This window comes from Telmatherina bonti, assembly GCF_933228915.1.
Source record: "Telmatherina bonti genome assembly, chromosome: 3".
NCBI classification, from domain to species: Eukaryota; Metazoa; Chordata; class Actinopteri; order Atheriniformes; family Telmatherinidae; genus Telmatherina; species Telmatherina bonti.
Genome location: NC_136621.1, coordinates 23130382 through 23186899, shown reverse-complemented (window position 1 = coordinate 23186899; position 56518 = coordinate 23130382). Strand labels below are relative to the sequence as shown.

The 56518-nt window shown below is 38.1% G+C and overlaps 3 protein-coding genes across 5 annotated transcripts; 2 read left to right on the top strand and 1 right to left on the bottom strand.

Annotated features, from left to right (window-relative positions):
* Window positions 1–14739: 14739 nt before the first annotated feature.
* On the bottom strand, window positions 14740–26312 carry pla2g6 (phospholipase A2, group VI (cytosolic, calcium-independent)). 3 transcript variants are annotated; one of them, XM_079265024.1, is made up of 18 exons: window positions 26297–26312; window positions 25377–25597; window positions 24641–24850; window positions 23700–23880; window positions 23310–23497; window positions 22965–23061; window positions 22615–22797; window positions 22072–22180; window positions 20664–20780; window positions 20278–20368; window positions 19648–19811; window positions 19411–19561; window positions 19017–19153; window positions 17383–17564; window positions 17214–17265; window positions 16728–16843; window positions 16424–16497; window positions 14740–15714 (listed from the first exon to the last, which is right to left on the bottom strand). In XM_079265024.1, the coding sequence occupies exons 2-18, from the start codon at window positions 25589–25591 to the stop codon at window positions 15570–15572; spliced, it is 2412 nt and encodes an 803-aa protein (XP_079121150.1). In that variant the 5' UTR covers window positions 25592–25597; window positions 26297–26312; the 3' UTR covers window positions 14740–15569. The 3 variants fall into 3 exon arrangements, with proteins under 3 accessions (XP_079121150.1, XP_079121151.1, XP_079121152.1); XM_079265025.1 differs by having other exon boundaries at window positions 17410–17564; XM_079265026.1 differs by lacking the exon at window positions 20664–20780.
* Window positions 26313–30202: 3890 nt separating this feature from the next.
* On the top strand, window positions 30203–37175 carry cbx6a (chromobox homolog 6a). The gene is made up of 5 exons (XM_079264862.1): window positions 30203–30306; window positions 31446–31489; window positions 31625–31690; window positions 33024–33090; window positions 33801–37175. The coding sequence occupies exons 1-5, from the start codon at window positions 30238–30240 to the stop codon at window positions 35076–35078; spliced, it is 1524 nt and encodes a 507-aa protein (XP_079120988.1). The 5' UTR covers window positions 30203–30237; the 3' UTR covers window positions 35079–37175.
* Window positions 37176–42595: 5420 nt separating this feature from the next.
* nptxrb (neuronal pentraxin receptor b) lies at window positions 42596–50412 on the top strand (the record flags this gene model as incomplete). The annotated part of the gene is made up of 5 exons (XM_079261933.1): window positions 42596–43318; window positions 45871–46267; window positions 47051–47292; window positions 48087–48266; window positions 50167–50412. The coding sequence occupies 5 exons, from the start codon at window positions 42596–42598 to the stop codon at window positions 50410–50412; spliced, it is 1788 nt and encodes a 595-aa protein (XP_079118059.1).
* Between the last annotated feature and the right edge of the window lie 6106 nt (window positions 50413–56518).

Below are 56518 nucleotides of genomic sequence, written 5' to 3'. Positions count from 1 at the left end.
AGCCTTGTTTTCCTGATCTAAAGCTTCATAAAGAGGCACCTGAATGTGGAATCAAGCCTAAAGCATTCAAAATTTGCAATGTAAATTAATGCTTCTTTTGTCCCCTTATCATGAACATACATACATACATACGTACGTGCGTACAACACACAAGAAATATTTAGTCAGTTATGATGCCTCAGTCTTTAAGATTCCTATGAGGACAAAAGAAAGAGCAAAATAAAGCAGAGAAAAGAGGTAAAAGTAAACGAAAAATCAATGAAAAGCTCAGGGGGTAAGAATAGTAAAAAGATAAGCTGTGTGTGTGTGGGTGTGTGATGTGCATGTGGAGAAAATCCAGCTTGTGTTGGACCAAACTTTCTCCCAATTACAACCCATTTAGCCTGACAGAGGTTAATGCCATCACAACAAGAATTCCCCTGTCACTAACCCTCCACATCCCCCTGAAAGGCTTCAGTGTATCCAACAGACACACACACACCGTCTCTAACACATATACACAGCAAGACAAAGAACCGGAATGATGGAGAGGAAATGGGTCAGAACCGACTTGGATGTTGAATGGCAACACTGGTGCTGCGACGCTGTTACTTCCTCCTGGCAACAGCTTCTTCTTTGAACAGTGGTGCATCCCGTGTATTCTGTCTTTTATTTCTTCTTTTTGTCTTCTGTTCCAATGTCGTTGTCTGTCTTTGGGCCCGCAGGGCTCCTTGCCATGTGGGTGTTGTCAATGGAGTGGAGGAACATCAGCTCTAAAACCCCCTCTTAACATTTTTCCTACAAAATCTGTTAAATAAGCACGGCCAAAGTGCTGTATTTGTAAAGAATTAGACGCAATACCACTAAGAGGTTCCTTTCATTTTCTCAGTACCGGTACTCTTCCATTTGGTATTTTGTGCTCATTGTTTGTTATTTAATCCAATCAAGAAAATTGGAAGGAGAGAAAAGTTCTCAGATTGAAGTACTAAACCGAAAAACTCGATCAGGACGATCCACTATGGATCCCTGCCATATAACTGTCTTTTTAAGATCCCTCTTTGTCGAGAGGTCTGCGCTCTAACATAGAAGGGTTTTTACAAATTGGATGGTGCACATCATTAAGAAGTTACTGACTTATTTCACTTTGAACTGCCCGAATCTCTGCTTCAGCAAAAATTCCAGGTAGGACAGCAGACAGCCTTCAGTGTGTTCAGTTTTTATTGGCTATAATGGTCTGAGAAAATCTGAACGCAACAATTTCGTGACAGTTTAATTCTATTGTTAGATAAAACCATGAAATGTAGCTCTTCCACAAGTGTTTATTGCGTTTTCTTTCCCTTTAATATTTACTCCTGCTGTAAACTGCTGAATGACTGGAACAAAAGACAAATCAAGCATGGCTTCCTCTCTCTGACATAAGCGTGGTAGTTTGGTTTGGTTAGTGTAACTTCTAGCTAAATCATTTCATCCAAAACAAGAAATGGTTGCACACTTAACAATCTACTTCTCACTAATCTTCATATCTTTCCATGTGGGGGAGTTCATCTATAACAAGCTACAGAAAAGTTTGTTGTGTTGCAGTTTTTGTTTGATTATTGCATTAGGTTTTTTTTCCCTTTAAGTTCCCAGATGCAGACTGCCAACCTATTAGAGATAAGTCATTTAATTTGTTTCACAGTCATCTCTTTTACCCAAACTGCTGTCCTGTGAACAAATGTAAGCTAGATGCAATAACATGAAAACATAAGTCATGGCAATGCTGAAAGAATTTAAATTAATTTGCCAATGAATGGAAGATTTTTATGAGCAGGTGGTTGAAGCCAATCGGATTCGCGGCAGTGGAAAAAGGTCTATTATAAACATCTTCTCTTCACATTCTCTTTTGTCCAGCCAACATTAGTTGTTTAAGCCAAATAAGTCCACTGTTGGACTCCAGCCAAAACCAATTGTGCTGAGCATGAATATTTGGTCATCAGCCAACTGAGGATTTATCCTGGATTACCATCTAAAACATGCTGGCATTTACCAATTTACCCAACCTCCACCACACCCACAAGAGAGAAAGCTTTATCCAAGTCGTTTTTGGGAGAGTGAAAACACAGGACCCTTGTGTTGCATGAACTCTGACAGAGTCAGCTTATCAGGAGGGTGCGTTCAGTAAGTGCTGGACCTCCCACCCTTCAGTCAGATTTTCTGACTAAATTTCAAAGATCTTAGAGAGCACATGATACCACAATGACTGCAGACATTTCAGATTTTGTTCTCCGAATTAAAAAAGAATAAATCTGCTTTCTCAGAATTGCAGGTGAATCTGGATATTTATTAAATATTAAAATATGCATGGTGACAAATCATGGGTTTAAACTGAGAGCCACATTATATTTCATCAGAAAATAGTGAAAACATTCTTATTTCAAAGTTTCCTTACCATTTAATCTATTACAAATATCGTTCACATATGCAAGACTGAGTCATACAACATCCTCAGTGAGGATTATAAAGACAAAATAGAAACAGCCAGATACCTGCTGCAAAATTCAACAAACATAAACTTATTTGGTAATGTTCAATGGGACAGACGCGTTCTTATCAAAACCCTGAGACCAAACATCACTTGTACAAGTACAATTTGTACCATTGGGAATGACTGAAATCCTCATCCATCACTTCAAATGGTAAAGTGAAGGCACTGCTTTTAGCAGCTTCAGCAGATCTGATCATTACAACACACAGCTCCCTCACAACAGGTTTATTAAGCATGTTGTTAAAGATGGATTATCCACAACCAAAGAGAATCTTCTATATGTTTTACTGTCTGTATGTTTTTCAGCTTTGCTAAATTTTGCCAGAAAAGCCTCAGTCTTTATTAAATCGTATTATGACCTCGTAATGATGGGAAATGCTTTCAGGACACAAAGTATAAGTGATGGAAAACCATGAAATTGAAAGGAAAAATTACCTCATCGCGACAGAGAAGGTGAGGCTCATTTTAAGGTTTGAAGCTCAATAAGATAAATAGCATTTGGTAACAACACACTTATAGAAAATAATTTAAAACAAAACTCTGGCTTTTGTTTATTTATGGGTCACTGAAAATTGTTGGCAAATTTATAGTGTTGGTTTTTTTTCTTTTCTTTTCCTTTTGCTTCCAGGTAAACAAGATAGCACCACTCACCTGAAAAATGGAACTAAACATTTAATCAACAAGAAAAAGTGTCAAAGAGATTAGATGCATTCATTGTTCCTGAAAGCAACAGTTTAAAATGCTTGTCTGTGCAGATGATGCACATGATGGTGGTCTCGTCTTTCTTCATCACATATCAATTCCCTTCCTCTGTAATCTGGTAGTCCTGGTTTTTTTTTACACCCTGGATGAATATTTCTCTTTGTGCAGCCTACTTTATCAGGGTTTTACAATTAAATTGATATAAAAGTTGTAGCAAAGCTAGTGTTGCTACTTTTAACTACTATTAGCAAGAGTAGCTAATTTACACTAGCTATTACGATGGCTATCTGTCTCACTGCATGCTTAATACTGAGGGAAATGACATGACAGCATCATGCACACCTTTAACCATTGCCTTTTTTCTTCTTTCTTTCACTTCCTGAATTGGGCATCTGATGGCTTTTTTGACCGCATACTTTCCATCCTTTGTTCAGCCCTTCACTGGAGAATTAACAAAATGCTACAGCTTTGTGGTAACAGACCTGATCCCTCTGATGCAACCCACATCTGTTTTCTCCATCTGGATCGATGCACCGTCCACTTTTATTCAGTGTAGGAATGAAAAATCTCTAACAGTTGAATTGGTTTATTTATCAGCTCTGAAAAATAACTGAATAAGGAACTAATGAATTTGTCTATAAGGAAATAGGGACAGTTTACATGGCCAACCTGTCAAAAAATACCTGTAATACCTACAGTAACCTGATATCATTTAAAGAAAACATTTTTTCAGTTAACACCCTTAATCACAAACATAGCAAACATTATGAGAGCTTTTTCTTTACTAATTGATATTTTGCACTGTTCCAACAAAACAGGGGAAGACAGGTTAAGCTGACAAAACCTTTTGAAAATATCATTTATTTAGAAGTAGTTTGTTACTAGACCTTAATTTCGCTGTGGTCTATAGCCTGAGATCCCCCTCGCCCTTGCCCTTCATCCATTACAGCGACTTTCTCAGCAGCAACAGCCGCATCAAGGTGATGTGTGTGCTTCCACATAATAGAGGGTGGCCATCCCTATCACACCATGTGGAACTTAAAGCTTTGACTTTTTTTTTTCCTGTAGTGCACCAGTGCACTCTTCTGGGGATCAGCCATTGGAAAAACTGACCCTTGCCAGTATTTTCAGCAATAAATGTAATTATGCTGTATAACAAGAAAAAGATAACTATTAATAATAATAGTCATAATAATAAACAGTGTTCCTCTAATGATTACAGCAGTTCCCTCGTAAAACTTAATATTTTCAGCAGGGAACAAGTGACAATTACTTTTCAAACACTTCTTCAAACTAGTTCTGCACTTCAAATAGCATCAACAATGGCACCGTTTCAAATGCAACTTAACTGTTAAAAATACTTTTTTTCTGTATCTCTTTCTCTCCAATTAACATATCATAGAAGAGGACGTTACTGTACAGGTCTTGGCTTTCAAGTGCTCTTCCAGTTTTTCTAATCTTTTTCATTGTGCCTGATGAAAACCAGTTAAATAAACCTAAAAGCAAATGCTTTCATACAGTGATCCCCATGTAAGCATCTGTGACCTGGAAAAAGCCTCTGTGACACTGAGAGGATCAAAGCAGATATTATGGCTCCACCGCCTGCAACGATGTGATCCTCCTGATGCTGAGATTAGACACAGGAAAAGAATTATGTTGACAAGATTTTAAAAGATCCATCATTTTGTGTAACTGTATCTGTCTCTAGCTGGTGTTTACAGCAGCACTCAGCCTGTTGAAATTCAACATTAAGCTTGGGAGACATAACATATATATATATATATATATATATATATATATATATATATATATATATATATATATATATATATATATATATATACATATATATATATATATATATATACATATATATATATATATATATATACATATATATATATATATATATATATATATATATATATATATATATATATATATATATATATATATATATATATATATATATATATATATATATATATATATATATATGAAAGAAGAAATTTGATCTTTGAAACTAAATTTTTGTAATTCGGAAATTATTTTTTGTCTTAGCGCTGCAGTCAGGGATATTATTGGACATCTTATGATGCTCTGTAATGTTGGCTTGAAATAATGCTGCAAGCATCCAAAATTCCCAAGTGTTTGAGTTATTACGATGTAACAAGAAGGACTGTTTAGTTTCGTCTGAGGGTCAGAAATTTGAGATGTTATCCCAGACAAAAGACAAGATTGATTTATGTGGGAAACTATAACAACAATGCATTCAAGCCATTCAAAAGTTAGTTGTGTTTGAATCTGTCTGCTTTTAGATTCTGAGTCAAACAGTTTTCCACTTCCAATCTCTTCCCTCTGCCTTCCTCTTTCCTGTAATTCTGTCACCTCCACCTCTGATCCGGGCCAACAGATTCATGCGATAAAGTGACGATCAACATGACTGTAATCAGCACAGCTGGGCCCGAGTTACAAATAAAACTAACATAACAACAAGAGCAAAAAGAACCTTTGTTTTGATTGATGGGTCATCCCAGCTGGCAGCTGTTAGGAAGATATGACTGCAGAGTGTAAAACCAGGCGTCACTGGTCCGGTTGAGCAGTGGAACATTTGAGTCCAAACTTTGTTTTCAATTGTTCATCGTTTCAGTTGGAAGACTTTAATCTCTTCAGCGGAAATAATTGGGAGGCAGTGGGGGAGTTAATTGTGTTTCCCTATGATGAATCATCAGGAAGCGTTGGTGAACCCTCTGTGACCACACACACTATTCATTCTAACATGAGCATACAGGCAGATTAAAATCACATGCATGATCCATATGAAAAAGTGCAAAAAATATGCGTGCTTTAAGAACACTCTTCATACTTCTGTATCCACAATGACACTTGGAGATCAGCATTAACATACATCTGTGCTTTGTCACGCACAAGCACAGTATCTCACACTGTCTAACCCCTCCCTCTCTCCATATCATTCTCATTTTGAACCTTTCATACCCTCTCTGGTGCACTATTTTGTCTGATTCAAAAGATTAAGAGGCCAATTAGTAAAGCTCTCACGGCAGGTATTACCACGCTGGGAACTGGAAGGAGAAGAAATCCCCTGTCTCCTGTTCCAAAAGAAGGATTTCTCCCTCATTGTCGCTGGTTTGAGAATGAAGGCTGTGGGGTGTTTTTGGAGGGCTGCTGATGTGGTAATTTTGGCTCAGAAACAATGCTGCGCTGTCTAAATAGTGGTAATGGTGGAAGTAGTGGAGGTAATGTTTTGCCCTTAGTGAGAGTGTATTTGTTTTCACATGTGACACATACACTCACACTGAGGTGACATCATGGCATCACTTTGAAGGCCACACTAGTTTCCAGAGGAAGGAGGAAGCATTGAATTAACTCTAAATCAGGATGCTTCATGTGATTGTAATGAGCACCAGGACAGATGGTGTGTGTTTTAGTTTCAAATTAAAGCACAAATAGACTGACACAGTCACCATTATGTGTGATAAATCTGTCTTTTTATTTAAATTTTTGCATTGGCTGTTTCATCAGAAGCAGATGTGCTTCTGTAGGAATTAAAACTGTACTTTTTTGCAAGAATTTCTTCTATTCTATTCTATTCTATTCTATTCTATTCTATTCTATTCTATTCTATTCTATTGTCATTTAGCAGACACTTTTCTCTAAAGCTACTGACAGTACATATGCTAGCTGCTGTTGTTTGGCTTTTGATATGAACAGCAGGTCAGCACTAAGAGAAGCTTATCATTTACTCTGTCATCCTCTTTCAGGTCAATATTCTGCTAAACTTTTATTTTGTATTCTTTTTGCATTAGTTTTCAACAGAAAGTTTCACCACCCGAGGTCAGGGAGGGACACTTAAATCTCACTATGATGCCGAAAGTCGATGTAGCACAGAAAAAAAACCAAAACAATGTCTTCTACTGGGTTGTATATTTGTTAAACAGGTAAATAATGATCATTTGTTTGTATCAATCACAAAGTATTAGAGTCAGATCTAAAAGCACTTTTTATTGTAGGTGTTCAGCATATTAAACGCTCCAGTGTGCAGCCTTCAAGTATGTAGCAGAGAACTTGTTTTGATTGGCAAAATAATATAAATTAATCAGACATCTGCATTTTCTGATGCAGGATTAATATGTGAGATGTAGAAGTTTGTTCAAGTCTGATAAATGTGCATGGGAACAATTTATATTTGTTGACAGTAGTTGTTCTTGACATGTTAGAAGGCTAAAAACTGTGTTTTACTAAACTGTAAAGTTTTTTGTTCAAGATTTTTCAGCATAAGTCTAAAAGTGCATGATGCAGGGGAAAACACAAGAAACCCCACTCCATGCATTTTATTATGCATGGAATTCCATATGCATTCTCTTAGTATACCTTCCTTGGACACGAAAGACACCTCAAACTGAACGGTCTTAGTAAGTTGTACAAGAGCATCAGGAAAAATAGGTACATTTTGTGAAGTTTACAGACTTCATGAGACTTTATCAGCGCATTTTGGATGGAGGTCGGGGAGGAGTCGTACTGTGCTTGTAGCCTAGTACCCAGTGACTAGTACCCAGTGACCTACACAATATTCAGTGAAGTCACTGTTATTTATGTTTATGGAGAACTGCAGTGATGAAGTGATTAAACTGATCTCAGATGTCCACTTTTTTACAGTACTTTATCAGATTTAAATTAACCAAATTAGGCTAGCGGCCCCTCACTTACTGGAAACTGAACATACTACTGCTGACTTAACATTGCATCATTGATACAAAGCTACCACTAATGACTTTTTATTAAATGATACTGTTATTTCAAGATAGGAGGGGGATCCAAAACGTATAACCAGCTTCATTATTTTTGGCACAGGAAACAACACTTAAGCATACTTGTGAGTGTTTATCAGTTAATTATACAGTGTTGTTATCTGCTTGCCAACTTGCCAGAAGCTAATGGCGGGAAGACAGAGACTTGTGTTGAGACATGAAATGGCCTGACTCTGCCCCACTTTTCATCAGATTTCATTATTATCCACCATGTAACTGTGAAGAAGTCATTATAAGTCCTTCACTAGGACTAAACAAGCCTCAGCTTGAGGGATTGAACATGAACAAGTTGGAACCACGGTGCAGAGTCGATGGAAGCTGTGTTATGAGACACTTACTTATGGTTTATTTAATTACTCCATCTGGTTGTATAACTTATGGTTAATTAAATTATTCCATCTGGTTGTATTGGCACCAAGAGAAAATTAATACCTAATATAGGTTAAAAATTAAAATTTGTTGAAGAACTACAATAGTTATATTAATTCATTTTCTTAACCACTTATTCCAATTAAGGGTTGTGGGGAAGCTAGAGCTTATCATAGCAATCATTGGGTGAGGGGCAGGATACACCCTGAACAGGTCACCAGTCCATTATATTATATTATATTATATTATATTATATTATATTATATTATATTATATTATATTATATTATATTATATTATATTATATTATATTATATTATATTGCCATTTATTTCTGATGATGGTACCAAAAAGAGGGTTAGACTTTCAATTCAATTCAACTTTATTTGTATAGTGCCACTTCACAACAATGTTGTCACAGGGCACTTTACATACACGAATCAACATACACATCAATTTGAGCCAATTCATATATATCCTATAATAAAAAGCAACTGATTGCATCGAGTCATGACTTCGATCCAATCCCCCATCCTGAGCATGCACGCTGCGACAGTGGGAAGGAAAAAACTCCCCTTTAACAGGAAGAAAACCTCCGTCAGAACCCGGCTCAGGGAGGGCAGCCATCTGCCTCGACTGGTTGGGGTGGAGACGACAGGAAAGACAGATCAACATGTACAACTGTACTTATTCAGGAAGACCTGCGTAAAAAAAAGGATAAATAAGTTACAGACGGCAATATTTGCATGTATTTATACATTAATAGAAATAGAGCGAGGTACATCTCAGTGCAACAGGTAACATCTCCATTGCTACATAAGTAATGGTTGGCTAGACTACCCATAACTATAAGAGCAATGAGCATAACCTGAACAGTTGGGTCCTGTACATGCGGACTCTAACTCAGGAAATGCTCATATCCTAACTATAAGAATCACGGAAAAGGAAGGTTTTCCCCTCGATCTTAAAGGTGTGGAGGGAGTCTGCCTCCCGAACCCATGGTGGGAGCTGGTTCCATGAGAGATAGCTAAAGGCTCTTCCTCCCATAGTACTCTTTGAGACTCTGGGAACCACCAGTAAACCTGCAGTCTGAGAGCGAAGTGCTCTATTTGGAATATATGGAACTAAAAGATTTTTTATGTACAATGGAGCTTTGTCATGGAGAGCTTTATATGTGAGGAGAAGAATTTTAAACTTTATCCTGGATTTAACAGGGAGCCAGTGTAGAGAGGCTAAAACTGGTAAAATAAGATCTCTCCTGCTAGTCCTCATCAGAACCCTTGCTGCAGCATTTTGGATCAGCTGGAGAGTTTTCAGGGCATTTTTGGGACAACCCATAAATAAGGAGATGCAGTAATCCAGTCTGGAAGTAACAAAGGCATGGACTAATTTTTCTGCATTTTTCTCAGACAAGATGCCCATAATTTTTGCAATATTATGTAGGTGGAAGAAGGTGGTTCTAGAAATCTGTTTTAAATGTGAGCTAAAAGACAAGTCCTGGTCAATAATGACTTCAAGATTTCTCACAGTGGTACTGGATGCCCGAATTAATGCCATCCAGATTAATTACATAACTGGATAATTTTGTTCTAAGTTTTTCAGGCCCGAAGATAACAACCTCTGTCCTGTCTTGATGTCTGTAAGACATCTTTGTAATCTAAGAAACTGATTGGTTTCATCTGGCTTCATGGAAAGGTAGATCTGAGTGTCATCAGCATAGCAATGAAAATTTATACCATGCTGCCTGATGATATTTCCTAAGGGAAGCATGTATAATGTGAAAAGTATTGGTCCAAGTACAGAACCCTGAGGAACTCCATGACTTACCCTGGTGTGTGAGGAAGACTCATCATTCACATTTACAAACATTAAATATGACAGGAACCAGTCTAATGCATCAACAGCAAGTCATTACCAAGCTCTGGTGTTCCATTCTGTGGAACATAAAGCATCTTTTTGGTTATTATTATTATTTTCGTAGCCTGAAAATACGGTGATGTGATTCAGGTTTAACAAGTATATTGGCGTTATACAGGCTCATTTAGTTTGTGAAAAGAGAGAAAAATAAGTGAAAGTACCAATAAAGTATAGGCTAAAGGTAACAACACACCAGCTGTAAACCAGAAATGACATAAAAGTCAGTTTTGTCAGTTATCAAAATGGTACATAAGAGTACATAAGAGACTGAACTTGCTGATAAACAATTTAAAACGTCTTGTCTTATCATGCATTTTAGAGTGTGTTTATTTACGCATTATACATAAAATTATTTATTAGTTTGAGTTTAGAATTTCATTGAAGCCTTATTGTGCTTCTGGAGCTGACCAATAAGAATAGACTGAGCCCCCAAAAACTCATGTTTTTGCAGGAAATCTGTAAACATGCAGTTAATAATGCCATGTATTTCTCACTCCAAACAGTACACTAAAATTGTTCAGGAATGGCCATTTCTCTCATAAAATTCTAGTCATTAACTTCTCCCACAAGTCATTTCAGTCTTGTTAGGTAGATCCAATCCCTTTAATCCGTGTCATGGTGGTCCTTCTTAAAATAACTTGTAAATAACTTGTAAATGTCATCAGTGAAAATTAAAATGATGCCCCATGTCACAGCTTTTTTGTATAGAAAATTATGCATTTAGATTGCTTTGGCTTTGGATGAAAGTATTTAGTTCTGCTGCTACATGACAGAACCTAAAGCATGAACACATGCTGAAGCTTTGATCAAACTATTCTTATTCATTTATAAATGTGTAGTTTGCCAAGTTATCAGTAATTGGACATTATGAATTATTCTACATGACAACCAGTCAGGTATGGTAATCTGTTAATGTGAAAAGCTGATTGTCATTTCGAACATTAATGTGATGTTTCAAAACAAAGAATACAGGCATAAAGCCACTATATATAGTGGCTTTATGCCACTATATATAGTATAGACTATATATATATATATATATATAGACTATATATATATATATATATATATATATATATATATATATATATATATATATATATATATATATATATATATAGTCTTTTTTTTTTTTTTTTTTTTTTTGTCTTTTTTTTTTTTTTTTTAGTTTTTAAAAAACATTAGTATGGCAACTGAATCAATAGTTGTTCTGCTACCAAAAATCTTCCAAAGAAAATGTAGCACACTTTCCATTCAGACACATTTTTAGATTTTTTGAGTCCACCCTGAGGACAATTAGACACATCTTCTTTTGTCTATTTAGAGGTTAATATCTATTTCAATGACTTTTACTGGACTTTTTTTGAACAGAGCTATATTGAAAGAGTGTCAAACTTGTAATGGCATGATAGTTTCTTTATAGGGGTCCTTTCTGCTGCAAAGCTGCATTGAGGGCTGTAATTATTTTTTTAACAGCTTCGCCAAAGACATGCACACACAGGGTGACCTTGTCCCACTGGTAGATGTGTCCTGTTTCCTCACAAATGTTATGGCTGCACAGTGGGCAGGACAAGACTGCAACCTTGATAAGATTTCACGCACGCACACAATGCACACAAATGCTACACCTGCTGAGGGTACCAAGCAAATGTGTACATTTTTGTAGATTCTTTAAAATCACATTAACTATGTGTGACTTGAGGAAAATGTGTGTTGTCTTAAACCAAAATAAGACAAGGAAATCATATTAAATGTCAAGCTAAAGTAGGAAATATTGCTAAATCCATAACCTGCTTGATTTATTATCAGCGACTGAGACAATGTTGTCATCTAGAGGCCATACTGTTTACTGCAAGAAATTGTGTCGGCTGTCCCAACCCCATTTACTGTATCAGGAAGCTAAAACACTGGGGGAAAAGATGTTAAGACTAAGTAATAATAAATAACAGACTAAAAACATCAAATATAAAAATAAAGATATAGTAAGAAGCAAAAAAAGACAAATAAAAACATTGAGATCAGATTAGAGATTTAAGAAAAATAAAACGTCATACATTAAGGTTAACATGTGAAATAATAAAAATTAAAACAGGATTAAAACAATTATAACCTCAAAAATGATTAATCAACAGCTTTACTAGAAAGGTACGTTTTAAACACTCAGCTGACCTCAGGTCATCAGAAAGGCGGGGACCATAAACACTAAAAGACTAAAATAAGCCCGGGTCCTCGCCCAAGGGATAAACAAGAGACCAGCCCCCGACGACCTGAGAGCCTTGGAGGTAAAGCTAAAAGGAAGTCTGATAAACACTTCTGGTTAAGACCTTTCAGAGCTTTAAAAACCAATCAGTGTTTTAAAATCAACTCGGCACACAGGAAGCCAATGCAGAGATTTTAAAACGGGGGAGATGTGAGCTGGTCTTTGTCAGCAGACAAGCAGCTGAGTTCTGTAAAAACTGCAGTGAGGGTATAATCTTTTTGGAGGGACCAGAAAGAAGAGCATTATAATAATCTATTCTACAGGTGATAAAAGCATGGATCATTATCTCTGCACTGGCCTGAGGGACTGTCACACTCTGAAAATGTTTGTGGTGAAAAATATCCCATTCTAGTTACCTTTATAATGTGAAATATGAAATTAGGATTATAAACAAAGGTAACTCTGAGGTTCTCCACTTTTTCAGAAGGATTAAAAGAAAATGATTTAAAGGAGGCATCATTCCAGTATGATAGAGTATCTGCCGGAGGACCAGAGGGCCACAGAGAATGTTCATAGGCTTTCCTATTTAATTTGGCTTTTAAGTAGCATTTTATTTGTTTAATTTGAAGTTTTTATTTCATATTTTTCATGTACATATTTAATAATTTCTTTATTTTTATTTTTATGTTCTTAGACTATATGTAATTTATCGTTAAACTATGTGTCCAGTGTTCCTCAATCATTTATTATTATTCATTGCTGCTGTGTGACCCTGCTGACCTGTCACCAGGTGGTCGCTTGTGTGGAGATGCTCTGGCCTGGGGCATGTTGGCGGGACCTGGTGCAGGCAACTCCTTGAGATAGCATTTACTGACTTAGGGTCCTCTGTATTCAGCCACAAATTTGTATACGTGTATATTCTGTGTATATGTAGCTGTATGCGTGTGTATGAGTGTATGTTTGTGTGTATATGGTGGGGGCAGGAGTGTGGGGTGCTTATAAATCTGTAGTGCACTTTAAGCTATGTTTTTAACATGTGAAAAGTGCTTTATAAAAAAAAAAATTGGTTTGATTTGTGCTTCAGGACTGATAACTAAAACTTCTGTTTTGTCCTGGTTGAGCTGAAGGAAGTTCTCTGCCATCCATGTCCTAATATCTGAAATACAATTAAAAAGGTTGGTGAGTGTCATCAGGAGACTTGGCCATGTAAAGTTTGACCAAACCTGGACTGTGTAACAGAAAAAAAAAAAAAAACTATATCATTGATCAGCCACCAGGCATACATTATACTGGGACTATTATATAACACAGAATGGAAGTGAGTTTCACACTGGAGCTGTATTCAGCAAGCAGAGAAAACGACTGGCCAAAGTCTTAAGTTCACACCAGCCCAATAACCTGGGAAGTTGTTCAACACAGCTTTTTAAAATCACTCAATTGATGAAGGTATTGTCTTGAAATAATTCAGGGATTAATAAGCATTTTACACAAAATATGGAGACATCTGCAGGCCAACTTTCAACATATCATCTGCATGGAACAAGTACTTGTCATGAAAGAAAACACCATTGTTACGCATCACAAAGGTTGTATGCACACCTTAAAATCTCAGTAATTTTCCTTTCAAAGACCTTCATAATATACGTGTCATTGTCTTACAGTGCCAGCATAAAAACTATATAACAGAGATTGCTTTAGCAAGACCGATAGAAATATAAAATTTCTTAAAACAAAAAGAGAGGAAAAAAAAAAAACATTTGAGAAGCCACAGAAATAACTATCTTAAAATGTAATGGTGTGTAATAGGGGAGTAAAGCAGTGAGAGTGTGTTGTCTGAGTAAAGCCGTTTTTTTTTGCGGGGGGGGGGGGGGGGGGGGGGGGGGGGGGGTAAATCGAGCAGATGGCTCATGTTAAAAAGGCAAACCATGAGTCCATGAGTCCAAAGTTCATAAATGGAGTTCGGGTCTTAAAAAAAACATTTATCTCCAACACATAACCAAAAAGAACACGCAGATAACCACTTCTAAACACAGATTTTCCATTCTGTGATCAGCTTCGGTGTGTTTAAATACCAGCTATTTGGACATACCTCAGATATAATCATGTTCTGCAACAATGTTGGGTTGATAAGATATTTTATTATTAACACAGTAAGAATTTACCAACAAAGTAAACATTTTTTTTATCAAGTTTAATACAATCTTTGTGTAAATAGTGACATTATTTATTGCTCTACTAGTATAAACATCAGGTATTGAGTCAAATACAAAACTTCAAATGAAATAAAAAAACAAAAGTAGGTGATTTTCTGCTTGTGCAGTGAAAGTAGCAGCAGTTCAAAGGTTCCTTTGTTCTTCAAGTTCACTTGACAATTGAACGCTAAACCTTCACTTAATTAATAACAATAAATGATAAATACAGGCTTAAGACAAAAAAAACAGAAACAGTGGAAAATGTGTGAGGCTAAGTTTTTTTTAAAGTCAGGTATAACTGCAGGACTGTGCTGCAGACTGAAGAAAGGAGATGGTACAGAAACATAAGGCAGCACAGGTTCTTCATTATTATCATCTTCACCCAAGCTGCACTACATTGTAACAGACTTTCCAGTAGTACTAGAAATGGCCAAATGGCCTTCAAGACAACTTCATATGTATTCCAACACAGCAAAGAGGAGGATGACAGCTAGTCATCACTGTTACAGTAAGCATGGGTGCTACCTTTGTTCATTTCAGTCTCACTTTCTTTGACAAGTCCCCCTGTGGGCAGAGGCCAAAGGAGAGAGGGCTCTACAAGTTGTGCTTCAGAGGTTTATATACAAACAGTTCACCTGATAAAGATAGCAGAGAAAATGTCAGTGATTATGGTCACATGATGCTACATAACCTGACTTTCAATAAATCATATTAAGTCTTTCCAAATTTTTTAAAGAGAAAAAAAAAAAAGACCCCATCAAATCAAGGCAGACATTTCAGATCTTGAAGCAGCCACTTGGCTCATTGGTCTCAGTGTCTTCTCCATTTTTTTAGTGCCTCTGTGATTTTATTGCACTTTCAGTTGGTCAGTAGTGTTTTTGCCAAAGACTGGAGGACCTCCCTTTTCTCATACAGGTACATCTGGGTTTCCCACAGCATGTCCACCAGAACCGCATCGCTCACTTCGTCCAGCATCACCTCCTGAGACAGCTGAGGACTCAGTCTGCACAAAACACAAATAACGGGGATTTGTGAAGTTTCAGACATTTATAATTCATACTTAGGAAAATGGAAAAATACTAAGTACAGCCCTAAAGGAAAGGGTCTGAATGAAAGTTTGCATAATCTTTATTTGTGTTATTACTCCAATTTAAACAGAAATATTTAGTCAAATCTTTAAACAGTTTATTCCCATTTTGTGTTTACGTGTTGCACTGCTTGTACTGTCTGCAGCTGTACTGCTAACCAGACAGCTGCAGACAGATGGTGGATAGGTGGAAGAATAATTGAGACTTTGCAAACCTAATATAGGGAAGGTAGATAGCTCCAGATGGTCAGTATTGTATCATTTAACCAAATACTAAATCCATTGTACACGCTTTGTTAAGTCTGGTCATTCTGAAGATGCCACATCTGGTTCCATGACAAGCTTTCTAGATCAGTCTGCAACCGCGCTACTCAGCTTTTATTGTGGCATCCAGCACACTGCAGAAGATCTCAACCATGCACACAGTAAAAACAGATAAATATTTTTTCTGTCACTTAACATGACAACTAATTTGAGCTGCAGCACCTAAATGGAAGGAAAAACAAGTCAAGTAGCAATCAAGGCCAAAACAGAAGGCGAGAAGACGTTAAATCAAAGCAAAGACAGAAGGCATAGATTGCAGAAAGAAGAACCAGACGTAACTGTGTGCTTAACATAAGTTTACCTGTGATAGATGGTGTCGATCATTTCACACCAGGCTCTGGCTCTGTCCACTGCACAGCCATCAGAGTCTGTACACTGCCCAGTCAGAGATACCAGTGTCAGAAAGATGAAGCAAATATACAACATACCCAAGTTTTGGGTTTTTTTTTTTTTTGTTTTTTTTTTTTTTTTTAATGTTATGATGAACAGCTTTATATGACGAAGCTTAAAAAAAAAAAAAAAAAAAAAAAAAAGTGGGAGACAATTGACCAAATAAGACAAGTATCCAGCAACGCCCCATTTTAATACAAAAGAAGTGCACTCACACAATCCACCAGCATTTTGCCCAGCTCCTTTGCTCCTACAAAAGTCTTGGCCAACTCCAGAGGGTTGGAGGGACGGAAAACATCCACAGAGCTCACCACCTCCTGTGGGGGTTTACCTGGAAACACACAGGTGGACATGTTCAAAGCATGACAACCTGTGGGACTTTACTCAGGGGCAGAAAATTCAGTCTTATATCTTACAAAGAAAAGAGAAGGGCATCTTCATTGATTCTAACTTTAGTTGTATTCCAGTTACACAGTCTCAGACAAACAAGTCATTTCACTCAGATGGGCATCATGTTATCTCAGACTGTTGATCATGTAATTATTAAAGTTCTTTCTGTAACATTCATACATTGTAAATGTGGACAATGTGGACAATGACTGCATTCAAATAGTGAAAACTAATATATGATTCAGGGATAGAAGTATAAAACTTTCAGTATTACAAATGTATCCTTATGCTTTGTTTGGTGAGTGACTCACCTGTACCAAGGGAGACGACTATACCCAGCTTCTTGATGTTTTTCTCGCGGCCCTTATGGACAAAAAAAAAAAAAAAAAAAAAAAGTCCCAGTAAAGATAAAAGAAATTCTTACAAATCCAACTGCATCAGCGGAGAATTAACTTATTAAAAGAAATTAAATAAATAAACCTGGGATGCAACAGTGGAAATGCCAACCTCAACTTTTAAGGCCTTGTTATACTGGTGGATCTCTGTCATGGCGTCTAGTGTTGGGTTATTCGCCAGCAGCCCTCCGTCCAGAAAGCGACCCATTGGTCGGAAGTAGGTGGGAGCGGCACCGCTGGAGCGAGCGGCTCTCCACACAAGTTGCTCTGACGAAAACACATCATACTGAGCAGAGGCTTTTGAAGTCTCATTGTGAAAAAAAACTTAAGTTTAGATTAAAGTGGAACGTTTAGGTTGCTATATGTTCACAAGGGAAATACAGTATTCATGACCATACCCCTCCCACCTGCACCAAGTTTTTCTTTTTTGTCAACTTAAAATTAGCCATTCAGACAATCAGCCATGTTGCAGAAAGAACAAGTCAGCAGGTGTTTTATGGTTTTCATGCAAACTAGAAAAGACAGGAGACGTTGGGAGATTGCAGCATGATTATTAAGCCACAAGACTTCACTACATCCTACTGTACATAATGAACCTACGATTACCAAATCCTTGTCGCTTTCTTTTCTCCTTTTCAATTAAAACTCCTAAAACTCCATCCCAATGCTTCATCCAGATTATCCGAGTTATATTTAAGACCTTTTTAACCCGTTCGAGCATTTGTTTCACTATCAGAATTTAGAACGATTAAAATTATGATGAAAACCTGTGGAAACAGTTTAGCAAAGAATCATTTATCATTACACATCTATCAGTAGTTTTTTGCAGTTTATAACAATAAATCCAAACAGTTTTACTTATTTGATCAATGCAGACAAGACTCACATTAGCAGTGAGAAGCAGATGGAAGGAATAAGCAGCTTAAAATGTTTCTTTCATTAACTATACCAGACGAAAGTTTTTTCTATTAACATGAGAATTACCAGTTTAAGCTTTTGTCGGGCTGTAGTATCGGGGGCGGGGGACTGATCGTGTAAGTTAATAGCAGAGGACTGTGTTTGTCTGACAACTGTGAACCAATGAGCCTGCATGTTACTGCAGCCCATAGAGATGACATTCCTTGTTAAATCTGAGAGTACTGACTGACATTTAATTGAAAATAAACTGTAAATCTCACAAGAAATCCTTCATTAATTCACTTTTTGTCAAGAATTATAAAGCCTACAATCAACCACTAAATCATACTTTAATTCACCCGAAGAGTTGATGTCAAAGATTTATACAAATTTAATATTAAAAATAATTTTATTTTTAACGTCATCAAGACTTTGGTCTGTATAGAAATACACACTTATGTACACACACCTTCATCTGTCACCTTCCTACGCTTTCTGGGAGGCTCTTCTGTGTATCCTACTATCAACACATCCTCATCTTCCCATCCTGTAACAATAACATGACTCATACTCAAACAATACAATATAACTAGACCAACTAGACACCTGCATGATAATTCTGCCAACAAAATTGGGAGCCTTGAAACCTTATTTACTTGTCTGAACCTCGGGAGCATGTGCATTGTAAAGGTGGTGGGTATGTCTGATGTCTGGATTAGTTTAGTGTCTACTGTTGTTTTCTTATCAGTGGATCAGATGGGTATCTGCCTGTGATATACATGAAAACAAAAATAAAACACTTTAATTGTAATTCTGAATTACCTTGTGGTATGGTCAGAGGCTTAAAGGTGGCGGCAGTGGCATACGGGGGCTCTCTGTGGATGGAGGGGGGGTTGTAGTTCCTAAAGATGTGGAGTTCCCCTGGATGTCTGTCAGCTAAAACACTGGTTACCATTACCCTGTGCAGAGACAACTGGTCAAAAAAGTAAAACTGGAGGGAGAATAGACAGAGATTTTAGAGCGTCTGTATGCACAAATACAATGTCTTAAACTTGGAAACAACTGCACACATTTTTAATCAAGTCAGTCTTTTGTTTTCTTTCTTTTAGGGCACCAAAATGAGATGTTCGCTAAATTAGCATAGCACCCAACGCAAACTATGAAAAACAGAAAGTGAAAAACTAAAAAAGAAAACATATTTATTTGAATTTTTTACCTTGGGTATTGGACATCTGTCATTTTAGTGTTTTCTCCAAATTCTGTCTTCAGGAAATCCTCAAGTGGCGTTGTTTCATAAGGTCTTGACCCTTTGAATACTTGCTCCTTCATCCTGAAGTATAAACAGCGCAAGTACTCCATGGACTTGCCTGCACGTAAAAATAAAAAAATAGCATAATTAATATGAGGACATGTTACAAAACATTGAGAAGTTTAAAACCAAAGGAAAACACACCATGGATTATGGCGAGGGCGAGGATGCCCCCTGTGCTGGTGCCAGCGATCCAGTCAAACAGCTCCCTGGTGGGTCGACCTGCCTCTCTCTCCAGAGCAATCAACATCTGGATCAACACCAGGCCTTTAATACCCCCACCATCCAGACACAGAAGCCTGTCCATCCTATAAGAGAGACGAAACAGAAGAATTTTCAGAGCAAATAAGCTTTTGTTTCCAAAATGGCAAAAATGATCATATCAAAACTAGAAATAAAATCATTAAGGCTTCTCAGTGGCTATGTTGGTATATATATATATATATTATATAATATAATAATAATATATATATAATAATATATATATATATATATATATATATAGATATATATATATATATATATATATATATATATATATATATATATATATATATATATATATATAATATATATATATATATATAATATATAATATATAAATATATATATATATATATATATATATATATATATATATATATATATATAATATATAATATATATATAATATATATATATATATATATATATATATATATATATATATATATATATATATATATATATATATATATGAGCATATTCCCCTCCGTCTAGTGTCCCCATACTCACTTTGTTTTCTCCATTTTAGGGCTATCAGTTTCTGTTAGGCCTCGGTTAAGTGCACCAATTGCAGCCCCCACATACATGATATCCTCAAACCCTGGGGGCCAACCACAAAAGTTATTAATAGAAAACAAACACATAGCATCAAATTAATTTATAAAGGACAGAGCGGGAGAGAAGATGCTTGCTCTTCTGCAAGCCACAAGATCTTCAAAAAAAAAAAAGGTGTCTAATCATGGTATTGAGAAAATAAATATATTTTATTGTGAAAATGCATTTTACCATAATAGCAATATGGTTATAAACACCTCAGCAAAGATGAAGCCTAAGTGGATAAAAAGTGCAATACTGGGCAGCAGAGGGGAGGCAGAGCTGAGGGATGATTTTGTTACCTATGCCTTGAGGTCGGGTCTTGTTGGCGATGGGAGGAGGACTGCCAGGGGAGGGAGGGAGGCAACGTTGGACTCCTACACTACACAGCATGTCCAGCAGTATCTTTCTATTAGGACCTTTCATGTTAATAAAAAAAACACACACACAAACCAACATGTTATGCATGCACATGTGCCACAAACAGCAAAGAAAACCGCGCGATTGAGATGATGGGATATGTAGCAGACAGAAAGCGAGAAGACAAGCGAGCTGTTAGCAATCATCATGCAATACACAATAATCTCAAACTCATTTCCCCCATTCCTGCACCAAACAAGATTTACTCAGTTTCTTTATGAGTAAACAATTGATTGATAAAAACTCTAATCAAAACCTGGAAAATCAAAGGGAAACCTCCTTGATGTAGAACAGGGACCTCAAACTCCGGTCTTCAAGGTTCACTATCCCTCAGGTTTTAGATGAATTTGACACCTAAGTAAAATTAATCAAAGTTTATTGTCAAGTTCTACACCATGATAAATTTGAATCAGGTGTGTTGAAGTAAAGATATATCTATAACTTGCAGGACAGACCTCCTTGAGGAGCGGAGATTTAGATCCCTGATGTCAATGCGGCAATCTGCATTTTGCTTACACAAATGTAGCACGATTTGAATTCCTATTCAAGTTGTTTTTAAGAGTGGTTACATACTGTGGTTGCATTTTTTTTTTTTACTTTAGAACCAGCAGAAGACCCTTCCTGTTGGCTTCCACCAACAGCACTGTTGTTTTTTAAGGGAAGAAGCGAAGCTCTTGTTCTGCAGTCTGCATTTAATGTTTTTCATATTTTTATTTCACAGTTGAAAGTGAAGGGAAGGCCGGAGGAAATCAGCTGGTTATAATCTGGAGTTTATGAGACTGAACTTCACACACTGGACTTTTCAGGCTATAGTTTGTGATTTCCTTTCGTTCCCATTTTTTTTTTTTTTTGTTTTTTTTTTTTTTTTTTTACTCACAGACTGAGGATGAGTTTAGTTTCGGATAAGTTAAAAATTACCCAACACTGCATTGTAAGTGTAGCGTTACACCTTGAAAGTTTTTATCGTGCAGTCTCTAAAGAGTCTCAGCTCAGCCTCTTAGTTGCTTTAAAACAAAATGTAACATATTCATATTGTACATCAAAGTTAACCATTTGTGCATTTACTAAATAAGTTGTTAGACATCAGTTTGCATGCAGAACCCTGCCATATACAATAAAAAGCTATTTTCAGGAACATTCCATGAAATTGCACATTTGTTGTTAAATCACTGTCCAAACCACAATTTGTAGTAGTTGCAGCTCTTTTTACATCCATTTCAACTCATGCTTCAGGTACCTACACCCTCTAATGGTTTAAGCCTTTGGCTCCGACCCCTGTCTCTCCCTTACCTTTGCTAGTGCGTGCAGCGATGAGTCCTGGCGTTTCTCCCAGATCATTGTGGATCTCCACGTCAGCCCCAAACACAATCAGTGCTTTAATCAAATCTATGTGATCCATCTAAAAAGCAAGAGTCACAATCGTGAAATGTAGCCATGTAGCAACTAAAAACAGCACAATTGTGGTGCACTTGCTAGTTCAGCTCTGATTAAAGAAAATAATAATAATAATAATAATTCACAAATAAGTTTTTGTTCCATGTTCTGAGGAAATCAAATTTTAAAAATCAGATCCATACAAACAAGTAGACCTGTACAGGTGGTCCCTGTGTGTATTATGTAACCATTCTGAAATGGTCCCAATTTTAAAGAAGCCCTTTCCTCCTCCTTGTCAACAGTTTGCTTTATCCACTTGAAGATACAGATAATAGTGGCCTACCGTACTATGTGTAGAAGAAGTGGCATTCACAAATATTTTATTTCATTTCATGAACAAATGGATTACAAGAAGAAAAATATTTGAACATGAAAGATCATCCAAACAAGACGTCTTACCTTCATAGCTAGGTGAAGGGCTGTGTTTCCTTCCTGACCCTTCAAGTTGGCAACTGCGCCATGGGTGAGTAACACCATGGCTGCCTCAAAACGGTGTTTCTTGGTTAAAATGTGCAAGGGGCTCTCTCCAGTTTTACTGAGGTAGTTCACTTCACAGCTATGCTCCAGCAGCATACGGCACATCTGGTACAAAGAGACCACAGCAAATAGCAGTTTCAGAGTCTCCTTATAAATCTCATACACTTATCCTCACAAAGAAAAAGCATCGATATGTGTTTTGACACAAAATGTGAGCTGTCACTATGTCAATGTATTATTTAAACAGCTGTTTATTATGTGGGGTTTGAAACCTCAGCAGTTTTAGTCCAATGGAGGGGTGTCCCTCCGTACACAGAGTCCTCAGCTTGAAGTTGACTTGGGTCTGCTTTGAGGATCTCTTCCACACATCTGACAGACAAACACAAATATAAGCACCTGCATATAGTATGTGTTACAGCACAGGCATATTGCAAAACGTATAAATTATATAGCTGGAGTCAGGTGTGTTGGAACAGGGATATGTGGAAGGATTGTGGCCCTCAAAGACTGGAGCCGGGCACCTCTGTTCTAAACAATCTTAGCTGTACGGACGTTTTATGTGGCAGCAAAACAATCCATTCAGTAAAGTCTTGGACTTAAGCCATCTTCCCACTCACCCTTTTTCACTATACTTCATGGCAGTGTGGATAGGGTATCCTTTATTACCAATGACATCACACTTGGCTCCACCCACTAGCAGGGCTTTAACGTTTTCAACACGTCCCAAACGGCAGGCCACATGAAGCGGCGTCTCTCCATTACTGTTCAGATCATTCACCCCTGAGCATAAACGTGAGCACATTGCCTGGATGGGGAGACGACAGTGCAATGATGGAGGAGGGAGAAGAGAAGTGAGATTATGTTAATATCGGATCTAAAAGACACTACTTTCTATCAAATCCCAAGACCTCCATGTAGAAACTTTAAAAAACAAGGAAAAACTACAGCAATTCAGCCTGAGTTTGTACATATGTGATGGAGATGTCACAGCAGATTCTGAATCTCACCTGGATGATAACGGGAGAATCCTGCTTTGAGGCGTAGTGAATGGGTGTTTCTCCGTTGTGGTCTTTGATATCCGTGCGGGCTTGGCTTTCCTCCAGGAGCTCCTTCACACATGCCAAGTCACCACGATCACACGCCAGGTGCAGCGGCGTCTGACCTGATGCATCCCGAGCATTTATCTGACTGAAGGCACAAAAATATTAGCTTATTTCTTGTTCTATATAAGCACCAAACATTTTTAAGCACAGAGCTAGATTTAAAATAATTTCCCATTATACCAGCTGACTTGTTGGGTTTGTCCTGGTTTTGTAAGCTTGTGTTGACGTGGTTTAGTAAAGTAAGTCAAACCAGGAGAGAATTGAAATGCATTTCTGGTGCTAAAAAAAAATGGCTGGCAAAATTATGGGTTAAATATTCCTGCAACAGAATGAAAGCAAAACATTTTCATAAGATGACACTAGGGCGCTGTCCCAAAAGCTGACGTCATTATGGGTGTATAAAATGTTTCATGTGGAAACTAAGCAATGCATGAAAAAGGCATATGCCTAAGAGCTAAAGGAAAAACTCATTTCTAGTTTGTAGTTAATAGCCTGCAAATTGACAGTCAAAGTGACAGTTTAGTGCTTTTCAGAAATCAATTTATAATTCATTCATTATTTATAGCTTTGTATGTATTTAGCAGGCACTCTGACACTGAGTGCTTCCAAGTCATGTCTCTGTTGAAGGTTAGCATGTATTGAATTCTTTATCAATGGGTTAGCATGGCAGAATAGATGATGCATCACTAAAATAAATATGTCTAAGTTTGGCACTACTAAGCAACAAAACTGTTGTTTGACACATTGCTGGCTGATTAAAGTAATCAAAACTAACAGACACACTTTTAAGAGACAAGTCCTTGTGAGAACCAACACTGCACTAAAATCAACCCCTGCTCTTTTACCTCTGAACATAGTTATGTTTAAGACACTCTCTCAGGCCTGTTTCCACAGCGATGTGGGCCGAGCTCCAGTCCGGGTGGCTGCGGATGCAGTCCACAATTGTCTGCACAGTCTCAGCCTTCAAAGAAAGTATCTCATAAAAGGGTCGAAGTTTGAGTGCATACTGGGGAAACCAGTTCATAGCATCTTCCTCAGATCCCACCTGGAACAACCTGCAAACAGTTCAGAAGACTCTGTGGTCAAATAGCAGATTTTTATTTAGGCATTTGCTATTTGATAATACTAGAAAAAGCAAATTTGATACATAAGAATTGTAAAAGTTAAACCATTTTTCTTCTTTAAGAAAGTCTATTCTCCAATTTTTCAATTCTACAAGTTTTTTACACAGCAAAACATGGTAAGTTTCTTCAAAAACTCAACACAAGCTGCATCATACCAAGTTTGATTTAGGCTAATTCCAACTAATTAACACTTATTCTGCAGTCTGTCAATCTGTATATTAGTTTATAAATTAAGCTGTAAACGAATGAGTCAACAGTCATCTGTTTAAGATGATGGGTTTAATTTCTGTTCAGCTTGTTTAGTGGTACCAATGGAAGTCAATTTCAGCAAAATCAATAAAATAGTTTAGGATGAAAGTACTGACCAAATCCTACCCTTTAACCCTTGATCAATGTATGAATTACACGAACAATGACATATCTCTCCCAGTCATCACAGGATGTGATCAATACTGACCTCAGAACAATGGCTGGTGTCTCAGGGCACATGAGCAGACAGTCCCAGGACTGACACTGTGTGTTTTTATACAGGACTATGCGTCCTTCCTCTTTCAACACCACTTTGCCGCCTCCTCCATAGTCTGACAGCGGTACATCTCTGACCCGGTAAGGGTTTGTGAAGAGAGTTGACACTGATGAGACTGTGTCCAGCAGCCGGCCCAGGAACTGCATTTTTATCTAAAAGCACAGAGATAACTCAGGGATAACTTAAACAACATAAACTACAGTGTGTGTATTTGGTATGAGCCCAGTACTTTAGTTTATGGAGTAACATTCAGCCTTTTTTAAAGCAGCTCACTTTGGTCAGCCACAGCCTGTTGGATTGTTGTCAACATTGATGAATGATTTATTATATCCCCAAGACAGTATGTCAGCGCTCAAGAGGCGCAACAAGTCAAATATCTTAGATGTTACATTTTACTGCTGCTTTCAGTTTTGATCATGTACTTAGCTGAGTAACAAACTCCATTTATATCATTATCAACGTTGAAAGGATGTTGTAACTAGCAACGCTAACATTAGCTGTCAACCTTTACCCTTACACTCCATAACACACCCTTCCCCTTGCTAGGATGACCTAAACATTGATGAGGATGCCTATCGTTTAAATGATAAACAAATGGCTCCATTCATGTTATTCAAGAGTTTCAAGTCATCCAGAATAAGATGACATGACAGCAGCGCTTAAAGCTGGGGATGGTTTATACGCTCCAACACCTCTGCATTCCTAAATCTCTCTAATATACCTTTTTTTTTTATTATTTTTTTATATATATATATAAAATCTTAAACTATTTCAGGACGAAATAATATACTAACGATGGGTACCTGCCTGCCACTGCTAATCGCATCAACGAATCAAACTAGGCAGCTTACCTGCTCTCTGTGCTGCTTTCCTGACTTCTGATAGTTACGTCAACAGCTGCCCCTACAACCAACCGTGCTAGAAATCTCGATTGACGCCTGATAGACCAATCAGAGTTCAAGTGCTGTTTTCTGTTTGGTAAAAAGGGTGGACCCTGATGAACTATCAGTTTGTATGTGCTAAACCCCTTACAATACTAATCAAGTATCCAAACCGGCAGAGCATGTCAAACCAATCTTTATCTTATAAAATTAAAGTTTAAAATGGATGTTTTTCTGAGAATAAATAAATATATTTATTTTGAGAAATTCATTTATTTTCCTTTTATTATTATTATTATTATTATTATTATTATTATTATTATTATTATTATTATTATTATTGTTGTTGTTGTTGTTGTTGTTGTTGTTGTTGTTGTTATTATTATTATTATTATTATTATTATTATTATTATTATTATTATATTGTGGTCACTATAAACACCAAACAGCCCTACTATATTAAAATTATCCTGAGTGTTCCTGACATGATTAGATACAAAATACTTTCTAGAGATCTTCTTTTGTAAACTCAACTCTTTAACTTTATTTATATAAGTGTCACACAAATAGCAGTAAATTGCATGAAATACTTTTTTTAACAACAGTTGAAAATTAATATATGAGGCAATTGCTCCTCTTCTGATTGAAGTGGGATGTTCTCCATGTACTGTTTAGTACCAGCGAAATTGGAAACAGGTCTGTATTTGTTGTAGAATACATACATTGAATAACCTATAATTGGAGTCAGCATGACTATTCTTAGGATTAATGGATTTGACCAAGTATAAATGGCACAAATGTATGTTATTTGCATGTCTTACATTTAATGATGTATGTATTTTCTCAAAATCCATTGTACACAATTTGATAGCATACTTCTGCCTTCTGTTGGAAACAATGGTAATACAATAAAATTGTATAGTAATTTCAACTCCTGAAGAAAGACTGGCTTCAGCAGGTTTTGGAGAATGGTTAGTCTGGTATTTACAATGGATGTTTTTATCTGTCACTATATTGCAAAAAGTACGCATCAATCCAAATAAGTGAATTCAGGTATTCTGAGTACTTCCAAGACCACGGGTATTTATGATCAAGAACCTAGGCATGCAGACTGCTTTCTACAAACGTGTGAAAGAATGGGTCGTTCTCAGGAACTCGGTTCTACCATTATGACTGGATGCTACCTGTGCAACAAGCCATGTTGTGAAATTTCCTCTTCACTAAATACACCAGTCAAATGTCAGCAATATGATAACAATGCTAAAACAATTAAAAACAACAGTACTTAGGTCCTTAAGTGTGCAGAGCTTTCAGATTCATATCTCTACAGACCTCCTAACTTCATATGGTCTTAAGATTAGCTCCACACTGTGCCTCAATAACTTCATGGTGGGGTCTGCATTACTGAGCTGCTGCATCCAAGCCATACATCACCAACTGCAATGCAAAGCACCAGATGCCATGGTGTAAAACCTGCCACCACTGGACTGTAGAGCACTGGAAACATGTTCTGTAGAGTCAAACAAGCAAACTTCTCCATCTGGCAATCCAATGGAACTGGGCTTAGCCCCTCATTTCCAGTGAAAAGAACTCCGAATGCTACATTATACTAAGAGATCGTGGACAATTCCATGTTCCTAAATTTATAAGAGCAGTTTGGGAATGGTTCCTTCCTGGTCCAACTTGACTGCACAACTGGGACACAAAGCAAGGTTCATAAAGATATAGATGAGCGAGTCTGTTGTGTAAGAACTGCACTAGCCTGCACAGTTCCCTGACCTTAACAGAACAGAACACCTTTAGGATGAATTAAAGTGTAGACTGCAAACCAGCTTTTCTTGTTCAACATCAGAGTCTGACTGCACAAACGCTTCTGAAAGAATGGTCTGAATTCCTACAAACACACCTAGACTTTATGGAAAGATTTCCCAGATAACTTGAAACTGTTATTACTTCAATTACTTCAAAGGGTGCAAAGGCTCTGTGTGATCTTTTCTAACGTTTTGGAGATTCCTAAGTGCATAAAAATATTTTCATATTGGAAAAAATACATTATACATAAATTACTTACATTGGGTTTACTACTTTATACTGTGACTGCAGTATTTGTCAGTTTCTGATTTGCCATATCAGAATGTGAAAAAAATATTGTTTGACGCTCAATTAAAGTAAGAACCCATTGATCTCATCTCCCCACACAATGAATACATCCTTTAAGCTATACTCATATTCCATTATAATAACTATGGCCACTAGAAGTCACTGCCAAACTTAAACATGACTCATTTTTAATTACATATTTATCCAGGCTCTGTGCTGAGCTGCTGACCCATCCATGATGGATGGATGGATGGATGGTGGAGAATTGAATTGATTATTATCAAGTTAGCCCTTAGTTAATTAGCCTTAGGCCAATCAAATTCTGAGATTTATTAGGTTGATTGATTAGAAAGTGATTTGGGAGTGATCAGGAAGTGAGTGAGTGCTTTTACAGGCCATCTGTGAGTCTCCCAAAGAATATTTTCTCCACAAGTCACAAAGGAATGTATGCCTTGTTTTTCCCAACAGATGCATTTGGGTCTGGGTCTTGCAACAGCCTGCTTTGCTGTTATATTATCATAGCTGAAACCATGGCCATCAATGTATTTTTTCAAGGCTTTCTTTTTTTTTTCTTTTGTGCACATTTGTGTGTACAGTGTGCCCAAATTCTCCTGAGTGGACAATATTTTCCCCCATTTTGCACCCCCAGTCTACACTTCAGCTAAAATCCAGCATTCATGCAGACTTTGCTGAAGGATATTACCCACAATTCATAGCTGCATATGACATTTTGAACCGAAATGGTGAAAAAACAGTAATGTTTGATGATCAAGCATCAAACTTACCATTTCAGTTTAATCATTTTGAGCAGCAAAATACTGTACACAAATTATGCAGAACGGCGGTAACAACAAAGGTTGATGGTGGAACAGTCTCTCTCCTGTTTCCCCCGCTTGTAACATTTGAATCCCTACATGCACCATAAGGTGTAGTATGGGTATTGGGACAGGGCCCAACTTTGCTCTGGTCCAGAACACATCTCTGTTTAGCACAGCCTGATGTCTATTATCTAATAACCGACATTAATAATCTTGAACTCAGTCAAAGGAATTTAATGTTGTTAACTCAATGAAGAAATTATAACAGCAGACCTTACAAATAAAAAGCTGGTTTTGTATGGATAAAAAAATTACTCAATCATTGTGCAAAATATGCAAAGCCATGGAAACTTGCAAATTTGTGTTCAAATGTACACGTACATGTGAAGGATTATGAAAACAAAATAAACTTACACATACACTAACGTGAAAATAAGCAAGCATCCTACACATGTGTTATTATCTTTAAACTCCTAAATATAATAATTTCTTGTTCAAACAGGCTTTTGTGCATCTAAACTGCAGCACTGAAACATGGAGAAAAATACATATAGATGAATACAGGAGTGGTTTTGTTTTTCTTTTTCTGCTTTATTTTCTCAGATAGAAAACAGACTTCATGGGATGGGAATGGGATTTTTTTTTCTGAGAAAATAAAGATTGATGGTTTAATTATATTTATTGATTGATAATTAATTTTCTCAACCTTATTCAAAAAACACCTTGAATAAGAATGGGAAAATCAAGGAAGCAAATCTTTACATTTGTTATTCTTCATGCTAAATTGATGTGGTTTACAAATCAAGTACTGCACATGTACAATTGTATTGAGTCATTTTGAACTCCATACCCTGGCATTTCTACTCTGCTGAGCAGCGTCGGTCTACATGTGCGTCTGCTGTCTGTTTGGCTGCGATCGAACCGATCAGACGGCGGAGCTCACCGACTGGAGAAACACAAACAGACAAGGGTAGCTAAGATCGGGCATGAAACATGGAGCTGTCGGCGGCGGGAGATCGCATTTTTGCCGCGGAAGCTATACTGAAACGCCGCGTTCGTAAGGTGAGCCGCCACCATCCCGCATGTCGCAACATGCCTGCAGATGTTGGCCGCGGTCCGCACGGCGCGGCACGGCTCCCGTCCATAGTCTCTGCGCCGTCTTATTGCGCCTTTGCAGTTCTATGGAGGCCTTGTGGTTGCCGGATGAATATACTTTACTAGCCCGTGTTAGCTAGAAGCTAACTAGCAATGGTAAAAATTCTTGGCTCGTGTTTTCAGACAGTGGCAGGGCGATAAAAGCAGCGACACAAAGAAGAGGCTGGCTTGCTTCAGAAGAGCAAGGCAAACCGACCCACGGGATACGGCTTGTGCTGTGAAATGGAGGGGCTTTTTTTTTTTCCCCTTTACCAGTTAATGGTAGCTAAGGGTGTATAGTCCGAATCTTTCAGTTTATAGCTTATAGAAGTGTGTTCAGCCCCCCCCCGTTAAACCTAATATCATCAGCAGGATGTTGCAATGGTTGCCGAAACATTGTGCGACACACACTGAACCCTCGTTTTAGATGTGTATCAGCCACAAATAATGAAGGACTTCTAAAAGTTCAGTGCAGTAAAGCTTGTGTTCTGCAAAAGACCCTATAGATAAGTATAGGTTCCCATTTGAAGTGACTGCTGCTCTTGATGTAGGGCCTCCAGATACTTGAGATCTGGCAGCTGGAACTTAGTAGTTGGATTCTTTTTTCCAAGTTGGAAGAGGTTTCATGAAAACATCTGATTATTAACGTGGATTTAAAGAATAATAATAATTTAAAAAAAAAAAAAAAGTGTAATGGACAGTAGAATATAAGTGAGGGTTTAACTTGGAACGTATGAGATTTCTGAAGAACCCCAGCTTTATGTTGTAGCATCTCTTCAGTGAAATGCAATTCATTTGCAAAGTAGCATTTCCTAGAATAATACAGGACCTGACAAATAAGCGCCATTACCAACCTGTGGTTAAATGAATAAAATAGTACTAGTTTGACAAGTTTGCTTTTCCTTCTTGTGTGTTTGTTTAGAGGCAAAGAAATAAAATTCAACCTATTTGCAAATGTAAAATGTGATATTATGAGCTGAAAAAAATAACTTGAAATGTCGTCATTTAAGTGACTTCTGTTCTTGTACATAATGTTTTTAATAACATATATCTTTTTGTTTTTGCAGGGAAGACTTGAATACCTAGTGAAATGGAAAGGATGGGCAATGAAGTATGTTATAGTCCAAATTATTACTAATATACTTCTCCATTCTCCATTCTCTTTATTAATGTGCTTGCTTTTAGCTAAAAGTGTGGATCATATCTGATTGGCTGTGAAGTAGTAGTTAATTGTGTGTTTGTTCAGGCACAGCACTTGGGAGCCAGAGGAGAATATTCTGGATGACAGGCTGATATTAGGCTTTGAGCAAAAGTGAGTAATTCTGCTTCATAGGGTTATAGATGTGCATGGTCTTTCTTTTCCCCTGACTTGTTAAAATACATATTGTTAATGATCAAACCAACATCACCATAGATATATTAGACTGCGCCAATGTGGTCACAAGCTATAGCTTTTTTGTAATGTTATGGTGTTGTCTGTTGTACTGTTAAAGAGAAATGCTTTACTGGACAAAAGTATTGGGATAAAAAGCCTGATCAAAATAAAAATGCTTCATGTAAACATTCTAGTTGGTGGAGTATGCTGATTGCTGCTCTGATCTGCATGCGTGAAAACACAAATTCCAAAATTTGGATAGAAACTGCCTTTACTGTGGGCTTGTTACATTGGTTATGCATCAACCTAATGTTAACCTACACTTTATATTATGGCTTGTGTTTCTATGCTGATTTTACTCAATAAAGTTTGTTTAAAAAACACAAAAAAAAACCAGTTACGGCCAGCGCAAGAAACAACAGAACTAAAACAGAACTTATACTAAAATTGTTAAGATAACAAAAGAAACCCACACTAGTGTTTGTTTACATTGGAAGTCCCTGTGTTGTCTTCTACTATTGTTTCTGGAAAAATCTGACATTTTCTGTGCATGTCAGAATTACTTAATCCATTTAAACTAGATATATATAAACGTAGGTCATGATCAGAATAAATTAGTCAGGCTCCTGTCAACAGTATTGTTCTGTTCAAAACAATTAGCCGACGGAAGATAGTTTGCGTGTAAACATGGCTAATGACCTTCAATAGCATTCATTATTGCAGCAGAAGTGAAGAAACCTCTGACTGATGGTACTGTTGTTTTGTCAGCATGTTCTGTAGAGGGTGTGCAGAGTTGTCAAATAAGTGAAGCAGACCATCAAACATTATTATCTGCACATTTAGCTCTGTGGGTTCAAGAGCAGTCTACCACATGGAGCCAACTATCTCAAACGGTTTCTTCAATTTCTTTGAGTCACAGTTTCAGATGTTGCTACCTCATTGCAAAGAAAAGTAGCTACCACAGACATTTAGAAGATATGCAACATCTTGCATCCTCGCAGTGTCTTGTCAACCCACTTGAAAGTCTTTATGCAGCTCACATGCATTTTTGCAGGAAACTAAAGCAGACAAAACTAAACTGAAAAAGAAACAAAAATGGACCTAGGAGCATAGCTTGCACTACTTTCACACCGTCACAACTTTCATTCCTGTCATCTCTTTGCATTTGTTCTCATTATCCTGGTTTTTCTTTAGTCCATCTTTAGGAGTTTTTTTTTTTCTGTAATCTGATTGTCTTTAAAATCTTTTTTCTTTTTTAAATTTTCTGAAGGGAACGAGACAGAGAATTGCATGGGCCAAAGAAACGGGGACCAAAACCCAAAAAGCTTGGAACAAAGGTAAAGTTTTTCATTTTTACTACTATTAATTTACTTGTTGTTTTTTAGTGTGGAGCTTACCCTCTGAATCTGAAATAGTATTTAAGTGAATACAAAACAATTGCAAAGGTTAACATGTCAGTTTTGAAATTTCTTCAAAGCTGTTGAAGAAATTTCTCCTCATTCAACTCATTTTATTTGTCTGTTCAGATGGATACTTTTGGTCTCTTACAAGGAAGTGACACTTTCCGTTTGTGGGTTGGCCATCTTGCCTTTTGAAGTCTTTTTTTAATTCTAGTTCTTAGAACAGCCATCACTGTGTCTTTTGTGTGAATGGTAAAAAAAATCATTTGTACTGCCCTAGTTTCTTCTTCATGCAGCTATTTTGGCTTTTACAAAGCGGCCTGGAGAACACAGTTAACACAGTTAGGTTTGTTAGCTGTAAATCTTCCTTTAGCTACAGGAAAGAGCTTTCTAAAGCTTTTAAAAAGTTTTTCCACCTAAATTTTTACAAACACTTTCACAAACAACACTAACTCTCACAAACAACATTAACTCTGTGAGATCAAGAGGAATTTAAAATTAGTATTTGTTTAACCAGTAGTCAGCAGCGTTGGCCTTTTGAGGGTTAACATGGACTTATAGTCCATGGAATCAGCCAAACCTTTATTTTTAGATCTGCTGAAACTTTTTGCAGTAATTTAGTTGCTTAAATTTGTTATCCCCCTCAGGCTCGTGGTCAGAAAGGAGAGAGCAGCAGTCGAGCTTCTAGCAGCCGCCAGAATACATCGCAGTCTTCTTTGTCTACTTCCAGTCGTGCAGCTCCCTCCTCTGCTGCTTCAGCTCATCACTTACCATCATCCTCATCCTCTACGGCAACCGCAGCACCTTCTCCCAAACTCAACTCTCTTGCAGCTACCCACAAGCTAAAGAAAGACATTCACCGGTGCCACCGAATGTCTAGGCGTCCTCTGCCCCGCTCAGACCCCTTAGCTCCAGCCTTTCCCAGCCCAAGCGGCTTCCCTTCCCGCATGCATGTCTCCCCTTTCTCTGAGACCGTCCGTATCCTTAACCGTAGGGTCAAACCTCGGGAAGTCAAGAGAGGTCGGATCATCCTCAACCTTAAGGTAATCGACAAGCCAGGTAGGGGTGGCGCAGCCGCAGGAAGTAGGAATACCACAGCAGGACGCCAAAACATCCCTTCACGGAATCGTATCATTGGTAGGAAGGGAGAGGCCCCTTATAGACCATTCCAACCACCACTAAAAATGTTGGGATTTCCGATGTATGGGAAGCCATTTGGTCTGCAGTGTGGAGGCCCTGTGCCTTTTCCTTCCCATCCAGGGTCATGCTCCAGCACAGCGGCTCGGAACAGCCGCAGCACTTCCTCGCAGTACCAGTCACCTCCTTCTCCTTCCAGCTCCAGTGGTTCTGAAGGAAAATCTCCCACTAATTGCAGAGCTGCACAGTCTAAACCTGCCGCCGAAGCATCACCTCCCAGCGAAAACCCCAAGTCCAGTAAAATTCTCAGAGAAACCCTTAAGGGCCAGAACCCAAATCCATCTGCTCCTGCCTCATCCTCAGATACAAACCCTACAGTGTCAGCATCCCCCTTCCTCCCTTCCTCTCCATCCTCTTCATTAGAAGATGAAGAAGAGGGTGTTCTGGACTCACTGCCTTCGGAAGTAGGCAAGAAAAATCCTCGCCAGCACAAAGCTAAACATCAATCGCCAACCATGCTAGCTTCGGCTCCTCCAGCGGATCAAACCTCTGCCCCAGCTGAACCCAAAAGGGTGCCTGCTGAAGGAGACCCGGACTGGCACCCTGAAATGGCACCGAGCTGCAAGGATGTGGTGGTCACAGATGTGACTACCAACCTTGTCACTGTCACCATAAAGGAGTTCCCATCCCCAGCATCTGGCCCCGCCTCACCCTCTGCAAGCCAAGAAAGCGCCTCCTCCCCACCTCCTTCCACCGCCACTGAAGACTCCCCCATTACGAAGCCATAACATATCAGATATTATCAAGATGACTGCCAATGAGAATGAAAAACAATCTCATGCCAGTCTCTCCAATTCAGTCCTGCTGGACCTTGTCCACAGGACGATGTCCATATGTGTAACACCTAATGAAATTCCATCCATCCATCTTCTACCGCTTATCCGGGGTTGGGTCACAGGGGCAGTGGCCTAAGCAGGGAAGCCCAGACTTCCCTCTCCCCAGCCACATTCGCCAACTCTGCGGGGGGATCCCAAGGCGTTCCCAGGCCAGCCAAGAGATATATTCCCTCCAGCGTGTCCTGGGTCTCACTCGGGGTCTCCTCCCAGAGGGATATGCCCGGAACACCTCACCAGGGAGGCGTCCTGGAGGCATCCTGATCAGATGCCCGAACCACCTCAACTGGTTCCTCTCGATGCAAAGTAGCAGTGGCTCTGCTCTGAGCCCCTCCGGGATGACCGAGCTCCTCACCCTATCTCTAAGGGAGAGCCCAGCCACCCTGCAGAGGAAACTCATTTTAGCCACCTGCATACGAGATCTTAATGAAATGTAATGTACTCAATACCGCCCAGCCATTTAATAGAAAAAAGAGCTTTTTTTTTTTTTTTAAAAAGAGATATATAAATCCAAAAAGGGGCAGCTAATACACCCCTCTAGTCATTTAAATTGCCATATCTTGTCCACTTGCACGGCATTGTCTCTTTCAAGCAGATGTGAAAGGAAATTCATTTGGTTTCTTTTCACTTTGTTGACACTTGCTGACATTTACCTGTTTGGTGCAATAACAGTTGTCCTGACAGTATATTCCTCACCCGTCTGGTGTGTGCCTCAAGCACATTTACTGATGAAACAAACTTGCCATTTGGATGCATACTCTGCTGTGCAAACTTCTGTCATCAACCTTCAGATGTTTTGTCAGTTCCTTGACCCCACCCACCACCCCACCCCACCCAGTGTCATTGAAAGCTTGTCGAGGTTAAATGAGGGGATGTGGTTTTGCACTTAAGACAGTTGAACACTCAGAGATGGCATCAGTACAGCGAGGTAAATGCAGCGCACTTGACTGCATCAAAAACCATCTTATTCAGTGTAGTTTAGCAGACTTTCCAGACCTTGCCACTCTATAATGCACATGCATATACATACGATAGGAGTAGGTATTTATATGCACGCACAAACTTAAAAGCTGCAACATATACAAAGAAAGATTTAAGTTATTGCTATCCTTGCAGTCTTTCCTTACTTGCTTTGATTTCTCACAAACCTACCACCTTCTTCAAATTCATCATGTCCACTAATACCTGAAATTGGCTTTCAGTTATTGGATGAGATATGTCCAAATTGGGATATACATCTCAACCTGTCAAGATCTAGAAAGTCCAGGAACCACAGATGAAAGAAAGTCCAGAAGCAACAAATGAAATGAAGCTAACAGTGGAGAAAAAAACTGTTTGTTGGACTTTGCTTTAGATCAGTGGAATATAAACAGATAGTTTTGGCTTGTAGAAATCAACAGCAAAATTTGGTTACTATCTACCATGGTTGCTAAAACAAACAGTTTTTTGATCTTTTGTTTCTTTTACAGCCGTAGTAAGTCTTTTAGCTCCAGTAACTGTTCTTTAGTAGCCTTTTTTCAAGTACTCATGTCAATAGAAGTGGTGTATGTAGGCATGGTTAACAGTGTCTTCTTGCTACTGATGGAGCTAGTTCAGAAACTTGAGGACGCATTTTATTGCTGTGGAAGTCAGTCATTTATTTATTTATAAGTGGCATGCTGTGTAGAGGCGAGAAAAGAGCCAGAAGTTACGTCGTACTCTGAATCAATCTTTTTTTTTTTCTTGGCACAAGAGCAGAAAGTTGAAGTGTTGACATCTGATTAAGGAAAGAGTAGAAAAACAGTTCCTGTAACAGTTCTGTTACTTACTAATGTCTTTTTGATTTAAATTAGGACTGAGTTATATGACCTCAAATCAGGATTACAATTAACTGAATGGGTTACGTCGATTACCATTGATAAGCAATTATTTCTGTATAATTTTATTTTTAGAGTTAGCCATGAGGTCAAAATAAATTTATAACTGAACAGTAGATATTGATGAGAACTGAAAGGAAACAAAGTTTAAATGTATATGGTCATTAAATATATATACATATATATATATATATATATATATATATATATATATATATATATATATATATATATATATATATATATATATATATATATATATATAAATAATGGACTGACTCTATTGGACCCACTATATTGACTAATTTAAGTTTCCAAACAATTATAGTCATTGACATATGCAAGATTATTACTTCTGAATGTTGGTTTATGTTAAGTTTGGATTCATTTCCCAGCCCTAATTTAAGTTCATTATTTGGCACATGTGTAAGATTGATGGGGAATTAAAGCCAATGACACCTTCACATGCCAGTGTGAAAACACTTAACGCATTCCTGGGTTCAGCTCGGAAATCGTCCTGAAAAAGTGTATTCCTTATTCTCTGGTTTTTCTGCAAGTTCAGTCAACCATCAAATTCTTAAATTCCGTTCGTTTTCCTGCCTTGCTGCTTATACCCTTTAAGCAATGGGAAAATACTATCTATGACCTGTTTTCTGACTGGAGAGGATGTCAACACAATAGTTGCCTTTACACAAAAGAGTCATTAATCCGATTGTGTTGGTCAGCTTAGAATGAAGGTTCATTTCCAAGGATTTGATCCAGCGGCTTTGTGTTCTTGATAATGATCTTTTCTGAGTACATTGTGCACAGGTTGTTTCCAGCTCAGTCCAAGTTGTTGTCTTTTTTCTTTTTGTTTCTAATTTGCTTTTTTCTTTCAATCTTCAAGCATATTAAATACACTTGACATCATTACGGCACTCTATACATTTTTTCTGGCACCGCCAGCCCTTTCCAGCCCTTCCCAGATCCTGACTCTTTCTCTGTACCATGATGTAATTCTTCCACATGTGTTGCCTTATAGCTGCTCTGTGCTACCCGCTTCTAGCTTGGCTTTTATCAAACAAAACAACAAAGAAAGATACTTCATTAATTGTGACTTGAAGAAATGCATCATTGAAAGTCTACAGTTTCTCTTGTCTGAGGATGACATTGCCTCCTCTTCTGTCCTGTACCGGATGCTTCTAGTTATTCTGTATACTTTTTCAATACTCTTTGATAGATTAACCAGGGAAGGATTTATTCCAACGTGATTCATCCATTATATGAAGACAAAACGTGAGTTTCCAAAGCTCATTAAAAATGAAGATATTTTGTTTAAGAAGAATGGCAGTACTTGATGCTAACTTGATTTAGTTAAACCTGAGCTGATAGAAGATTTTCTTCTCCAAATGGATATACTGTCATTTGGGATAGATTTTTTTCATGTACAGTGTCTGTAATGTCCTTAGGTGGTGGTAAGTGACACTAGCAGTTGGTAGATGTGTAAGATATTAAGCTGCTAAACAATGCTTTCTTCTTTTCTCTCTCTTACATGGGGTAGCACAACTCAACTTAGTGGCCTGTCTTTCATGCAAATAGGGCTCTTAATTATTTTTACGCATTTTCTTTCCTTTTTTAAAATGTTCTACGTGTATGTGTTGTAATTTGCAAGTGCTGCATTTTATTGGCACTGTTTGGATTAAATGAAGGAACCTTGTTTAAATGTATGGATAAGAGTCAATTTTAAATGCTTCTTTTTCAGCATTTATTTCCCTGTTTGTACTGTATTGAAATACTTTTTGAAATATGCATAATTTTGTCAATGTGAGGCTGTTTTATTTGAATGCATTTTTTTTTTTTTGAATAATTCAATATGGGTTTGGTCAGAAAAAAAAACCTTTTTGTTTTACATGTGTGTCAAGACTGCAGTTTGGTCTGGTTTTATGCTAATATGAATTGTGTGCGTTGTAATGATGGTAGTGACAAGGAGGTGGAGGATATTGCTGACATTGTAATGTATCTGAACTTCTGAAGCATGTTTTTGCAAACCCTTGCTGTACATACTGTGTATTCGGTGTCATGTTATCTGTTGTTTTCCGTGTTTCTTGTATATGGCTTTTAATTAAACATGTTTTAAAAGCTTCATCTGTCTCATTTGCTTTCTCAATCGTTTGAATGGTGAGTTGGTGTGCAGAAGTGAGTCTTGGAGAGTATAATTGTAAGGTGTAGGATGTGTAAAGTCTTACAGTCCTACAGTTGCAAAATACACGTGTCATATTTTACAAGATATAAAATGTATGTAGATCAGTCCCTTCGCAAAATATATTTTTAACTTTAATCTTATGCCCTGAATCCTCTCATCAGTCCACACGAAATTACCACGATGAAAAATAACTACCATTATTTTAGTCAATAGTGCCTAAATGACCTGGATTATGTTTGTGGATTATTGAACTCAAGCGTAATACCTAAATTTGCCACACGAAAGCGCTGTTGGCCTGTAAACGTTCAGGAGAGCAGTCTCATCCACTGTGTTTTCAGAAGGATTGAGAGGTTTGAAGGGACATTGAGGTCATTACACTTTGGGATTCATCTCTGTCCTTTGATGTTGAGATGAATCGCTCAAACAGTCTTATTTTCCACAGGCAGAGCTTTATTTATGTATTTTACTGTGAGGACAGCTGGTTTGGAAATGGTAAATATGTAGAGTCATGTCACTGTTTCTTCCTGATGTATGTATTATCTGTTAGGATGTCACACAGCTTGTGACCCAGATGGAACGAAAATAGTCATCATATTTTGGTAGGAATGCCCCACATCAATGTGTGGGCTAGTTCAGAAACATTTGTGGGATCTGACTGATTTTTTTCTACTAACTTGGTGGCTTTTACAGCTTTGTGGGGAAAATGTTGTGCCTCACTAGTTTAAATCATTCTCTTAAAGTTTACACTTCGTCGGTCTGACTTATAATTAAGATATTCTTGCCACCCTTGTGATTGTTAAAAGCAATACGCTTGCACAGGCATTATGGTTCATCCCCACAAAGATAGTAAGGTGTGTGCTGGGACGTGTATTTGTGCATGCAAGCTCTGTCACGTATGGAGATTAATTTACAATCTGGGTTACTGAACACTGCACTGAAGCATTATTAAACTGGAATTTGAGTTTCTCACTGGTGGATATTATATCATGTAATCTTCATTTTGGACCAATCAAAATATTTCCGCCCGGTGTTTTCATGAATGATCTGGTTTTGTTTGGGGAATAAATTATATCTGCTCCATGTACTGTAAACAGCTACAATGACACGAATGTTCTTTGTAACATTTTCAAATTTCATGTCTTCATTGACTGAACAGAAGAATAGCAATACTTGCAAGACACACGAGGTCAAAGTTAACACAACAAAAAGAAAGAATTTTTTTCCCAGTTTTTTAATAAACAGCTTCACTGCAAAATGTTCTTCAAATATATTACAGAGATAAATGATTATTTCTTTAGTCCTCACAGCATGTAAAACAGTCGCATAGCTCCAACACCAAGATTGATTTAAACTTGATTTTTAACAGACAGAACTTTCAGTTAACATTAAGTTAAACATTTAAGTTAAGTTTAATGTGAACATGATGACATTTCATCCTGAAAAGTATAGTGAAAAATCCTTTAGTCGACACGTGGGACATCTTTTAGTTTCATTCATTTTCAGCTGAGTTTAGCAACGATAATCTCAGGATGAATACAGAACACACAGTCAAGATAAAAAAAACAAAAAAAAAAACTATTGTAAGAGATATGCACTGACAGTTAAAAGTTTGGAAAAATTAAAAACATGGGTCCCCTATTAGATTCAATGGGAAATTGTGTCCAAACTTTTGACTGGTAGACCTACTGTGTATGAATAATCTTGAAATGTTGTACAATCTTGGAGAACTGGGAATGAATCAACACTTTATTGAACCCCTGACTGTTCACTTGCCACCACCACATTATAATTAAACATATCAAGGGTTTGTGTATAAAATCTTTCCAGAATACAAAGAGTGGTGCATTTTTTTCCAATGCTTATTGCAATTTTTATGCTTTCTCTTAAATAAGCTTTGATTGAATGTAGAATTGCATTGCAAAGAGCAATATATGTCAAATGTTATTCTGTTAATGTTAAATTGTGAAAAATAACATGACATGATGTTAGATTAGTATGGCAGGCAAAGCATAACCTGTTAAATTTTAGCACATTCTCACAATGCATTTCAAATTATTTTGGAATTTATTGCTACATGACTGTTCTCTAGACTTTTTCAGATTCATCATGGGTAAATGTGGAAGTTAAAGAAACAAACAAATCTCTTATGTCTGATGGGCAACTCCTGGAATACCTAGATTATAATCTTAGTGTCTGGTTGATGCACAGAATCCTACCCAGGTCATTTCACACTGAACCACCAATCAATAGCATATCCTGTTTTCATTTAACTTGCATGAAAAATGATGATAAGTTCCTTTTTTCCCCTGGACTGTTTGTCATCTAAGGAAAGACATATTCATGCTGGATCTCTCATCAGTCCTGACTTGTATGTGTGGCTTTATCTCCCTTCTTCTTGATCAGCTCATCAGCTCTTTTGTGCTTTTCTTTTCCTCTCTTCTATCCTGCAATATCTCTTCTTTTCCCATGTGCTCATTATAAATAGTTGGTATGACCTATTTTTCAGCCAGATTCTACATTTGATTGCACAGTCCATGCATGTGTGTGCATGCCAAACAGGAGACATGTGATCCTGGAATGACATGTGAATGTCATCTGAATTACAAACTGGCAAGTGTTTCAGTGTGCTCATGTGGAGGCAGTAGACATTCTTTAAGTAAGAATGTGGTCACAGGCTTTATCTTCAATTTATTAAGTTTTTTTGTGCCAATGGAAAAAATAATGCTTCAGCTCAAAACATTTTAGCATGGCTAAAATAGAAGCTTCCAACTCTGGTTTTAATTTGCTAACATTTAGTGCATGCAGCCATACATTACAGCCATATTTAATTTGTACTTTTTATTAAATATGTTTTTATTTCTTTTGCTTGTCCTGTCTTATACACACACTTATAGACTACACACACACACACACACACACACACACACACACACACACACACACAGAATTCACATCGATCCATCACAGCCTTGTTTGCTCGCGCAGCTTCTATCACCTCTGCTCTAAGGAACGCATGCCCACACTCGCGCTCCTCCTCTAGCAGGTCCCCATGGTAACGTACGGAGGAGAGCAGCTTAGCAACAAGGAGACGGAGAGGGAGCATCTCTTGTACAGACAGCGCGGTGCCATCAATATTACTCTGAAACGGTGGCAAGAAGACGTCAGCAGCGCTATAGGCAAGCAGTCGTGAACCTGCTGTACGTAAGTGCCATTTTCATTTTATCAGTTAAGTTAGCTAACAAGACCATATCGCATTTTTTGTGTACTTAGTAGCTTAGTCTTTTACTAGTTAACGTCTGGGTTTTTTGTTTGTTTGTTTTGTTTTTTTAAATCTCAGTTGTATTGTTTCGGCTTTCATCCAGCCCTAAGTCGTTATGAAGTTCGTGGTGGTTCTAGTTGGAGCAGGCACTCTGGCCTTCCTCGGAGCGGTCATCTGCATCATCGCGAGTGTTTATCCCCGCAAACGCGGCGAACCTCCCAGCGACAACAGTACCCTGACATCGGAGGCGCTGCTCCAACCTCTGGAGCCCGGATCGGTGGCCCACGCCGGGCCACTAGGTGCTCTCCACGGCGCGGGCTCCTACGATCACGGGAACGAACTCGGCGGCCTCGGCCTGGAGGTTCCCACCCTGAACGAGCTCAACCTCGGGGAGGAGACAGGTGGCGGTTCAGCAAAACAGTTCAGCTTCAGCCGACTGATCTGCACTCCTGTTCCGGTCGGAGAATGTAAAACCAAAGATGTGAGACAGAAGCGGGACGAGCAGCAGGCGGACGAGCCGATGTACGGAACCGGAGATGAAGATCTCCGGACGACCGCGGAGGAACTCCAGCAGATGGTGTTGCAACAGAACGACCAGATCCTTATGGACCAGAGGACCATCCGAGAGTTGACGGGGAAGCTTAGTGAATGTGAAAGTGGCTTAGAGGACGAGAGAGGAGCACCAGCGAGGAGCATCGGGGTGTGGAGCGGCAACCGCCGCGTCATGGCCGGAGACGAGGTGAGCTCCTCCACCGCGGCGCAGCTGCAGACGGCGCGGGCTGTAGAGGAGCTGGCCAGGGCAATCATGGATCTGAAGGACCGCATTGAAAAACTTGAGGTGGGTCTTACTTATTAAGGAGAGAGAGAGTTTTGTTTGACAGGAAAATTTTGTACCATCCAGTGAACCCAACTCCCCATACAATCCAGATAACACCCATGCCTGCCCATGACAGATGTCCCAATATTAGGTTGTGGATTGCAGCAGCCTATATAAAGCCTCTGGTTAAAGTGAACAAGTAATCCTCTCAGAACGTCCTAGTGAAATTAAAAGATTCAGATCAGATGTGCAACGATTCTGCTGCTTGCAGACGTAATGACAGTGTGATAGTTTAAAGGCTTGTGGACTATTTGTCATATTCTGTTGTGCACTCTCCCTCCCACCCCATCTATAGTCCTCACTGCTTCTTTTATCTTCAACTCACCTCTCTGAGAAGCGACTCATGGAACGTTAGTCTTTCATGTCTTAAGCACATGCCCATGGACTCAGGGGAAATCTTCCCACCTCCTGGTCCTCACACCCACTGCACCCCACCCCTTATTATGTCAGCCGCCTCTACCTCAGCACCCAGCAGCAGGATAAAGACATGCATAAAACATGAAGCTGGCTGGACAGGAAAAAGGGATAGTGGAGGGAGAAAGGGTGCAGGAAGGCATTTGCTTAGATTGAGACACATGCAGAGTTTTATACGCACACACACACACACACACAGAATGCTGCTGCATCACTGCCCACTACCTTTCATGCTCAGTCCGTTACAGCGTTGTCTCCATCAGAGTGAATTTATGTCCGTGATGTCCATATCCAATCCTGTCTCTGCAGCTCTCTTGTTATTATATATCGCCCTCGCAGCTGTGTCATCCATACTAACAGCTCCACCTCTGTTTGCTGCTGCTTCACCAGCACCTTTACTTTCACCTTATGATTCGCATACTAATACCTCCTCTGTTTGGCTACTTTCTCATCAACTCAACAGATCACAGTAAAACCAATTACAAATAAGAAGAAATGCCAGAAATGCATTCTGCTCATTGCTTTAATTATTACATTTTGTTTCACTCCTAAATAGTCCTGACTTTTCTCAAATAGTTACCAGCTACATTTTCCATCCCATCACCTTCCTAAATGGCAAAAGAAACTCTCTTTTATAAAATAAGTCATTCATAATTGCTAATCTTGGAAACTTTAGCAATGCGTTCTGAAGAAGACGGTGCAGAACACTGTTGTAACAGAGATGTACATTTTGACATAAAAAATTAAGGAGTTTATTTCATGTTATATATTGCGCCTCGTAATTTTTTTTGAGAGTACAGTGATCTCCTGAAACTAAATACTTCAATGTGACTTCTTACATTATTAGTCCTTCTATAACATTTGAATTCTGTTACTAATACACACTGCTTGAAGAAAAAAAAACAAAAAAAACACATAGTAATAATGAGTATGAGTATATGACATGATAATGGCCCTGTGATGGACTGGCGAGCTGTCCAGGGTGTACCCTGTCTTTCGCCCCAAGACTGCTGGGATAGGCTCCAGCTTCCTGAATTGGATTAAGAGGCTAGGAAAATGAATGAATGAATGAGTCAGTACAGAGACTGTTTCTGATTCCACTAAACAGAATTGCTATTCTTTTCACATACATTTGTCTGAAAATACTTTTTACAAGTGGACTAATAATGGTGTTTAAAATGGCTATACAAACAAATTCTATCTTAATTCTGTCGCACTGTTCCTTTAGACCAGAAAATCTTCTCCGTGTCCTTTTCTGTGTGACTGTATGGCTATTAACACAGCATAGAAGCCTACAGCCTGCTCAGATTAAAATGTGTTTGAGATAATTGAGGGCTAAAGTGCTCTTCCAGGTGGGATGATGGTGGGCAAAAATGTTTTATAAACTCTGCTCTTGAATTTGCAATCCACGCCCAATGTTGTGCAATCTATATGTGCACTGCTCTGCGCAAGAGTTCAGCTCTGCTGCAGCAAAGACGTTGGTACATGAATCAGTTATGATTTCCTCTGAGTGACCAGTGGCATATAGTGCTTTTACATCTCATTTTAACCAAATAACCTAGAGGAAAAGATTGGGGGGAAAAATTAATTCACTGGTTGGTTTCTGGAAAAGGAAATGAATATGTTGAACATGCAAAAGAAGATGAAAAGTTTGCAGTTGAGTAGGTTTACTTAGGAGGATGAGATCAGTAATTACTGGCTAATGATGACATTTGGATGTGTTATAAGAAAAAGATATAACTTCAGCAGCTCTTCTCATCAGTTTATGTTCTCATGTATTAGCAGTAAAAACTATGAAATATGGAGAATCTCATTTCATGGCAGCTTTCTGTACTGTTCTGTAAAAAAAAAAAAAAGAAGAATAAAAACTGTTGAACCCTTTCATTTCAAACTGGATTAAAAAAAATCTTCCTGCTCCTGAAGTTTTTTCTACAAAAGAAAAATCTCTTCTAAGGAACCAGAAGCTCCGTCTTTGTTGTTATATAAGCCTTTCTGTTTAACTCTGACATGTTTTTTTTTCTTTATTCCTCTGAGTGAGAGTTTAACCGCTTTTGTGTCAACACTGCTACACACTTATTTTTCTTGCTTCTGCTCTCCAGGCGGAGATCGGGCCGGCTGCCTTGAATCTAACTGACACATCTGTGGGCACTGGGAGCAGCAGCAGCAACAGCGGCAGCAGCAGCAGCCCGACTGGTAACTCTGGCAAGGCTCCAGCTGCCCCCTCCAGCAGTGCTTCCTCTTCTCCAGGGGGGGCTGCCACAGGGGGCCGTCGTCCTGTATCTCCGGCCTCCCCTGGTACTAAACCTTCCTCTAAAGGTTCTGCTGGGCGAGGAAAGAGCACCTGGAGGGTGGAGGACCTGGAGGGGGAGCTAGAGAGGAAGATAAAGATGCTGGAGAAGGAGCGGCAAGCCATGAGGAAGGAGACACAGGGCCAGCATGAGAAGATCAACCAGGGCATTGACACCGTTACCCACCGTATCACTGAGCTGGAACAAAGTGAGTGTGGGAGGACAAAGCAGGGAAGAGTAAAAGGATGCTTTATGCTTTATGAATGCATCATCAAGCAAGAAAAGTCTGAAATGAAAGTTTTACAAGCACTGAAGGTGAACTGGGTCATTGTAGCGCAGGCACAGTAGAATGAAGTAATATTAATGAGTGTTGGATGTCAATAAATGCCAGATAGGAACAGATGGGGGGGGGGTGAAGAAAAAAAAACCCGATACGGCTAAAAATAATTAGAAATTCAATTTTCTGGAATCATCTGGAACTTTCTCTTCAAGGCATAAATTCATCACATCGCTATGAAACAAACTGAATGCTGTTATCACAGGCATGGGTGTGTTTTGGAGAAGCTTTTGAAGGGTCTGAACTGACAGGTGCTTGTGATATATTTTGTCCAAGGTGAATCAAAGTAATCTGATGAAATTCACTGGAAACTGAAGCATGTTGAAGGAGACATATTGAGGACTAGACAGGAGCTAAAAGGGAAGTTCATATAAAAGGAAAACCCCCTTTTTTTTGACAGCTTGTCATTCTCCCGACACTCTGCTGTTAGAGCAACTCTGGCCTCGAGTTAGATGGCTGATCATTAACTGTAGCATTTTGCGCTCCTGCCAGACACTTGCGTTTCAACAGTCTGGCAGAGACAAATGAGAAGAGAAGCACTAGTCCTTGTATGAATTGTCAGTTAACGTTAATGTCCTTCTTTCCATCTTACAGTATATCTCCCCACCACCGTCTGACTGCTTCTCTGTGTTTCCTTGATCTCTGTCTCCAAAGCGTTAACAGAGCCGCCGTTCCCTGATGGTTTTGTCCTCTCCTTCCCCATGCGAACCAACTACATGTACGGGCTTGTGAGGAAAGAGATAACTGAGATGTATGCCTTCACTGCATGTGTCTGGCTCAAGGCCAAAGAAGGTGGCATCGGGACCCCTTTCTCTTACTCTGTGCCAGGGCAGCCTAATGAGCTGGTGCTGCTGCAGGGTGTCCACAATCCTGTAGAGCTGCTCATCAACGATAAGGTATATAACGTTTTTTTTCACCTACCAGTTTTAGCAGTTTTTTTTTTTTTTTTTTTGTCCCAGAGCACAGGACAACAAATGACTTGTTTTGGGGTAATTTTAGAGCAGATTTTAAAGACTGTGTTTAAAACTTAATTTTCAAGTGTTTTTCCAGGATTATGAATATTTCATACACTCATTTGACTAAAATATTTTGCCAAAGAATTCATGACATTGATGAAATTCATATCCAATAGAAAAGGTACATACTACATTTTTTACCATCCAAAGAGGTGCATGTTAGGTTAACTGGGCACTCAAATTTCTTTTTAAGAGGGGTCGAACAAGTGCATGTGAGTGTGAGTGCTTGTTTGTGTCTCTGTGTTGGCCCTGCTTTGGACTGGCAACCTTTCCAGGGTGTATCTTGCCTGATAATTGCTGGGATTGGCTCCAGCCCCCTGCAATGAATGATGAATGAATGCATAAACAAAGACATTAAAAAGCACAAGCAAAAAAAAAAACCAGAAGCAAAACACTTATTTATGACAATGATTTATGGCAGAAATGAAAAAAATAAAAAAAATAAAAAATAAAGGCATTCTGTAGACAAATGGAATTGAGTTCAGGGCAAAAACACATTTCCATGCAGTTGTAGGACACACAGCTAAAAAGTGAAAAAAAAAAAATGTAAATAAAGTATTATTCCTATTTTCTGTCCATTCTTGTCTAATACCCAGTCATAATTCAAGCTTGTGGACTTAAATCCATTTTCAAAGGCAAGTCTGAGCCCAGCCACTGTGTCCTCTGATCTTTAGGTGGCGCAGCTGCCTCTGTCCTTACCGCAGGACGAGTGGCAGCACATCTGTGTTAGCTGGACCTTGAGGGATGGGGTGTGGAAGGCCTACCAGGGAGGAAAAATGAAGGGAAGAGGAGAGGGACTGGCTGCATGGCATCCCATCAAACCTGGGGGAGTCCTTATACTGGGACAGGAACAGGTAAGATGGATGGATGGATGGATGGATGGGTGGATATATCAATTAAAAGTTGAAAAGGGGATATATAAACTGAATATATAAACTGAATAAAAATCAATGGATGAATTGTTGTGAAGTACAGCGACTATAGCTGGATGGATGACCGGGGTTAAACAGATAAATCAGGAAAATCAAGAAAACTATTTTAAGAGACAATAATTATCTGTTCACACACAAGCAGACGGAGGCCTAATTGTGTTTATCTCACACTGGGCTGTCAGGCTTCTTCATTAGTGACTCATCTGTATTACATAATCATTATGAAATCTGATGTTATCCCTTCTGTGGTAACAACCTAAAATTCACTCTCCAGCTCATCGTCTTTGTATGAAGGATATAAAAACAAAACGATGTAACTCCAATATGGCAAGATGATGCACTGATGCAACGAGACTTGATTCAATGGATAGATTTGAGAAAGAGTGAGCGCTTTATTAATCTGGATGACTGACGATGCTTGATGTGTTGACTACATTTTATGGAGGAAATCCTGGACATCCTGCCTCATACGGGTGATCTGAAGGGGAATGAACATTTTTAATCTTATTGATATGAAATAATCAAAACTCGGCATCTCTGCTAAGCTCTAGTTTAATTTCTATTATGATTTATGATTTAACCCAGAAAGAGGAATCAGTAGTAAACTGGTTTACTAATGCTGGTGTAGTCAGTCAACAATTTACAAAGCATGAGTGTAAACTGCTATCCATAGAGGTAAGTATGGTATTGAGGCATTTTTAAAAGTAGAATTAAAAATGGCCTTTTGGTTTATTGTTTAAATAAACAGAGTACTGTTCAAATGTATTGGACTGCCCCTTACTTTCATGTCCATTGCTAAGAAATACAGAAGATAGGTGAAACACATTAGAGCAAACAGAAATTAAAACATAATACAGAAAGCAAAAATAGAGATTGTACAATCATGTCGAGCTTGACAGTATTTGCCTGAACTTTATTAGACAAGCTCTCTTGTAATTTTATAGAAATAGTTTCTTGGGCTTCTTGAATAAAAAAGATCCAAAGCTATTCTTTGGACATTAGCTGCTTTTTGTACAGTTTTCTAATCAAGAAGGTCTCACACCGTTTCAATAATGTTGAAGTCTGAGCTGTAGGGAGGATTCAAGGCAAGGCCTTCTGCTAGTGTTTTTTTAGTGTTGTTAAGTCTTCAGCCTTTTCAGCATGTTCTCCTTCCTTAAACAGTCATCCGTTTATGCAGACCATTTCTGATGAAGGGTTTTGCAAAGATGAATGGATGAACTGTTGGTTTAAATATCCTGTGTCAAGCCATTGCTGGATTATTCTTGTTTCTTGAAAACACGATTAACAAATCACATTCTTCGGCTGTAACTAGCTTTTGAGGCTTGCTGCTTCTTTTTTCCTCCTCTTATACAGTTTTCTACAGTTTTAAAGGACAGATCAAGCTAATATGACAAATGTTTGGTTAATACTATTTAGCAAATCACTTTGTTGGTACAAATATACTCTTTTTACTTTGTTAAACTGTTTTAACTTTGGCATGTTCATATATCCAACTAAAGAAATGATGCATCCACGTTACAGGCAACTAATGCTAAAATAAAATCTTTTAAAGACCTCCCAAAAGCTTGGAGAGCTATTATTCAAGATTCCTTTAAAATATTTTTAAAAAAGATTCTGGCTCCAGGAAGGTGAAGTATAAAGAAGTGGGATTGGCTCAGGACTTACTATATAATACACAGTACTGTGTATTACATAGAGCAAACAAAACCAAGTATCCTGCTTGGCAACACTATTCCCTAGTGTCATTGTAGTTGACTCTTTTGGTCATCAGGATAACATTCTGACATCCAACCATTTGTTTATAACAACTTTTCTATCTAAGGACACACTGGGTGGACGTTTCGATGCCTCCCAGGCCCTGGTCGGGGAGCTATCTCAGTTCAACCTGTGGGACCGTGTACTGAAGCCGGCAGAGGTGGCCGCTCTTGCTGACTGCAGTTCCTCAGCACTGGGCAACATTGCCCCCTGGACTGACCATGATGTAGATGTCTATGGTGGTGCCACCAAGGAATCCTTGGACCCCTGCCATGCTGCACAGAGATCCAACCCCTCCAGCCCCAAACAGTGAGCTGTGACCAAGCAAAGTCGGCCAATCACGGTCCTGTTCTTTAGGTCAAATAAGGAGTCACTTGAGATATTTAAAGGCATCTCAAAATGGTGTTTAGAGTATATCTGCTTGTCGGGAGGTGGTAAGCTTGCTGTGGACTGAGAGATAGTGCAATTAAGTCGTAAAGAGTGGTGTATCTGTTTTCTTCTTTGTGTTGGTGTCCACGCTCTTGTGTTTACTTCTGCAGTGAGATAAAGTGATTTTAGTCTCAGAATCACCTTAGCGACGGCTGCATGGTGGATGAACTCCAGGCATGAACAGTTTTATTGAAGATGCTTCATATGGTGATAAAATAAGGGTTTAATCTGGTTCAATGTACCATCTTCTGTCTTAATATGTTGGGCTATTCAACCATAATGGCTTATGTATGCAGAGGGATTTAATAGGTTGGTATACAGTTATGGAATGAACCTGTAAAGATGCCATATCTAAGCTTTTTTTTTTATTTTACAATATAGTGACATTAAGTTCTGTCACATCTCATTTTGTGTCAACTTGGTGGTATCTGACACGCTATTCTAGTAGTACTGACTTAACAATCAAGAGGAAACAAAATGACTTTTATTCATTTTTAACTGTATATTACCCTGTTGAGGAATGTCTGTGTGCTTTTTAGTTTTCTATATTGCATACTATGAATTTATAAATAAGATAAACTTATTTATAAATGTATGATGTGTACTGTACTTCTGATAATGTTACTCTGTGCTAGTCTGCCCCCCTTGCTGTAAAGCTTGTCACATCTCACAGCCCTCCAGTGAAGTTCCAGCATTTCTGGTTTGTTAGACAATGCAGCACTTTCTCCCAACACTGAAATAAATGCTTCATGTCTCATCAAACGCCAATCTTACACTGGTTTTATGAGGAGTTTCATTAACACAGTGGTTTCTTGTGAATGTAAACCAGATAGAACGTAAGTTACATTTGCATGTGTTAAGTATGCAAAGCCATATGTCCTGCTACTGAAAGAAAAAAAAAACATTATGGGAATTCATAATCTCACAAAAAGGGGCCTTGTGTGAAGTGGTTTGATTTTGACACCTGCTGTCAAACACAGACGCATCTGGTATCATTAGGTGACACTGAATTCAAGCTGATTTTGTGGTTTAATCTATCAAAACAAAAGCAAACAAACACATTTCATAGAACTTCAATTATTGTTTTAAATTGTGGAAATATTTTTTTCACTTTCTAATTCTGTATACTTCTGCTTTTACACTCCTGGTGTTTAAGCTATGTAGAGTCTGTAGCTACATAGTGAGGAAATGAATTTATATTAACATTGAAAATTGGCTATATTTTGCAATATTTACAATTCACTGAACCCTTCAACGCAGATTCTAATAAATGATTTTGAAATAAGGTTGATAAATTAGCACAAAAATACACATCACGTGCTATTAGCAAGTTAGCCATTCTTAGCATTACTAACTACATTCAGTTGTGACATCCTGCATTGGTTGAAAATTAGCTTCTCTACCAGTTAGCGATGCTATGAGTTTGGTAAGATTTAGGTGTGATAAGTGTAAAGCATTTCATACTAAACTATTTGATCAATACACCCATTAAGTACCTGTACATGTACCTGCACATTTACTGTATGTGCAAAAACATGGCAAGTGTAAGAGTAGAAGTATACAGGTTGAGACAGCCTTAAAATCTGGGATATTTTTGTTCTTAAACTTTTTCTTTTTTTCTTAATTTCTTTGTTTCTTTCTGTCTCCAAATGATGTATTGCCAAATATATAACACCTGTTAAAAGTTTGGGCATGTTTTTACATTAGATTCAATAGGAAACTGTATCCAAACATTTGACTGATACTGTCAATGAGCATTATTCTATGTAACATTGTTTGGTTTTGTTCAATTAAATCAAGAGATAGTTAACAGCAATGAAATGAAATCTTAATCAGGCTTATGCATGTTTATCTTTAAATTATAAAACTTTTGAGTCTGTACACATCACACAAGGTGTGATTCCATGCCAATCTCTGGCTTTTGTCTGCAAAATCAGTCCCCACCGTGATGCTTTGTAGGTCACATGTTTAAGAACAATTGGGTCTTTTTGTTTTCTGTGGTTATTGTGAAGTTAAAGTCCTCATCTTTAAAACAAAAACTTCATACAAGAAGGACTGGATGTGATTCGTGTCTCGTATGGAATGGACATTAAAGAGTTACAGCCAAGCCAGATACACTGTGTAGGGTGGGAGTTTGAATCTCACCAGTCACAAACACAAGTCATTCAACACTATGCTGCAAAATGAACTGTGGTTACATCGCAATCAATTATCTGTTCACTTATTACCTCAAGACACCAAGTTATGATTTGACACCCTGTTGTGAAGTGCCTGCCTGGGCTCTAATGTCCGATAAAGTACTCAATTGCTTCTATGTTTTCTTACGTGTAATCACCTCTTTTTCTTCTTATTCACTCGCTCTTCCTTATTCTGCTCTCTCTGTCTCTCGTGTCTTTGATTGTTGAATGTTGTAACTGTGCTGCACTTATTTGCATCATAGATCTTGTTTGATATTGTGAAATAAACTAATTGAAACCAATAAAGTACTCAATGATAACCTTTATGGTGTTGTATAAGAAACATTAACAAATCTGTAAATTTCCTTAGTGTTGTGTGTGTGTGTGTGTGTGTGTGTGTGTGTGTGTGTGTGTGTGTGTGTGTGTGTGTGCAGGCAATGAGAGCTTGCAGTCTTTTGAGGTATGCCTTACACCCAGCATATATAATAAACACACACAGAGCTGTTTCAGCATGATTTCATTTAGTCACACTCAAACCATATTAACTGCATATTTGCACTCAAATACCACTATGTGTTATATAGACAGTTATCTGCAGAGATGCCACAATAAGTCTGATCCTGTAGACATAATGTATTACTCATGAATTTTACTCAGACCAAACTGATTCGTGACTGCTGATCTGCCCACACACAACATTTCTTGACTCTTGTCTTGGCTGAACTGGGAGATGATGTGCAGCTTCCCACAGATAACTTCTTATATGCACATCAAATCTTGTTTCGTGTATTTTGTCATAGACTTTTTTTTATTGGTTCATTTTTTTACATTTGAAGATAATATTTTGTTTCACATCATCAGAAACAATTCATTGCTATTTTGGTTGCCAAATTTGAAGTTGTTGAAAGTATGCGCTGTTTCCAAAAATAGTAAATGCTTTCTGATGGTCATGTATCGACATTGTGCACTGATTCTTTTTTCTCACCAAATGAATCCAAGCAATTTTGGTGATCAAATAAAATCAAATCAATAAAAAAATCAGTGCAAAGTTCTTTAAATAATTAAAACTAATTCTGAATATATATAAAACCTTCACAGACTTATATAAAATATCACGATGTATGGTGGCATAGTTGTGAGCACATGGCCTTAGAGCAAAACTATTTATGGTTCCTCAGCTGGGGGAGGTTTTAGCAGCACTCTTTCTATGTTCTCAATCTGTATGGGTGGGTTGACTGCAGGTAGCTTCCTCCCACCATTCAAAGATATATGTGTTAGGTTAATTGATCCCTTTTCAGATGTAATATGCTTTGGATAAAAGCATCTGTGGAGGATCTCAGAAGCCATCCACCAATCTGGCCAATGCCCACTTTATCATCTCAAGGGTCCCAGGTGGACAATGTCTGTCCAGATGGCATCGATTGAGAGAAAGGAAAGATCTTCAACAGCCTACATAACAGCTTTTGTAAAGCCAACACAACCATTTGTGCTGATGCTCACACCTACAGTTATCTGATACAGATAGCTGTAGATTATAATCCATACATTTGGATAGAAAAGCCAGAAATCAGTGCACCATTCTGCTGCCTAAATTTTGGGCATCCAGGTTACCTCAGAGGAAGAAGTTGTTTTGGATCAAAATATATATCCATTTTTTAACAACATAAAATGTAATTAAGGGATCTACATGAACACAAGGAAGAATACTGTCCATTTACAAGGAAAGGCTATTTAGACTTGGGTTTCCTATGTATCTCCGTCTCAGACTCCTTCTGTCAACGTGACAGACCTGTGATTTTTAATTCAGTGCCTCCATCAAATACAATAAAAGCTGTCCAGTTCTGTAGGTTTATGACAAACTGCTTACAAATTCAACTTGAGAGTGCACATCTCTGCCAAATCTAAATAATAAAGAAACAAAAGAACATCCTCCAAATCCAGACTGACATTCAATGTTAACCTCTTCTAAGTTAGTCCATGGCACATCTGGTGAAATCTAGCCATAACTTTCATTGATCATAAACATAAACAAACCAACCAAACCAACAACGAAAGCTTGCACATTGTAAACCTTGGTCTGAGTTAGGAAGAAGTTGTGAATAAGGTACAAAGATTGTGTCTATTATTGCAATACTTCGGACACATTGGACTATTATTAGCCAGTATAAGTTACCAGTTATCACCTTTCAGTACCAACTACTGCTTTTTTTGTCATGGATTTGAAGATGGGATCATGTAAATTTCAATGTCTCTACTTTTACTTCTGCAAAAGTCATACTGTGAGGATCCATCGCTACTTTGTGAAGAAGCTTTGGTTCTCAGTTCAATAAGTATGTAATGGACAGTGCAGCTCTCTTCACAAACAACTGCCAGCGTACATCAGTTCAAGTGACTCAAAGAAACTAAACAAACTGATAAGTAAGGCTGGCTTTGTGGTAGGAACTGCTCTCAATCCCAAGCAACTGGCTCTGAAAAGAAGAATACTGTCCAAACACAATGAACTACCAGATACCAAGGATCTCAGATTGGTTTTTGATGCTCACCTGTTTCAACATAGCCATTTCAAATAAAATGGACCCAATAAACTTGTTTTCTTCAGCACAGTGACCCATTCATTCTAGTCACATGCACTGAAGCAGGGACTCATGTTAAACAGGGATAGTGGACTTCAAGGACTGGAGTTTGAATTTCTGCCCTCGATATCATAATGAACCAACAATAAAAAAAACTTCAGCCATAGGCTTCTCAAAAAAGATAAAATCCTTTCTTTTTGATGACTATTTGTCCTTGTTATCTCTGATACATAAACATTTCAAGCCAGTTGTAAGTATGAGGTACAACAATCTGATTCAGAAGTTATGTATAGTGAGTCAGTCAGCTAGTTGTTAGCCAGTCAGATAATCAGCCAGGCAGTGAGTCACCCAGTCAGTGAATATTTTTCTTCGCTGTTATTTTGATATTCTAGGCTCTGTCTGTTTGTTTATATCGCCTTGGTCACAGCTTATTAGGAGAGTAGCATGGGGTCTTCCTCACCCCTCCCAACAATCTGTTTCCACTGCTGCTGAATTATAGATACAACTTACCTTCATTACCGCTCTCTGAGGGAGGCACTTCATTATGAATTCTCAAGTGACACTTACCAATATACCCTATCAAATATTCATTTTTGAGTGCAAATATTCATCACACTCATCTTTTTTTATAACTTTTTGTCATTGCCTTCAGTTCTTTGATGGAAGACAAATGTGAAGCCTCCTCATCCAGATATATATAACAGACGGATTTTAATGTTTACTGCATTACCTTGACTCTCTGCTGCAAACTCTGCAGTCAGGCCATTGCTTTTCCTTTTATTCTTAGATTGCTAACTAGTCTTTAAACTCAGACAACTTAACCTGTTGTTCAGCATCCAGTTTTCAAGGTTTTTTTCTGCTGAATCGTGCTGCATAATATATTTACCATTAAATATTTACTGAATATTTTCTCCTCTTATGAATAATTTTCTCAAGGTCTTTCCATCACCATCACCTTGCTATCTCTTGTATGTTCTGTATTGTATGTCCTTTTGTCAAAAACTTGTTCTTTTTTAGTTTGTCATTGTGCTTTGAAATCCTTATTTCATCCTAAAGTCATCTGGCCCTTTTCTTTGTCATACTGTGACAGTAAACAGCTTGAACACACTTTCCTATTGAAAATAATTGGAAGAAATGTCTAAACGTTGGACTGATAGTGCTTGCATCCAAAGCGCTCTGTGTTCAGCATGCTATAAGATTACACTACCAAATCTAGAACGTGATCTTGTTTTCTTTGACT

Coding starts and splice junctions, on each gene's coding strand:
- pla2g6 (XM_079265024.1), bottom strand. CDS start 25,591: ATGCAGTTCCTGGGCCGGCTGCTGGACACAGTCTCATCAGTGTCAACT. Junction 22,798..22,964: donor ATTGGACTAAAACTGCTGAG/GTTTCAAACCCC, acceptor TCTTTGTACCAG/ATGTGCCGTATGCTGCTGGA. Junction 16,498..16,727: donor GCAAAATGCTGGTGGATTGT/GTGAGTGCACTT, acceptor CTGACTGGGCAG/TGTACAGACTCTGATGGCTG.
- cbx6a (XM_079264862.1), top strand. CDS start 30,238: ATGGAGCTGTCGGCGGCGGGAGATCGCATTTTTGCCGCGGAAGCTATA. Junction 31,691..33,023: donor ATATTAGGCTTTGAGCAAAA/GTGAGTAATTCT, acceptor AATTTTCTGAAG/GGAACGAGACAGAGAATTGC. Junction 33,091..33,800: donor CCAAAAAGCTTGGAACAAAG/GTAAAGTTTTTC, acceptor TATCCCCCTCAG/GCTCGTGGTCAGAAAGGAGA.